Source organism: Triturus cristatus, chromosome 5_1 (assembly GCF_964204655.1).
Source record: "Triturus cristatus chromosome 5_1, aTriCri1.1, whole genome shotgun sequence".
Taxonomy (NCBI): Eukaryota; Metazoa; Chordata; class Amphibia; order Caudata; family Salamandridae; genus Triturus; species Triturus cristatus.
Window position 1 is genome coordinate 776,642,554 of NC_140587.1, and position 72,089 is coordinate 776,714,642.

Genomic DNA, 72,089 nt, shown 5'->3' on the forward strand with positions numbered 1-72,089 from the left:
TGGTGAAGACGATCGACCTCTATACCTTTGGCAATTTTAATTGTTTCTGCAAGACTAGGATCTCTGCAACTCAATAGTCTCTCTTGAATTGTTTTTGAGAAACAACTATATACAAATTGGTCACATATGTTCAGAGCATTAACGTGGAACTAGACAGGGTTGCCCATTATCCCCTCTGCTTTTTTCTAATGCATTAGAGCTGCTGGCTTGCAAAATAAGTCAGAAATACGCACACACGGCACTGCGGTTTAATTTAAGACCAATTAGCATATCATTATACGCGGATGATATGGTGCTATACCTAAGAGACCCTGAAGCGAACCTCTCACCACTACTAAGAGAATATATACAATTTGGGCGCTACTCGGGCCTGCAAATTAACTGGAGCAAATTAGCAGTGGTACCGTTAACGGCGATTACAAAAGCACCACAAATTGAGTTCCCTCTCGTATGGCAGGAATATCCAATTAAATATCTTGGAATTTGGATACGTCGAGACTCTGAATTAGTACTTAGATATAACTATGGCACTGCAATAGACCGCATAGAAACACAAATAACTAGATGGATAACTCTCCCCCTCTCTCTAGCCGATAGAATATCACTAATAAAGATGGTAGTGTTACCTAAGCTGCTACACCTCTTTATCAATATACCAACACCACCCCCTGCTTCAATTTTTAATCGGATACGCAAGAACCTCATTAGACTGATATGGGCCAGTACACAGGCCCGCATAAGTCTCAACACCATGTCACTCCCATATGCTTCTGGCAGATTTGCAATCCCTGATATTTATCTATATTACCTATGTGCTCAGGCACACTACACATACTATTGGTATCACCCGGTACAATACCTGCCGCACCTTGTGATAGAAGACGGCGATGCTGACCCAGTACCACTACCCAGCATACTTACACATACACAACCTTATTTATCAATGCGAGAAATAGATAAAATACGGACAACCTCACAAGCCTGGCAACGCATCAGTCACTTAGCGAACAAAACCCCCATCCACGCCCCAAACATGCCGCTGACTCACCACTCTGTTTTATCAGTCACACAAGAAAAAAACAGCATAATGATCTTATAACAAGTAGGTATAGCGCAGATGGGTGATCTATATCTGAATGGAACCTTCATCACCCCCGACGACCTGTCCTATATCTGCAACCAATCACTGTTATTCCGATTTATTTATCATAGACTGAGGGCCGCTATCAGGGAATTGTATCCTACCTATCCCACTGAACCTCCTGCATTACAGTCATTACAAATTTTAATAGCCACTTCCACTCACTCTAGCATAATTTCACGGGTATATAAGCTGGTACAAGCGGAAATTGGCACACATACCCTCAAGGCCCGTGACAATTGGAATAAACTTTTAGACACCTCCCTGACAGACAAAGATTGGGCTTCCTGCTGCACACTTACTACACTGCTCACACCCAATGGCAATCTTCACATTATCCATTACAAATATATACATCAAGCTTATCACACTCCAGCTAAATTACATAAATATGGACTGCGTGAAAATGCGCATTGTAGGAGCTGTGGAATTGATCAAGCAGATTTTGCACACCTGCATGGAATTGTGGTGAGATAAAAAAAATACTGGGAAGCTGTGATCTGCCATTTGGGTACCCTCATATCATGTAAACTATCATGCACACCACAATTATACTTATTAGGCCTTCATATACCTGTGAAGTCTGCTAAGAAGAAATTAGTTGCTATAATGCTGCTTTTGGCAAAACGTAGAGTAGTGATGCACTGGAATAGTAAGCAAACCCCTACTCTAACATGCTGGATACTAGATGCTGTCTATTGTAGAGACAATATTTTAATATACGCAGAAGAACTACCAACTGCTTCCAAGCCATCGGATATTTGAGAACCACTTACTGCATATCTACGAGAACATCCTGATCTACTCAAGACTAGTCATTAATTTAAAACACTTGTACTTTCACCATGACACTGCTATGCTGTACGACTGCTCAACTATTTATTATTAGAAAATGTGATGTAAAGGATTCCATATTATATCATGTCTAACATGATTGTTATAGATGTAACTACTGTTATGTACGACTATCAAAACCTTTAATAAACAAAATTTTAAAAAAACATATGTTCAGAGCATTACCAAAGTTACAGGTAGAGGCCAACAACTTGAGTACAGAAATGTATTCCTCTACAGACTCCTCTATGTTCTGTTTTCTCCTAAAGAAGTTAAATCGCTCAAGCAAAACACTTGGCTCTTCAGAGAATTTCTTTGTGTAGCCAGTCCATGCTTCTTGCACTCTTGCTGGTGCATCTACCTGTGGTAGGTTATTAAAGTTGCTGCTCCTCATTACCAAGGTGACCATAAAGGAGAGCAAGTTTCCTTTTTGGTTCAAATTTCATGGCATCATTAGCAACCAAGTAATTTTCAAAATACTTGAACCAGTGTTCCATTATATCACTGGTTTGCCAGGAGCAGTAAGAAAAGGTGATATATGGAAAAGTTGATTGTTAGATCCCATAACAAATAAAGTTAAAATAAGTAAAAACCCTAAAACTAAATCTTTAAATGTAATTGACAAAATGTAATGCTAACACAACCAACTCATGGTAAATGTTAATAATAGCCTTCACTGAAATAAAAGGTATTCTAAAGGTAAATTAACCTTGTTTCCAAAGCATAAGTCCAAGAACATTTAATGTTAACTGGCAATTAAAAAGGTGTGATTGTGACCGAGTTTGCAGGGTCAAAGTCTGAAATTAATCTAAGGAAGGTGTGCCTGTCACCGTGTGTGCAGGCAATTTTAATGGAATAGTTTAAACTAGGTGTGCCTGTCACCAAACGTGGAGGCCAGACTTTATGAAATACCTTCACAAAGAACCCTTCCCAATCCAAAATGGCCACTGCTGTTGGCATATAACATACTGACGTGCTTGATGGGTGCCTAGCAACAAAGGCACGTGAGAAGTGTAGGTGTCAGAGGATGAGAGTGTGACGTGGGGTTGTAGCCAAGTTTGCGAGATGCCGTCTGTGGACACGGGAAGACTCTACAGGGTTGCTCTGCCGTCCTCACTCGGGAAGAACGAACCGTCAAGGAGAAAAGCAGGAGCGTCGGCAAGGCAGGAGGACCACAAGACGTCCCGGAAGAATATGTGCCGATTGTTGGGCTCAAGTACGGCACATCCTTGTTGCCAAATGTTGAGTTGGAAAGAATACTGCTCCAGCCACAGGTACATAAATAACTGTGTTTATTTCCAGGATAGTGTATCAGCGTAAAGAGTCTACGACCGCTCCTCCAATGTCCTCGGTGCTCCTGCTCCAACAGTAACAGTTTGAGCAGGACATCCAGGACAGAGGAAGGGGAACGTAAGTCATACATTAAAAGAATACATTGGGTGTGCCGAAAAGGAGCAGAGGACAATAACAAGTTGTCCTTAACATTGAAGAGGGACAACTTGTTCAACACGACAGTGCCCTCCAGAACTAGACATATTACTCCAGGAAGGACCTCCATAACTGAGTACATCTCTTCATATGAAACCAATGAAAATGGTCATAACATGCCAGACGTGGACCTGAGAAATGATTATTATAATATATAAGGGGCCTTGAAAATTAGACACTATAAACCAGGCGTGGCTTCCAGACCTTGACACAATACCATAGAGGCGACAAGCTGAAATGACATGCTGCTCTAGATGTGGTCTCTAAATGAGGCCTCTGGATGTCTACACAATATACTAGACATGGCCTCAAGAACTTGATCAAACACTACATATGTGGCATTCAGAACTGGACACAATCCTCCAGATGTGGCATTCAGAACTGAGAAAAATATGCGAAAAGTGGCCCATAGAAATCTCCACAATACATTATGGATGGCCCTCAGAACTAGACACATTATTCCAAACATGACTTCTATCAGAACTGAACACATGATCTCAGCGGTAACCTCCAAAACCACCTCTCAATGAAGTTACAATGCTTCAGGGGAGGCATTGAGAGGGACATCTGATACAATTCTCCAGGTAATCTCTACTGAGCTGAACACAATACTTCATATGTGGCCTCCAGAATGGAAGGAACATGCAAGATATAATTTCCAAAGTATTACCAATATATCACATGAGTTATGGAGAATGAGAAATAAAGCTTCTGATAATGCTTTCGGACCTGCACACAACATGTCATATATTTCCTCTAAACCTAGCACCAATAAAGTCTGCATGTCAGCTATCATGAACTTGGCACAACACTCCAGACAATGCTTCTGGAACAGGATACCACACTCCAGATAGGTCTTCCAGAAGTGGAAACTATATTTTACATGAGGGCGCTAGAAAAAGATCGAATACTCCAGATGAGCTCATCAAAAATGAACACAACAAATATAATGTGGCCTCCGGAACAAAATACGAAACAACAGATTTTGCCTCTAAAAGTTGTACAAATAGTCTAAATGAGGCTGATTATAACATTCTAGATGCAGAACACAACATCCCAGATGCCTCCTACAGACCTGGACTCAGCACAAATACCTCCATAACTACAAAAAATGTGCCAAAGGTGGTGTACAGATCAGAGCAGAATGCACCAGAACATAACACAATAAGTCAGGCTTGGCATCTGAAACAGGCCACAATGCACCAGAAGTGGCCCACAGAACTATATAAAAACATCTAGGTGTGGCCTTCTGTACTGGCTGCAATACGGCAGAGGAGCCCTACAGAGGGACTACTTATTCCAGAGGGTGTGCGGCATTCCTTCTGGAACCTAAGTACCTGTTCTTAACTAGGAATTCTACAGTGAGATTCCAGAGAGTGGAAGTTGACCCAGGTACCTCTCTTATATCCATGCTTTATGGCGTACTACTAATAAAAGCTGCTTACCAGTACTCACGACCTCTGGCATCTCTTCATTCAAGGAAACTCACCAGGTGGCTCTGAATAAGGCAAAAATAAATAGCAATACTCAAGGTGAAGTGTTAAAAAAGTACACAATACTCCTGATGGAGCTTTGCTCCATCTCTCCCTCCCTGTTTCCCTTTTTCTATTGTGTTGGTAACCTCTCAATACTCCCTTATTTTTTTTTTTAAACATGAACCTCACTTCACCTTTAACCTCCCATGAGCCCTAAAAATCCACTACTTCCCTTTACCTCTAACCTCCATTACTCTTACCCATCCCTTAACCATTACCCATCCCTTAACCCTTAAATTCTCTTTCTTTAAATGGCATAATATGTATGCCACTTAAAGAAAGATACTTACGTGCGTGGTAAAGTACTAAAAAGGCGCCTGCGGGGTACTAACCTACCTGGGGCCGTACTACAGTTAATGCCCCAGGGGTGCGACGGGCATTTGCGTCCACTTTGTGCTTCCCTGGGGCACTTTGGTATTGCAGAAGGGGCGCAGATGCTTGTGCCTCCCCTTCAGCAATACCGATTGCGCTGGTGCACTTAAAGCGCCAGAACTACCTTCAGGGCGCTTTCCCTCATTTGCACTGTGAGTGCGCCCCCTGAGAGCTGCTCTCTGGAGGGGGAAAAGAGGGGTCCAATTGACCCCCCTGACATCTCTGTGCAGGCGGGTGCAGTCACTGATTCCACCCGCCTGCAAAGGGATGTCTAATCCCATTCAAAAGTACAGTGCCGACACTGTGAAAACACAGAGCGGCTGCAAGCAGCCTCTCCGTTTTTCACATGGATACGCTGCCCCCAGGGTAGCGTGAGTTCGCAGCTGCCCTGGGGGCAGCGCATTCATGGTAATAGGGAGCATTTTTATTTTTTGCGCCAGGCGCACCATTTTAAAGGTGCGCCCGCCACAAGCAATGAAAATGCACCTACCCCATAGGCCCCTGATACTTACCTGTGTGGTAATGTCCTTCAGGGTAAGCACTATATACCACTTGACTGCATAATTGGCCTACCACGCCTGACTTGGACACCTGCAGTGAACACAAGATACTCCAGGGCTTTAAGTGGGCCGGGTCTCACCAGTGCTGAGCACCGGCAGTTATTTTAAGGAGGCCTTGAAATGGGTCTCTATCCAGCTCTGTTTTGTGGCCTGGCACAGGCGGTCCGGTTTTCTTTCCGGACTGCAGTGATGGCACGCACATCGGTGTGCGTGTGCTTACACTGCTCACTTCTCACTAGTGAAGAAGTTACGTCATGACGTCATGCCAGGTGAGCGTTGTAGGGGAAGGGAAATCCTTTAAAGAGAGTCATTTTCTCTCTGGATTTCCCTTCTTGTTTTGAAACTCAGGAGCAGCAACATTGTCGTGGTGTCACCAGTGCTTTAAGTGGAAGCTTTTTCAATATTATGAACAAGCCATAGTTGCTGCTTATTTATCTTATGCAACTAACAACCATTGACAAAGCCAATAGTCCTGACTTGTTGTAGATATTATGTTACTTGTTGTATCATATATATGGATGCAGCGACAGAAACAGCGAAATACAAGTCGGGCGGCACACTATGCTAAGCACAGATTTTTAGTTTATGTGTCTTTAAACCACGCCCTTTATTACATTGGCCGAGCCCCTTTGAGAGATCCCCAGTTTTTTCATCCCACTTAAAGCCATGAGATACTCCATGAAATTGTTGTCATATTCCATGTGAGGCTTCTGTTGAGTTTAGCCCTCATGAGCTGCACATAGTACAATAGATGATGGCGTATCAGTGACGTGTACACTGTCCAATGGTAAAACACCCTCCCTTTCCTGCCGCTCATATTTCTCCCTCATCCCCCCTACATTTCACTGGCTCTCTCTGAGGCCTTGTCATAATGGTTATTAAGGTGGAAGTCATCTGATAGGACAACTTGAAGACGACCAAGACCAAAGGAAGCTTGCACTGCTATTGCCGGTACGCGAGGTGTATTTGCACTGCTGCTGCATATACTGTAAGGGGTGGTGGTGTGTGTTTCTTTGTCTATGCAAGCTTACACTGCTGCTGCATATGCTAAACTTGATTGTAAGTGTGTGGCAAGCTTGTCGGCTGTTGTTTGTCATGTGCGTGTGCGCGCACATGACCTGCAGCTGCCCAGACTGTTCATGATCTGTGTCTAAAATGCACTTGTTTACTGCCTACCCTGTGTCTATTAGAAACTTTAGGGAGGCATTAACTTTTGGTGTCCATGCGAAATCTGTGCTGTGCGTTTTATAGAGCTCTTAAGTTGCCAACGTCCATGCAAGAGTACCTAATGAAGGCGCCAGGTTTCTCTTCTTTGCATTCTGGGATTTGTTGTGCATTTCTAGCCAATTCTAAAACCAGGACCCCAAAGTTCCGGAACGCAAAGGAAAAGCCTGTCGCAGGTGAGTTACTCGCGCTTAGCCATGGGGAATTTGAGAGCTTTGGAGCTAGTGATAAGTGTTGACTTGTTTTAACTATGCAAAGAACACATCTATTGGCTTTATCAATGTTTAATTGAGGTTGTTCCCAACATTCTTTCTCACAGGCCTGCACAGCCTGGCGGTGCCGGTCTCTTCTTGTGATTTATCCGGCGCTGTCAGTTCTGCTCTATTTATTTTCACAGTCACAAGTTCAGGAGCCGGTATAGTTGGTTCCCCGAGTGCTTCAGCGTTGCCAGATTTACAGGCCGGCTGCCTACCCCTGCCCCTCGGGTGTGAATGATTCTTCAAGGACATGCAGAGGGATGGAGCAGCAGAGCAATAAGAGGGGGAGGGGGGGGGGCAGTCCCTGGCAAGCATTGGAAGGGAATTCACCCACAGGCAGGAAGAGCCTGCCTTCTTATCCCTCAAAGGAAACGTCCTCTCTCCTCCCCTGCATGGAATGGCCCCGAAGACAGCCTGCGAAGCTATTTGAGTAGAGAATGATATCCTTGCACTTTGCACTCATGAAAGATGTCCTTTTCTGTGCTAATTCATTAAAAGAAAGGTCAAATTAATTTTAGTGTCTAGCATGGCCAATGGAAGTATGCGATTCTGTGGCCATGACGTTTTCCACATGATTATGGATTTGTCGCACATGCCACAAAATCCGTCACCTGCTGAATAATTTTCTGATTTTGAACAAAAAAGGTTTCCATCTTAAAAAGATCAAACGTTACTAACAACGCTGGCGCACGTGCTGTCCATCAGAGGCAAGCCACCTTTCAGTTATTGACTACTGTATTTAGAAGTTAGATTGATATTACTGAGGTGCAATGTTTGCCTGTGCAGCTAAAAATGACAATGTAGTGAAGTAGTTCTGCTTCAAAATGTGTCGCATTACACTGCATCATTTTCCTTTTATTGCCGCATATTTTAGTCAACCGTGCTGCACAATTTGGTCCTCTGCTCCTGCATAATTCAAGTGACCCTGAGTATAAGCCCGTCAACAAGACATATCCTTGTTCTTCATTTTGCTGGTGTTAGGTCACAAAAACTCAATGTTGTATTTTTGTAATCAATGTTGTGTTCTTCTAAAGATGACTGTAAAGGTCTGAATCTAGACCATGAACGCACAAGGATTATAAGTGGGCGAGGCTGGTTCTGACCATACTAGTTCTAAGTGAATTACAATGTTATTTTTCTGTATCCTGAGACCAGAACACTGGTATATAATGTGTCAGAAATTAGGTTACTAATTCCCAATAACCCAAATAACACTCTGGTTAGGTCATAAAACTGTTCTAAGAGGATCTCTGCTGAGCTCCTGATAGAAGTGCAAAGCAGCAGGCAATTCCTCAGATAAATGTCTTTTAACTTTAAACACTACCGAATAATTATCAAACTAAGACCACAACCCAACAAAGCTTCCAAACCGTTTTAGAAAAAAGGAGATAAAATAATAAAAAGATACCAAAATGATAAAAAATTGAATAAGGGCAAGAAGATATGCGAATGTTGAAAAGTTTTAGGCAAAAATCACCAAGGAAACAAAAACGCCAATCAGAAGTTCCAGTTTGCAGTTGGCTTGTACCTAGACCCGATTTCAGACTGACCGTGGTAGGCCGGGGGCAGGTTTACCAAGCAGGTTGCACTAGTCAATGTTCAAAACCCAACACCTTAGGCAGAAGTGGAAATTGTTTCAAATTTGTTGCTTGAAGTCTAGGGTTGACCTGCCACACAACCCACTTAATCACAACTATTCTCCAAGAAGGGAAGCACTCAAAAACAAGGTAAGTCCTTAATCACATATGTACACATTCAAATGAGTGAAGTTCCCATTGTCCATGATGTTGAGTAGATGCATTGCTCATGATGTAGCGCCTAAAGGTTTTGTAATTGTAGGGGTGCATCATATTCACTGTTAGTTGGCACCCGCATATAGTCAATGTATATTTAGATGTGTCGTGCGAAATGTATTAAGAAATTTATTAGCTATATCGCAACATAGAAGTGTTAGAGGTGTGAACACATATTTTGAATGTATTCAGTAAAATGCATGACGATTAGTTTCCGTTTAATGCAATGTATTAGGTTAAACGTGTGACATGATTAAAATTACTCATGTAGGTCGCTTGTTCATGTATATGAAAGTAAAATCACTAATGCTTAGAATGTGACTTAATGGCGTGTTTAACTGAGTAGAGGCCCGAATGCACATATATCGTTGAGAAGAAAGGCCTGTTATTTCTTATGTTAGCTGAATGCGGTAGGCCGCAAATGATTTATTCTGGTAGAGGTTTTGGGCTGCAGTAAATTGTAAAGTTAATAGATGCGAAGTATTTTTCCATCCCATGATCTCACCGCAGGTGCAAGGACAGTTGGTTCGTTAGTAGAAAAGGTCTTTGTCTAAGAATTGAATTATGGGGGAAGCCAGACATGGGAGTACTTTGGAATGTGCCAATTGCAACTCCTAGTGCGGACGGTGTCTGGAACCCAAGGCCAAGCTGATGGACGATGGAGCATGGACAGCTCTGGATGGAAAATTACTGGAAGAAGACCTGGTAGAGGAGGTGTGCCGAAGGGCGTGTTCTATGATTTGGGGTTTTGTATTAGGGACAGCGCCCCGTGGGTTGAGCAGAGATGAGGTAGGCGAGGAGCTAGAAGGAGCGCTTTAGATCAAGCTCTCTCTAAGTGAAGACTTCTTAGGAAGTTTCACTTCTGACACCTTTTTCACGATTTCTTGGTTCTTAAGGGAATGTTAAGGAGGGATGTCATCTAGCATAGAGTAGGGACAGAGATGCTATTGTTTAATGATTCCTAATATCGACATTGGCTTGGTAGTTATCTACCTCATTGTGAGACCGGCCTTGTGGCGTGGACCCTCCCGACCAGCAAGCAACCCCGCAACCGCACCTGATCCCCGGTGTCACAGACTTCCGGCCACCATGACCCAACAAACCCGATGGCCGGCCGAGGCCCCAGAAAAACCCACGACACTACCACGCATGCCCAGCCGAGGGAGAGGGAAACCCCCAAGCAAGACCGGGAGACGCCGTCTCGGTCACACCTCTGATCTCCTCCCCAAGGACGGTTTCGATCGGCCACCAGGCCCCCGGTGAGCGGGCGCCTCGCATGCTGGGCGTCTGGAGTCCCTCCCAGACCAACCTGAACAGATCAAAGGGCCGAGCGGCAGGAAATCCCGACACACCGCCCATAGGCACCAAGACCCCTCTCCGCGAGGACTCCGGACTTCAAAGAGGAGGAAGAGCATAACAAGGGGTGCTGAAGGGACAGGAGGCAGAGAAGACCTGGACCTACGAGAGCCCTGCTGATGCTGTCACGGCTCTCCGAACTCTGAACCATCTGAGCCCTGCTGACGCTGTCGCGGGTCCCCGAACTCTGAACCATCTGAGCCCTGCTGACGCTGTCGCGGCTCCCCGAACTCTGAACCATCTGAGCCCTGCTGACGCTGACGCGGCTCCCCGAACTCTGAACCATCAGAGCCCTGCTGACGCTGTCGCGGCTCCCCGCACTCTGAACCATCTGAGCCCTGCTGACGCCGTCGCGGCTCCCGAGAACCCGAAACCACCTGTGCCTGCTGAGAGACTCGCGGCGCTCCTATCCAGAAAGATCGGCGGAGATTGCCGAGTGAACCCAAATCCCCCAGCTCGAGGATTGAGAGCTGTGCGAAGGATACTCCGCAGAGAAACTGAACTTAAAGACTGTCCCGCTACCCCAATACCCCCATCCCGAGACCGCCGCCGCTTGCGGCATTGATCCAACAGCTGTATCACGGATCATAAAGATCCCCTGACCTTTCGATAAAGTATACTGTCTTACTAAGAACTACTGTGTGGTGTCCCTCTGTCAGAGAGTGTAAGTTCAGTGTGTACGATCCTAGGAACGAGACCCTTCCCGGAAGGGCCTCCCCGCCAGTGCTCGGCCTAACTCTGGGAGAGGTGGGTCAACGGGTGGTCAGGAACGTATTCCGAAGCCCCCCGGAGAACGCCCTTCCAACATTTGGTGGCAGACGACGGGATCCGAGCCGACACCTAGAGATCGTACAGTAAACGGCTGACGCACTACCGAAAGGAGATGGTAGGAGAAATCACCATGAGTACCGCAGGAACCAACACAAGCCCGACGTTCCGAGAGGACCGGTTGGAATATTATACGCATCGAGAACTAAAACAGTTCTGCAAAGACCTTGGAATCGCTACCACCGGATTAAGCACTAAAGAAGATTTCCAGGAAGCATTGAAAATCTGGGTCGAGGCAGGAGCTTCCCTGCCCCAGACCGAAGGGGACGGCCAAGAAAGAGAGCCGCCAAACGAACCACGAAGCATCCCGGTAAGGAGCAACGCCCCAGAGGGGGGCCTATCCCCGGAAGAGCTAGCGGACCGAGAGAGGGGCCGCAACCACGAACTAGAACTAGCCAAACTAAAAATAGAGGGAGAGCTAAAATTGGCCAAAAAGAAGTTAGCCGTAGAACAATTACGCTTACAAGGGGAACTCGAGGAAAAGAAACGCCAGCGAGAACACGAAGAAAGAAAACTTCAACTAGAACACGAACGCAGCCTAAAAGAGATCGAACTCAAGCCCAAAAGTGAGGAGTCCAGAACCACGGGAAACCAACCGACCTCCTGCGCCGTGCAACCAAAGGTCCACATCCCCAAGGATGTGGTGAAGGAATACTACAAGAACAACGACATCCAGCAGTGGTTCAAGGCCTACGAAGTCGCCATGACCTCCCACCGAGTTCCGCAGAAGGATTGGGGGGCTGGCTTGTGGGGCCGGTTCCTGAGCGAGGGGAGAGATACCCTGCTGGACCTGCCCTCCACGGTGCTGAATTCCTACAGCCACATGAAAGAGGCCCTACTAGCCAGATATGGACTCACCCCCGAGATGTACCGGCAACGGTTTCATGACTGCAAAAAGATACCCGGTACTACGTGGGTAGAATACGTATACTTTTACAGCAGGGCCTGGATCAAGGGCAGCAAGGTCTCCACCTTTGAGGAACTGTTTGACCTAATAGCATGGGAACACTTGTCCGTAAATTGCTTTGTGAAGTTACGCCAGCACCTCCTGGACAGCAAACTCACTGACCCTCGGAAACTGGCGGTCGAAGCTGACCGATGGGTGAACACCCGGGCCTCCCGGGGTCCCGTGGGAGACTACGGTCGCCACAGTCAGGGACCCCCCCGCCAGAGGGGCGGAGGGAACCAAGGCCGACCGAGGGAATCCCAGGTGGGCTCCCAGCATAGTCCCCCCAGAGGCCAACCCCGCACTTTCCAGCCCCACCTCCGGCCAGCACAGGGCCCCCGGGGAGGCAGGGATCCCGAGTCAAGATCACCTGTTTCCGCTGCCAACAGACCGGACACTATGCCAGTGACCCCCAGTGTCCCATGTACCAACGACCCGCAGCGACAGCCCCTCCAGCCCGACAAATGGCCTCCGTAGCCCTAGGAGAAGAGATGGAAGACTCTGAAGAGTGGGAACCAGCAGCCATGGTCCTGGTCTCCCTAGGAGACCGAGAGATGGTTCCCGGAACACCCCTACCCGCCAACACGGAAAAATACCGACAACAAGTGACGGTCAACGGCCACCGAGTCGAGGCCCTCTGCGACACCGGGGCGAGTGTCACAGCGGTCCACTGCCACCTGGTATCCGAAGACCAGATCCTGCCCGACGCCTTCTGTCCAGTCATATCTTCGGACAACTCCGAGAGCCCCTGCCGGATGGCCCTGGTACCCTTCGAATGGGGGGGAGTCACCGGTAAATTAAGAGTGGCAGTCCGAACATCCCAACCAGTAGACTGCCTCCTGGGCAACGACCTCGAGAGCTCCCTGTGGGGACAAGTGGAACGAAGAGCCCATATGGAGATGATGGGCCTACCCGAGTGGGTATGCGCCACCACGCGCTCCATGGCTGCCCGATCGCCTTCCCCCGAGGGAGTTGAGGCCTTACCCCTGAACCCAGTCGCCGTCCCCGAGGACCGGGACGCGCTACCCGAGCCCGACGACCCTCTTCCGGAAGAAGAACCCATTCCCAATAACGGGTCAGTGCATCCAGACCCCGAACAACCGACCGAGCTCGGGGACCTACCCGAGATGGCCCATTGGCACTGCGAGGGAGGTCCCTCCAGAGAAGAGTTCTGCAGGGAACAAGCCACCTGCCCTTCCCTCATTGGACCCCGACAGCAGGCCGACGCCCAGGCAGCAGGCGACCAGTCCGGAACCCACTGGGTATATTGGGAAAACGGCCTCCTGTACAGCGAACAGAAGTCGGCCGAGCTGGGATCGGCCCGGGTACTGGTGGTACCCCTGCGCTTCCGAAGTTTCCTCCTAGGCCTAGCCCATGATGTACCCCTGGCGGGACACTTAGGCCGGTAAACATCCTTTACAACGCAACTTTTACAACGCACTACCTTTACAACGCAATTTTTACAACGCATTTTCTTTTACAACGCATGCCTTTACAACGCCTGTATTTACAACGTAAGTACCTTTATTTCGCAAAGACTTTTACAACGCAAGTATTATAATATAAATTTTTATATATTTAAATATTATGTATTTTCACTAAAAAATAGAAAAGAATGATTAATTTAAATAATTTGATAATTAAATTATTGGAAGTTTATAAATTAATTTCATTAAAAAAAAAGTATGTAAGAAATTAATATTTATAATTAGATTAATTTGATTAATCCAAAAAAAAGGAAAATTAATACTCTAGTAATAGTTTAGTATACATACTTAAAAATATAATGTGATTAATTAATAAAATTATTTATAAAATAATTTACTAACATAATTAATAAAAATGAAAAATAATACTGTTAAAAAAGGAAAATTAATACTCTAGTAATTGTTTAGTATAAATACTTATAAATATACTGTTATTAATTAATTAAATTAATAATAAAATAATTTGCTAACATAATTAATAAAAATGCTGAATAATACTCTTAAAAAATACTGTTTAAAAATTAAATAAATATTAAGATTAATAGTTAAATAATTAATTATTAATGATAAAATTATTATTATAAGTTAAAAAAAATATATAGAGCAAAGATATGTTGAAAAAAAATTGCTTTTAAAAATTTCAAAAAAAATAAATAAACATTAACAAATATTACAAATATTGTTTTTAGAATGTGAAACAAATACATTTATTTTTTAAATAATTTAGAAGTAGGGAAATTAATTTAAAAGTTAAGTTGAAAAAAAATTCCCACGGTTTACTATTGATTTGTATGGGGAAAATTGTCCTTCATTTATTTCAATAGCTGAAGCTGGATGTCCCGCGGAACTGGAAAGCAAGATGAGAACAAAGGAGAAAGGGGAACTTTGGAAAGAAAATGATATAAGGGTAGAGGTAAGGATGAAATTAGGTAATTTTAGAAGTAAAAACCTAGAGTAAAAAAATATTTGTTAAATATATACATTAATAGAAATGAAGAAAACATTGTTTTTGGTTTCGATTGTTTATTAAAAAAAATATTTAAATATTTTTAAGATTTAATGTAATTTAACAAAATATTAACATATATTAAACAATTAATATTTAATTTATTTACATTAAATACATATTTGTTTAAATAATAGTAACAAATAGTCCGTTTTTCATCTTTGAAGCTTTCAATGACGTAAGGACGTAAACGTAAACGTAATCAGCCATTTTGAAGAGCATCGATGGAGGAAGCAGCTGGAAGCTGATCTACGTCCAGGTAGGAAACAATTTTAACTTTTATTTATACATTTTAGATTAAAAAAGGATACATATATTGTAAAGAAAGGATAAGGAGAGGTTGCGGTGTTTGAATGTTTTGTAAAACATGTAAAAAAAGCATTAGCGTATGCCTATGTCGGGTCTGTGAAAGTGAAAGTGAAAGGTTTTGTTTATAATTATTAGTTCAAAATATTAAAGACTTTATGCAAATTCATGTATAATACACAGTTTTTTGTTTTTTTGTTGCAAATACTTCGAATGGTTACTTAGAAAAACTATTTTGATTTTTTCAATGAAGAATAGGTTATTTCTGTTTTTAAGTATGGTTTAATTTTGGAATTGGGTTTTTGGAATAATTGTATTTGTTGTTGAAAAAAAAAATAAAAGGTAGCTTGACCCGACTAATAATTTTGAAAAATGTTTTAGAAATATGTCATTGCCAATTGTAATTTGTGTTGGAAAAAATTTAATGCAAAGCAGGAAAGTAAATGTTGAAAAGTTAATTAGAAGTTTAGAATGTTAGAAACATTTTCAAGGTAGTCTCGAGTCACACACAACGAAAACTGTTGTATAATACTCAATAGTCTTTCTGACATTTCCTTTGTTTTATGAGAAACTCGTGGGTTTAAACTACCAGCTAATGTTTGTGAAAGTCTCATTTCTTGAAAACTTTGCTCCTTCTTCAAAGTTTCCAAGAAAGAGTAGAAATTAGGATGTGGTTTGCCAATTGTATGGTTGAAGGAGTTATGCCATCCCTCAATGGCATTATTTGTTTTAGCTTCTCCCTCTAAACAGCTCGTGTAACAGTTCCACCACTCCACATGGAAACGTGGCTTCCTCCTGCGACCCGATCTGCTTAGGTGCCCAATCCATGTATCCTCAAAATAATTTAGGATGGGTGCCAATTTGTCTTCATTAGTATTGTAATATTCTGATTCTGTAATGGCAGTGTAGTACTTGTCTACACTTTCGGGAGGAATAAAACAAAGAGCTGTTAATTTTTTTTAATTCTGATTGAAGTTTGCTATCTCTTGAGTATTCTGCAACTAGGGATGTTTTTTGTAACTTCGCCAGAATGCCTGGGAAAAATGGAAAAAACATCCCTGAATTTGGGTATCCGTGTATGTTTTACTGATCACATTGATCATGCTCAATTCAAAATCTACAATTATTTTCCTAGGACTTTTTGATGTAGAATTTTTAATAACTGATAAAAGTTCAGAGTAAGTTGCAGAAGTCTTATCAGGTAGCAAACTATATACTAAGGGGATCACATTATGATTAATTTTTGCGTGTATAGTGTAAATTTGAGTGAAAGGATGGGGTGTACTTTAAAACGTCCCATCCATCATCCAAATTTCACTATTTTCTAATTTAACAAGGTTACGTGGTGTGCTAAAAATAAGAAAACGTTTTTGAGGGTTTTCGTTGTCATGGAGAAGGAACTGTTCATGAGCAAAAGAGATTGTTAATTCATGTGGTATCACTATGTCAGAAAAGGTATGAGGTGTTGTGGTTTGTGTGTTACTTGCCTGCTTTTGTCTTTGAATAATTCGTCTCAAATTAGGAATTGTAGGCATATTGCTAGCAACATGACTGGGGACATGCTGTGCAACCTCTCTTAATATGGATCCAGTGGAATCATTGGAGGTGCTTGCAATTTCGTTCATTTCATTTAATGTTTCTCTAACATCAATCTCCATTACAGAGGCAGAGTGGTTATGTTCTGTTGTTTTAATAATGATATTATCATGTGTAACCGCTCTGCCACTGCAATGGGTTGAGTAGTATTGCACACACCTCCAATGATTTCTAGGAAAACGTATCCTTTCTTTACAATATATGTGTCCTGAATGTTTCAATAATTTGTTTCCTTTTCTGGATTTAATGTAGCATGCAGTTTCTTGAGAAGACATTATCTGTGAAGAAAAAAATATTTTTTTTACTATGTGGATACGAAAGAAAATTCATAAATAACTAGATAATAGTATTGAATTACAAACACACTTCTCTAGAGTTATAATAGAAAGTCCTGCATTTATACTATCCTCCACTTTACCCCTACACCATCCTATACTTTTTCTCCTGCTGCACCTTCCTGGAGTTAGAATAGTAAATGTTACCCCTACACTGTCCAACACTTTCCCTACTGATGCATCTAACTGGAGTTAGAATAGTAATTGTTACCCCTACACTATCCAACATTTTCCCTACTGATGCACCTACCTGGAGATAGAATAGTAATTATTACCCCTACACTATCCAACACTTTCCCTACTGATGCACCTACCTGGAGTTAGAATAGTAATTGTTACCCCTACAATATCCAACACTTTCCCTACTGATGCACCTACCTGGAGTAAGATTAGTAATTGTTACCCCAACAGTATTCAACACTTTCCCTACTGCTGCATCAAGCTGGAGTTAGAAAAGTAATTATTACCCCTACACTATCCAACATTTTCCCTACTGATGCACCTACCTGGAGATAGAATAGTAATTGTTACCCCTACACTATCCAAAACTTTCCCAACTGATGCACCTACCTGGAGATAGAATAGTAATTGTTACCCCTACTCCATCCAACATTTTCCCTACTGATGCACCTACCTGGATTTAGAATAGTAATTGTTACCCTTACACTATCCAACATTTTCACTACTGATGCACCTACCTGGAGATAGAATAGTAATTGTTACCCCTACACTATCCAAAACTTTCCCAACTGATGCACCTACCTGGAGTTAGAATAGTAATTTTTACCCCGACAGTATTCAACACTTTCCCTACTGCTGCATCAAGCTGGAGTTTGAAAAGTAATTATTAACCCTACACTATCCAACATTTTCCCTACTGATGCACCTACCTGGAGATGGAATAGTAATTGTTACCCCTACACTATCCAAACCTTTCCCAACTGATGCACCTACCTGGAGATAGAATAGTAATTGTTACCCCTACACTATCCAACATTTTCCCTACTGATGCACCTACCTGGATTTAGAATAGTAATTGTTACCCTTACACTATCCAACATTTTCACTACTGATGCACCTACCTGGAGATAGAATAGTAATTGTTACCCCTACACTATCCAAAACTTTCCCAACTGATGCACCGACCTGGAGTTAGAATAGTAATTATTACCCCTACACTAACCAACATTTTCCCTACTGATGCACCTACCTGGATTTAGAATAGTAATTGTTACCCTTACACTATCCAACATTTTCACTACTGATGCATCTACCTGGAGTTAGAATAGTAATTGTTACCCCTACACTAACCAACATTTTCCCTACTGATGCACCTACTTGGAGTTAGAATAGTAATTGTTACCCCTACACCATTAATTTCTTTTTCATTAAGGATTGTTGATTTAAAATACCTTTAGCTTTTGTTGCTTTTTTTGGCACTTGCTTCTGGTATGCTTTCTAGTTTTGTCAGTTCTTATTGGTTTCCAGATCTTCTGAGATGTTGCTCTGATTTATGTTAGTATCTGGAAAAAAAAATTAGCAATGGAAACATTTTATTCAGTTTTAATAAATAGACAAATATAAAAAATAATGTGTATAAGTGATATTTAAAGTTTCACTATTTATATACTCTACTACACTTTCACTGCCAATGTAGCTATTATGAGTTATAATAGTAACTGTTACTCATACACTATCCAACACTTTCACTAATACTGAATCTTCCTGGAGTTAGAATAGTAATTGTTACTCATAGATCATCCAACACTTTATCCAATACTGCACCTTCATGAAGTTAGAATAGTAATTGTTACCCCTACACTTTCCAACACTTTCTCTACTACTGCACCTTTCTGGAGTTAGGATAGTAATTTTTAGCCCTACAGTATTCAACACTTTCCATATTGGTACATCTACTTTGAGTTGGAATACTATTGTTAACCCCTACACCATCCTACACTTTCTCTACTGCTGCTCCTTCCTGGACTTAGAATAATAATTGTTACCCCTACATCATCCCACACTTTCCCTACAGCTGCACCTTACTGGAGTTAGAATAGTAATTGTTATTCCAACACTATCCTACAGTTTCTGTATTGTTGCATATTACATGATTATGTACTCATAACTTTTGCTTATTTATTTATTTTTAAGTAAGGATTGTTGATTTAAAATACCTTTTGATTGTGGTGCTTTTTCGTGGCTTTGTTTCTGGTTTGTTTTCTAGTTGGATAGATTGATTGTATGGTTGTCTGGTGTTGTTGGTTTGGAGTTTTAATCAGATGTTGATCTGATTTATGCTAGTATCTGGGGGGAAATTGTTTTTTTGGCAAATGAAAACATTTAATACTGTTTTAAAAAATAGAAAAATGAACACAATACTGTGTATAACTGACGTTTTAAGTAGTCTACTATACTTTTACTGTCACTGTAGGTATTATGAGTAATAATAATAATTATTACCCATACACCATCGTACAATTTTCCTAGTGCTGCACTTTCCTGGAGTTAGAATAGTAATTGTTACATATACACCATCCAACACTTAATCCAATAATGCACCTTCCAGGAATTATAATAGCAATTGTTACCCCTAAAATATCAAAAACTTTCTCTACTAATGCACCTAACTGCAGTAAGAATAGTAATTGTTACCCCATACACCATCCCACACTTTCCCTACTGCTGCACCTTTCTGGAGATAGAATAGTAATTGTTACCTCTACACCATCCTATACTTTTTCTAATGTTACACCTACCTTTAGTTACAATAGTAATTGATACCCCTACAGCATCCTACAATTTCTGTATTGTTACTTATTAAATGAATATTTTTCAAAAACTTTAGCTTATTAATTTAGTTAAAAGTAAGGATTGTCAATATAAAATACCTTTTGCTTTTTGTGGTTTTTATTTCCCCTTCTTTCTGGTTTGGTTAATAGTTTGAAAGCTTGATTTTATGGTTGTCTGGTCCTGTTGGTTTGTAGTTTTTCAAAATTGTGGAGATGATGTATGTCAGTATCTGAGAAAAAAAAGCATTTTTATTAATGTAAAATTAAAAACCATTTTAGGAAATATAAGAAAGTGTAAAATACTGTGTATAATTGAAATATTATTTTTAAGTAAATACATACTAAACTACACTTTCACTGCCACTACTAATTTTAACACCAACACTATCACACACTTTCTCTACTGATGTAGGCTTCACCTAGTTTAATTTAGATTATTAATTGTTACCCCTAAAGAATTCAAAGTAATCCAAATTGTGTACCATTTAGGATTAAAAAACACAATTTTTTTATAAAATAACATTCTACATTTTCGACAATGGTGCACTTTGAAATAAACATCTCATTTTGCTTAAGAAGTACACTATCTTACAGTTTCATAAAGTATTTAGAATTAATGAAGAAAGAAAATAATGGTATTCTTTAACGAAGAAAATATTTACTTTATTTATAACTCGACCTTTCAATTTTGAAAGATGGTATTATTTTAAATTCACGTTTTTGAATTTCTGTGTGGAAAATTAAATATATATGTGTTGACACAAGTTTTTGTTACTTCCTAATGTAAAATGGTGTATACATTTTTAAATTAATATAACTGTAACTTTTTTTCAATGATGAGTGTAGGGTATTTTGGAAAACTATTTTTTTTAATTAATTAATCTTTTTCGTCACATGTGACAAAAGTACTGTTTAAGAAAAAAAAAATCCTCCACGTTTCTTTTAGGTATTTGGATGAATAATAAAATACATTCTTTATTTAAACATTATTTTCTTGAAGAAATAATTATTAATAGATATTGGTTATTACAAAATATTGACTGTATATGTTTATTGAGATGTGATTCGAATACTCTAGTAATACATTGATATTCGTTTTGAGAAACAAAGATGCAAACTGAAATATATTCGGTGCAGCCTATGAAATGTTTAACATGATAACGGTTGTAAAAATATAGTAAGGTTATTTGTTTAAGAAACTTACTTGTATGTCGACAAATAATGGTTCTGAAAAGGATTCCGGTCTTCTCTGGGTGAAGAGGTCAGAGGGTCAGGTTCAGGCGTCTGCTCTCTCTGCGAGTTGATAATCAACTGATTTTAAAATGGTGTCTTGGTCGTATTTATAAGTTTTAGTCATTGTCATTGTTAATTTTTAGAAACACAGCATTGGTTATATTTTTTAAAATTGAATTTATTGGTGTGGAAAGTTATAATTTAAAAAAGCATTTGAAGATGTGTGTTTTTCGAGTTTTTAGTCCCGTTTTGGCATCCATTTTGAAAGTAGTGTTGTGGTAAAATTTTAATGGAAAGTGTTGTAGGACAATTGTTTGATCTACAATGTTTAAAATGGCGCGTATGTGTATGTAAAATGTTTGTTTATCCGATTAGTTATTTGGTGAAGTAGTTATATATTGAAATTAAATTATGTTTATTAATTTATTGTTTAATTTTTTTTTTAAATATGACCATTTCTAAAATACGCGAGTATTAATTTTAATACTCAAGTATTAATTGTAATACTCAAGTATTAATTTTGTTAACATATATGTATTTGAATGCATTTACGTACAGATTTTCTCTACTTTTTAAAACACTTCCCCACCCAAAAACCCCTAATTTCCCTGCATCCCGTGCCAGGTTTTATTTAACAAAAAAAAATATATATATATCTTTTTAAGCGTTGTAAATGTATGCGTTATAATTGTGTTCGTTGTAAAAGTAGTTCTCATTAATTTACTCTATTTCGCGTTGTAACAGTATTCGTTGTAAAAGCATGCGTTGTACATGTATTTGCGTTGTAATAAATGCGTTGTAAAGGCACGCGTTGTAATGGTATGCGTTGTAACGTCATACATCCCTTAGGCCAAGACAAAACCTATCATCGCCTGGTGACCCACTTCTATTGGCCCAAAATACGAGCGAATGTAGAGGCCCACTGCAAGTCATGTCTCACGTGCCAGGCCAGCGGAAAAAGTGGTGGGAAGCGCAAGGCTCCGCTATAACCCTTCCCCGTTGTTAGTACCCCTTTTGAGCGGGTGGGGATTGACATCGTTGGACCCCTGGATCCCAGGACCGCCCAGGGCCACCGGTTCATCCTCGTCCTGGTGGACCATGCCACCCGCTACCCAGAGGCCATTCCCCTCCGCAACGTGACAGCCCCCGTGGTGGGCTGGGCCTTGATGGGGATCTTCTCCCGCGTGGGGTTCCCTCGCGAAGTCGTGAGTGATCGTGGTATGAACTTTATCTCCAATTACATGAGGTCCCTATGGCAACAATGCGGGGTGTCGTACAAATTCACCACCCCCACCATCCCCAAGGCAATGGCCTGGTCGAACGATTTAACCGGACCCTGAAAGGGATGATCATGGGCCTCGAAGAACCCCTTCGCCGGAGATGGGATGTCCTCCTCCCTTGCCTCCTGTTCGCCTACCGGGAAGTTCCCCAAAAATCTCTGGGGTTCAGCCCGTTCGAATTACTCTACGGACACCCCGTCCGGGGACCCCTGAGCCTGGTCAAAGAGGGCTGGGAAACGGCTCCCCGAGGAACCCCTCCCGATGTATTCCGCTATATCCTGACGCTCCGCAACCAGACCCGGAAGTTCCGGGAGCTCGCCGAGGCAAACCTCGAGGCTAGCCAAGAAGAGATGAAGCGCTGGTATGACCAGAATGCCACGCTGGTCGAGTTTCAGCCGGGCCAACAGGTCTGGGTAATGGCCCCGGTGAAACCCTGCGCCCTCCAAGACAGATGGACTGGACCCTTCAAAGTGGTTGAGCGGAAGAGTCAAGCCTCAGGGTCCTCCACGTGAACCGCCTCAAACCCCACTTCGTGAGGACGGAGTTGAGTTTGCTTCTGGCCACTGACGATGGGACGGAATAAGACACAGAGCCCCTTCCGGACCCCCTGTGTGCTAAAGAGAAAGATGGCTCCGTAGAGGGGGTGAGACTGTCATCCACCCTCACCCCCCAACAGTCCGACGACTGCCGCCAGCTATTGAGACAATTCACAGACCTCTTCTCCCTCACCCCTAGGGTCACCGACTGGTGTGTCCATGACGTAGACACCGGCGACAGCCCGCCGGTAAGACACCGAGCCTACCGAGTCCCTGACCGGGTCCGGACCTGCATCCAGACCGAAGTAGCCAAGATGTTAGCCCTAGGGGTGATTGAACCCTCCGACAGCCCATGGGCCAGCCCGGTAGTCCTGGTCCCGAAAGCAGCCGCCCCTGGTGTCGCCCCTGAGCTGAGATTCTGTGTGGACTACCGGGGACTCAATGCGGTCACCCGAGCGGACGCTCACCCTATCCCCCGCGCAGACGAGCTCATCGACCGCCTCGGGGCCGCTCGCTACCTCAGCACCTTCGACCTGACCTGCGGATACTGGCAAATTGCGCTCATTGAGGGAGCCAAGGAGCGCTCCGCCTTCTCCACCCCGGATGGGTACTACCGCTTCAGAGTTATGCCTTTTGGGATGAAAAATGCCCTGGCCACCTTCCAGCGACTGGTGAACAGGGTCCTGGCCGGGCTAGAGTGGTTCAGCGCAGCGTACCTAGACGACATAGCAGTATTCAGCTCCCAATGGACCGAACACATCCAGCACCTCCGAAAAGTACTGGTGGCCCTGCGCCAGGCAGGCCTAACCATCAAAGCCAGCAAATGTCAAATTGGACAAGGCTCAGTGATCTATCTGGGACACCAGGTGGGGAGCGGGCAGGTCGCCCCCCTCCAGCCGAAGATCGACGCCATCTTGTCCTGGGATCCCCCCACGACCCAAACAGAATTCCGGGCCTTCCTGGGCCTCACCGGTTACTACCGGAGGTTTATTAAAAACTATGGCAGCATCGCAGGCCCCCTCACAGAGTTAACCTCCAAAAAGCACCCGAAGAAGATACAGTGGACTCCCCCGTGCCAAAAAGCGTTCGACGCCTTGTAAGCCGCTATATGTACTGCTCCGGTACTCAAAGCCCCCGACTACTCTCAGGAATTTGTGGTCCAGATGGATACTTCGGAGCACGGCATCGGGGCTGTCCTCTCACAGTTCAACGACAAAGGCATAGATCAGCCCATAGCCTTCATCAGCCGAAGGTTACTATCTCGGGAACAACGGTTGAGCACCATTAAAAGAGAGACCTTCGCAGTAGTCTGCGCCCTCAAAAAGCTGCGGCCCTACTTGTTCGGAACCCACTTCCGAGTTCAAACGGATCATCGACCCTTACGGTGGCTGATGCAAATGAGAGGAGAAAACCCCAAGCTGCTACGATGGTCAATCTCCCTCCAGGGGATGGACTTCACTGTGGAGCATCGCCCCGGGACTGACCACGCCAACGCTGATGGCCTGTTCCCATTCTTCCGCTTCAGCGAGGAGAACCCCCAAGTGGATGGGTAGTTCTCCCCGCCTTTCAGCTGGGGGGCACGTGTGAGACCGGCCTTGTGGCGTGGACCCTCTCGACCAGCAAGCAACCCCGCAACCGCACCTGATCCCCGGTGTCACAGACTTCCGGCCACCATGACCCAACGAACCCGATGGCCGGCCGGGGCCCCAGCAAAACCCACGACACTACCACGCATGCCCGGCCGAGGGAGAGGGAAACCCCCAAGCAAGACCAGGAGACGCCGTCTCGGTCACACCTCTGATCTCCTCCCCAAGGAGGGTTTCGATCGGCCACCAGGCCCCCGGTGAGCGGGCGCCTCGCATGCTGGGCGTCTGGAGTCCCTCCCAGACCAACCTGAACAGATCAAAGGGCCGAGCGGCAGGAAATCCCGACACACCGCCCCCAGGCACCAAGACCCTTCTCTTCGAGGATTCCGGACTTCAAAGAGGAGGGGGAGTATAACAAGGGGTGCTGAAGGGACAGGAGGCAGAGAAGACCTGGATCTACGAGAGCCCTGCTGACGCTGTCGCGGCTCCCTGAACTCTGAACCATCTGAGCCCTGCTGACGCTGTCGCGGCTCCCTAAACTCTGAACCATCTGAGCCCTGCTGATGCTGTCGCGGCTCCCCGAACTCTGAACCATCTGAGCCCTCCTGACGCTGTCGTGGCTCCCCGGACTCTGAACCATCTGAGCCCTGCTGACGTTGTCGCGGCTCCCCGAACTCTGAACCATCTGAGCCCTGCTGACGCTGTCGCGGCTCCTCGAACTCTGAACCATCTGAGCCCTGCTGACGCTGTCGCGGCTCCCGAGAACCCGAAACCACCTGTGCCTGCTGAGAGACTCGCGGCGCTCCTATCCAGAAAGATCGGCGGAGACTGCCGAGTGAACCCAAATCCCCCAGCTCGAGGATTGAGAGCTGTGCGAAGGATACTCCGCAGAGACACTGAACTTAAAGACTGTCCCGCTACCCCAATACCCCCATCCCGAGACCGCCGCCGCTTGCGGCATTGATCCAACAGCTGTATCACGGATCATAAAGATCCCCTGACCTTTCGATAAAGTATACTGTCTTACTAAGAACTACTGTGTGGTGTCCCTCTGTCAGAGAGTGTTAGTTCAGCGTGTACAATCCTAGGAACGAGACCCTTCCCGGAAGGGCCTCCCCGCCAGTGCTCGGCCTAACTCTGGGAGAGGTGGGTCAACGGGTGGTCAGGAACGTATTCCAAAGCCCCCCGGAGAACGCCCTTCCAACACTCATGCTTTTAGAAGTTGTACTTTTGTTTATATTTAGTCGAATGCGGATTCTTCGTAGAGTAGCATTCGTGTTAGTGCCTATTTACCTGTTGTGCCTTGTGCTAAGGTGCTTTTATCTGCAGATGTTTTTGTTGATAATAAAATCCCGAGAGAAATAGAGATTGAGTTTCGAGTCCTCAATTATGTCAATTGCGGAAAATATTCTCTGATAATTGTGTTTGCTCCCTCCACGCTATTGGACAAGTAAAAAGGTTCAATCGACCAGAGTGGGTTCTTGGAATAAATGGAAAACAAGAAAATTGGGCCCCAGCAGTTGGTAGCAGAGTTGGATGGTTACTTCCGATAGCGAGGGACGATTAGACTAGGATAAGTGATCCTTGAGACCCATAGATGATAAGTGATGGTGAATCATCAGACGGTGAGCAGCAGACGACGGCGGATGATGAACATTGACGGCGAGTAGCAGTGCGGCAGGAAGCAACAGTTCGTGGAGTGAGTATGAATAGGATGAGATGTTGTAGATTGCGGTGTTGATTCGTTGTGTGATATCTTGCGGAGTTGGAGTGAATGTTGAGTGATTGTGAGATCAGGCTATGAGCGCGCGCAGCCCGGGAATTGTGGTGTGGAAGACACCCGTGGTAGATTTCGTTGACCACCCAAAGGAGATCGTGAGGTACCATCGATCACCTGGACTGAGATAGGGGGAGCGAATGTGTGAGTGCATGACAGCTCGACGCTGGTCGTGGGTTGCTCTGTGTGGATTTGGGTATTTGTAACCTATCAGAGGCGAACTGTCTGGCCGGACGGGGACAGACGGTTGCCAACCGAGGTCAACAATTTCGAGAGACTGTGGACGAACAGTCAAAGATTGTGGACGGACAGCCAGAGAGGTAACTTGTTTGGGACAAACGGTTATTTCACTGTATGAATGGGACAAGTGCAGGCGTGAGACGTAAAGCGTAAGAAAAGGGAACTGCTGCGAACGAAGGAAGGTGACGTCAGAGAGTGTCGCGCTGTGATAGGCTGGTTGGTGTTAGTCGCGCTGTTATTGGAGGTTTCGACATCAAGAGGTAAACAGAGTGTGGGATCGAAGTTTGTCAATCATGAAGTGTTTTAAGGTTTTTCGAGAACTGTGTAGAGGTGACAAACATGTAGTTTCTCGAGGAGGAGAAGAAGCTACTCCTGGGGATACTCCAGCTCATTACATGGCAAGGAATGTGGGATTGCATACGATAATTTGGCTTGAAAATTGGCATAAAATGACTCAAAATGAAGGAGAATTAGCATTCCTGAGGTATGGCTCATTCAGGTTAGCAGTGTTGTACCAGTTGAAGTCTGTGATGGCGTCTTTACGACCTTTGCCACGGCCAACACAATTCGAAGCACTACATGCGTGGATTAGAGCAGCGCATGATAGAGAAAGAGGAAGAAATCAGGAAAGGGTGAAAAGGTCGATCACGGCTTTTCAGGATGCCAGATGGGATGCAGCGGAGAAAAGATGGAGAGTGCAGGCAATAGAGGGAGATAAACTGTATCCCTTATTGATCACTTCAGAGGGGATAAAGAACGTAAAGTCAGAAGATGAGGATGATAGTGATACCGATGATAGCCTATTGGAGAGGTTGTTATCAGAGAGACCACCTCCGTATAACCCAGAGGTCCCAGAAGAGACGTTGGTTCGGATAGAAGAGACTAGAGGAGTAACAATCCAACCAGAGACGAGAGTGGAAGGAAGGATCTCGATAGGTTGCGAACCCAGAGCAGACAGCCGAGGGGGTAAGGAGAGAGGTCGCAGGAAGTGGCCTAGTGGGTGGAATGGCCCGGACTCCGAACCCTATAGAATGGAGTACACCATTGCCAGCCATGTCAGACTCATCTAGGGGACAAGGAGAACAGAGACCAGAGAGGCCGAGGTCTCTGATGGAGTCGAGATCAGATTTACGATCATGGGTACCACCAGTGAGAAACCAAAGCCCAAGAGTGATGACAGCAGAGAGAGAGCGGGGCATTTGCATAAATCGGTCTGCTCCAATGGGTATACCAGAAGAGAGTAGGTTGCAGGAACAAGAATGTGAGAACAGCGATAGAGAAGGGGTAGTTTGCCGAGAAGTGCTGAGAGGAGCCCTGAAAGGGGGGATGATAGATGTAGTGAGGTTAAAGGCGGAAGTGGATGAGATAATAGGTGGAAACTTACCCCTTGAGAGAGTATTAATATATGGACCAGATGAATTACTCTTCGTAGCGAAGGATGTGACTCGGAAAGCACGAGTTGCACATGAGAAATTGTCAGAATTGGCTAAGCGATATGAGGTGGATCTGTCCAAGACTAAAACATTGCAAGGAAATCATAGGTTGCAGTACAGTGAGAAAAGGGTTACCGGACTGAGGACCCATATCAGAGATCTGATCACAGCTATGCGTGCATGGATGATGCTTGATAAATGGGAAGAGAGATTGTCCAAGAAGAAAAGCTCTAGGATAACGATAGAAGAGACCCCACCTCCGGGTGGAGGGGTGTCGGAGATAAGGAATTTCCCTTTACGGGAAGAGCAGAATGGAGGATACGTGCCTTTACCCTGGAGCAGGGGTGATTTGGCGGCGTTTACCAATGATTTTCCCCGGCTTAGGGAGAAACCCGCAGAGTGGTATAAGCAGGTTGACCGCTTTGTCAAGATCTCGAAGGTATTGTGGATCGATCTGAATACCTTATTTGATATTGTGGTTCCGGGAGATTTGTGGGCAGCATGCAAGATTGCCATTGAGTGGCCGACTTGCGAGCCTGATAGGAACGCGATCACGAATGGTCCGTCACCGCTAGTTATGAGGAAGTACGAGCAAGTGATTACTTGGCTGAAGTCGAAGGTCTCACCACAAGATATCGATTGGGTGAAGATAGACAGGACAGTGCAGGAACCTAAGGAGACGGTACATGAATTCTATGAGAGACTCTTGCAGGCTTTTAAGCAGTACAGTGGCCTAGATGCGTTGGACATGAAAGATATGGGACAATTTGTTTCAAAGTTTGTGTTGGGATTGAGGCCAGAGGTTAGTCTCATGATACAGCAGCATTTGATTTGTTGGCAGAACAAGCCTGTTGATGAGATTTTACGGTACGCCCGATATTGCACAGATGAGATTGAATCCAAGCACAGGAAGTTGAAAGATATCTTGATGCTTGTTCAGATGCAAACCGCTCAGGGACAGCCTAATGGGGGAGCGTTGGTAAGGAGACAGGGAAATTATCAGGCGGGAAATCAGAATGTTCAGGGGCAGGGAAGGCCAAGACCAATAGACCCTAGAACAGGTATGGATGTGGCGACATTGAAAAAGACTACAGTATGTCATCAGTGTCACCAGGTTGGACACTGGAGACGCGAGTGTCCTCTGAACCCATGGAATCAGATACAGCCGGAAGGAGAGGGAGTTCAGGTCCCTGGGGCAGAGGCGGTACCGACAGTGACTAGACCTAAAACGATAAAAGGGGGAACTGGTGTTCCGCAGGTGCAGGTTCCCCAGCCACCCAGAATACAGAATGTACAGCAGGGAGCTCGAACCTATTTGCAAATGCCAATGTTTGAAGTGAGCGAGGAAAATGATACAAGCCTGTTGGCACAATCATGTTCAAAGAGAGATAAGGATTGCATGCTTAGAGCCATCCTAGAAGTAGATCAGAAAGGACCCTTTGTGGAAGCAGACCTTGACGGTCACCCTACAACCTTCTTGGTTGATACGGGGGCTACCAGATCGACTATAAGATCGGCAGTGGTTCCAGGTCTAGCTCTTTCTGGACAAAGTATCCAGGTTGTTGGTGTGGCAAATAAGAAACTGATTAGTCCACTGACAGAGCCAATTCCAATCAGGATAGGAAATTTCAGTGATCGACACCAGTTCGTGGTGTGCGATTCTAGTCCGGTTTGCCTGTTAGGGAGAGACCTATTGTGCAAGCTCAACTGCACGATCTACTGTACCCCGAAAGGAGTGGAGGTACAGACAAGAGACGATGACGCGACCTTTAAGGTTGCAAATCAGCGTGTGTGTGTGGAAATGTACCCAGCATTGACGGTGGAGGAGCTTCCACTTGATCTGAGGGACTCAGTGTCTATCGACGTATGGGACCTTAGTGGTGAGGAGATTGGTTTAGTCAAGGGAGTAGACCCAGTAAAAATCCAGTTTAAACCAAACGTAGAGTTTCCGAGGACACCCCAGTATCAGTTATCTCCTGAAACTATTGCAGGGATTAAACCTGTGATTGAGTCTATGATCAAGCAGGGAATACTGATGGAAATTATGGGTAGCCCATGTAATTCGCCTATCATGGAACTACAGAAGCCAAGTGGGAAATTTAGGATTGTGCAGGATTTGCGAAAAATAAACAAAATAGTTGTTCCATGTTGTCCAGTGGTACCGAATCCATCTGTGATCCTATTTCAGATCCCATGTGAAGCTGAATGGTTCACAGTGATTGACTTGTGTCAAGCTTTTTTCTCTACATGAGGAAAGCCGATTTCTTTTTGCATTTCGGCTGGAACATCGTGTGTTAACGTGGTGTCGTATCCCACAGGGGTATACAGAGAGCCCATATATTTTTTTTTTTTGGAAAAACCTTTATTACAATTTCAGAGAGATACAAGTATGGGCCTACAACCAACAGGCCGGCCGCTAAAATGCAGTGTAACCCTAGGCACAGCTGAACATTCACATCGATGAAGCAACAAAAAAGGGTCACTGGAGAGTTAATCATCGCAGTCGGCCTCAGCCGCAGTCCATAAACAAACAAGAAAGGTTTCCTATTTTTAAGGAACGAAAAACAGCAAACACACAAGGCAGAGGAAATTAATAGCAGTAGCATGTGCCCCTCGTATCGAGGGAGTAAACCAACCCGGGTAGACAGAGGGGGAGGGGGGCAAGGCCGAAGAAACAAATTCGCATGTCGCAGGAGCATACAGGAATGCGCGGGCTAGGGAGACAGAGCGGCATCTATCTCACGCGTCTGAGGCGGGGCGCATATACCTCCACGATAGGAGTTCCAGGGACCCCACACCTTAATCCACTTCCCAGGCTTGCCTCTCGCCACATACACCGTTTTCTCTCTGAACATACACCAGTCCATGTGTTCTTTCCACTTGGAGACCGTGGGTGGCCTCTGGGAGCCCCACAATTGTGCAATGTCACGCTTCGCTACCATATAGCCCAGAGTCACCCATTGCGTCTGCGTCACATTGTAATCAGTCGGCTCCCAGACATTCAACAAACATCTTCGTGCCTCCGGCAACAAGGCAACATGTGTGACTTCTTCTAACACCGCATGCACTCTGCACCAAAACCGAGTCACCTCCGGACACTCCCACAGGATATGGAGGAAACTCCCCAGTAGTCCACAGCCTCGCTTACACAAACCATCCACCGAATACCCCATACGCATCAAACCAGGCCCCGTGACGTACACTCTATGGAGTATCTTAAGCTGGACGATCCGCAATCGGGCCGGGATAGCCACCTCTTTCGGGGAGGCCACCGCTGACACCCAATCCTCGTCGTCCAGTTCTAAACCGTCGGCAATCCATGTCTCCCGCAATGAGGCCAGCAAACCCATCCGATCATTAATAAGCTTCTTATAATTCAGCGAAATGGTGCTATCCGGCACATAGCAGTCCAATACCCTGTCTTCCAACGGGGAATGCTCCGGAATAGCCGCCACGTCCGAAAACACGGAACACAAGGCATGATGAACCTGAGCATACCGATAGTATTCCCTATCATTCAACTGATATTCAGTTTTCAGCATGTCGAACGTCTTAAATTTCCCTTTCGTCCAGAGATCCCCTACCGTGCTGATACCAATCGTATCCCACTTCTCAAAACCTTTCGTAGTATACAGATAACCCAAACGCTGGGATGCGTACAATGGCGTAGCCCGAGTCAAGCGATCCCTCCACCCCATCGCCGCATTTGCTGCATGCCACACCTGTACCGCGACCCGCGTCGGGCCCGTCAACCGCGCATCAAGGGACCCCGAGTATAGTGCTCGATTATAGTCTCCGCCCGGCAACAGCAATTTGTCCATCTCAAAAGCCGGGTTCAAAGCAGGGCCATACATCCCGTGATTGATGGCAGCCAACTGGGAGGCCCAGTAGTATCGCTTAATGTCAGGGAGGGCGACCCCCCCATCATACCACGGTAGGGTTAGTTTGGCAAGAGCAATCCGCGGTCGCCCATCCCAAAACAATCGACGCTGGAGACACTCCACCTCCCGAAAATAACGGGCCGGTACTACGCCCATGGTGTTCTGCAGGGCGTACAAAAAGCGTGGCAGCGACATCATTTTGAACAATGCTGCCCGGCCAAGCGGCGAGAGCGGCAGCCGCCGCCAACCCGCCACATCCGCCCTTAGGCGCTGAAGGGGGGGGAGAAGATTCCGTTCATACCGGGCCACCGGGTCCAGGGTTATAAAAATTCCCAAATACGTGAATCCCGACGTCGCAATCTGGATAGGGCACCCCCGCGGAAGGGGGGGGGCCTCCCCGGAAAGAACGTATACACAGGACTTAGCCCAGTTAATGACCAATCCGGAATTGCGACCAAAGGAGCTCAACACATCCACCAACACAATGAGCGATTTGCGCGGTGATGCAAGATACAAAAGGATATCGTCCGCATATAGGGAGACCCGATCCTCGTATTCCGGCGTCCATCTAAGGCCACGCATCGAGGGGTCCCACCGCAACCACTCCGCAAGGGGCTCCAAACAAAGCGCAAAGAGAAGAGGCGACAGCGGACATCCCTGTCGGGTGCCCCTACCCAAAACAAAGGGAGCCGACACCCGTCTGTTGACCACCACCTGTGCCAGTGGATTGTCATAAAGCAATTTCACCCAACCGATAAACCCCGGGCCAAAACCAAACTTCGCCAATGCTGCCCAGATGTACGGCCATTCCAAGGTGTCAAACGCCATGGTAGCGTCCAAGGACGCCAAGATGGCCGGCTCACGAATGAATGGCGCGCGAGCAAGGACGCCATGCAATCGCCGCAGGTTCAAAGCGGTATTGCGATGGGGTATAAAGCCGGATTGATTCTGATGAATCAGGTCGCCCACAACCCGGATCAGACGATTGGCCAGTACCTTGGCGAGGATTTTGGGTTCCGCGTTTAACAAAGAGATGGGCCTGTAAGAAGCACACCGATCCCGCGGCTTCCCCTCCTTATGGATAACAACAATAGTAGCAAGACGTTGGTCAGAAGGGAGGGAGCCCGCCGCCTTAGCCTCAAGGAACATGTCCCGGAGATACGGCGCAATCACATCTGGGCGCAACTTGTATAATTCGATGGGAAGTCCGTTAGGACCCATGGCCTTACCCGAGGCAATAGAGCGAATGGCCAAAGCAATCTCATCTGGGGACAGGGCCGCATCCATCAATACTTTATCCTCATCAGATAGGGAAGGCAGAGTAATGTCTCGAAGCAGCAGTCGAGAGTCTTCCTCCGAGCGCTCTGAGACCGGAGAGTAGACCCCGTGAAAATACTCCGCAAAGCAATCAACTATATCACCGGGGTCCGTCACACGCACACCGTCCACCCTCTCAACCTCCGGTACCACTCGACTCGCTCTCTCCTTCTTATCCAACCAAGCAATCAACTTCCCGGCCTTATCACCCATATCGTACAAACGCCCCTGTTGCTCCCTGCTCATACTCCTAGCAGATTCAGTAACCAGCGCCTTATAGTCGGCCTGCTTAAGCTCCAACACATGCAATCTGTCATCCGTAACACCTTGCTCCAAATCACTCTCCAACTCAGTGATCTCATTTTCTAGCCGAAAAACCTCCTGCGCATCGCATTTTTTGGTGTAGGAAATGAGAGATAGGGCCTGGCCCCGGAGCACCGTCTTAAAGGCCTCCCAAAGGGAGATGGCGGAAGACACCGACCCCACGTTGTCATTAAAATAGTGTTCCAGAGACTTAACCAGGTCTGCACGAATCGTGGGGTTTCGTAGGTACCAGGGGTTGATCGGCGCCACCCTCCCCTCCGCCCCCAGGGCGATATCTAGGTGTAACAAGAGGGGGGAGTGATCTGATATACCGCGTGCCAAATGTCGCACCTCCACGATCATCCCAGCTTGGGCCGCAGGCACTAGCATATAGTCAAGCCTGGAAAGACTACCATGGGCCCCGGAATGAAAGGTATATTGCGCCTGTCCAGGGTGTTTCAACCGCCAGCAATCTATCAGTCCCAGGGTATCCAGAAAGCCCCCCAGCCAGTTCTGGGCCCGAGGGAGGTCCCTAGGGGGGTATCGATCCTCAACTCCGGAAACCACAGCGTTAAAGTCCCCCCCCAGGACCAACACCCCCCCCGGAAGCCCAAGCAGCAGGCGTCCCAAATCAGCATAGGTGGCCGTCTGCAGGCCCGGCGGCACGTAGACCGTGACCAGCGTAATCAACTTACCCTCCCACCTCCCCACCAGCGCAGTGTAGCGCCCTCTGTCGTCGTGGAGCACCTCATCCACCACCAACGGGAGAGAGGTCCTGACTAAAATGCCCACTCCCCTCGAGCCAGAGGTGAAACCAGAATGGGCCAGAAGGCGATACACTCGTCTGTTCATGGCATGGAAAGAGTTCCCGAGAGCCCATCTATTTTTAATCAGATCTTGAAGAAAAATCTTGAAGGTCTTGTGTTGCCACAAAACTCTGCTGTTTTAGTGCAATACATTGATGATCTGCTTGTTGCGTCGGAGACGGAAGACGCCTGCAGAATTGATACCGTTGCTCTGTTGAATTACCTGGGAGAGAATGGTCACAAGGTGTCTCCAAACAAGCTGCAATACTGTTTGAGCGAGGTACAGTATTTGGGGCACCGAATTGAGAAAGGCACGAGGAAGGTGTCTCCAGATCGTATTGATGCGATTTTGAGAATGCCGGTTCCCTCGACTCAGAGGGAAGTCAGAATGTTTCTGGGAATGGTGGGCTATTGCCGCCAGTGGATCCCAAACTTTTCCTTTGAAGCGAAGCCTTTACAGCGGCTGACGCGTAAGGATGTGAGTGATCCGGTACCATGGGATGATGACTGCTTAAGGTCATTTTTGAGGCTGAGAGAAGCTTTATGCAGCGCGCCAGCTTTGGGAATGCCAGATTATAACAAGGCATTCGCCTTATTCTGTTGCGAAAAGGAAGGTTGCGCATTAGCAGTGTTGACTCAGAGTCACGGAGGTGTCCGTAGACCAGTTGCCTACTTTTCAGCTACTTTAGATCCAGTAGCTTCTGCATTGCCCGGATGTCTCCGATCCGTTGCTGCAACAGGTGTCAGTATCGAAAGATGTGAGAGCATTGTGATGGGTCATCCGCTTACCGTTCATGTGCCACATTCTGTTGAGTTGTTGATGACTAGGACTAAAACACAGCACCTCACAAATAATAGGTTGACTCGTTATGAGCAAGTCATTCTTGCTGCAGATAATGTGACGCTGAAGATGTGTTCTGTTTTAAATCCTGCTACACTGTTGCCTATTCCAAATGTAGATGATGATGAAGATTGTGAGGACCATGATTGTCTCGATGTGACGGAACTATGCACCAAACCGAGACCTGACATTGTCGATGAACCGCTCCTAGTTTCAGATGAGATTTTCTTTGTGGACGGCTCATATTTAAAAGACAGTGTTGGTCGACTGAGAGCAGCGTTTGCTGTATGTATCATCACAGGGGTGGTTGAAGCTGCTTGTCTAGAAGGAGTACACTCCACACAGGTGGCTAAGCTTATTGCCTTGACCCGTGCCTGTTTGGCCGCTGATAAGATCCGTGTAACGATTTACACGGATAGTCAATATGGGTTTGGTGTAGTTCATGATTTCGGACAGCTATGGTCCCAGAGAGGGTTTATGACATCTTCTGGTTCACCCATCAGAAATGGGGATTATGTACGACAATTGTTGGAAGCATTGCAAAGCCCAGATGAAATTGCTGTAGTTAAATGTTCTGCACACACTAAAGGAAACGATTTTGTGTCATTGGGTAATAATTACGCAGATGAAGTTGCTCGATTTTGTGCAGAACAGGGATGTCATTTTACTGAGAAACATGTTGTGGAAAGCGAAGAAAAAACAGATTACAATGTGATGTTAGCTATGGTAGACTCATGGGAGGAACTGAAGCAGCTGCAAGATGGAATCTCTGATCAGGAGCGGGACAGCTGGATACGAGCTAAATGCGAGAAGGGAGATGTGGATATATGGGTTTCGAATGATGGACGAGCTGTGTTACCGGAATGTTTGCTGAATCCCATGGCGAGGTTGATACATGGTGCTGTACATCTTGGCAGAGATGCAATGATGCGAGTGTTTCGCCAGACGTGGTACAATCCGAAGTTTCGGACGGTAGCTGAAGCTGTGTGCCAGAGGTGTGTTACATGTCAACAGATGAATGTAGGAAAGAGGACCGCTGTGACGTTGAGTCACATAGGTAGGTCAGGTGGACCTTTTAATAGAAAGCAGCTGGATTTTATTGAAATGCCGAAGTGTAATGGGTTGAGGTACATATTAGTCATAGTATGTGTCTTTTCCAGGTGGGTGGAGGCTTACCCGACACGTGGGTGTGACACACTCACCGTAGCTAAGTTACTATTGAGAGAACTAATCCCGAGGTACGGTTTTCCGACCTCTTTTGAATCAGATAGAGGAACGCATTTCCACAGTGAAATCATGAAGCTGCTTTGTGCTGCCTTGAATGTAGACCAAAGATTGCACTGCAGTTACGGACCAGAGGCTTCTGGGATTGTGGAGCAAGTTAATGGAACTTTGAAAGCCCGAATGGCGAAAGTGTGTTCTTCGACATCTTTGAAGTGGCCAGATGCATTACCTTTAGTTCTCATGAGTCTCCGTAGTGTCCCTGATGGGAGGACTGGATTGTCACCCCATGAAATTCTTATGGGAAGGGCGATGCGCTTGCCAGCAATACCTGCCACTGCTTTGATTAACATCACTGATGATATGATTTTGGACTATTGTAAAGGCCTGGCTGACGTGGTCCATTCTGTGTCTCAGCAGGTGCAGACAGCAACGGTTCCAGCCGCAAGTGACCTGTGCCACGACTTGTGCCCAGGGAACTGGGTATTGGTGTGCAAACACGTGAGGAAGAGTTGCCTGGATGCTCGGTGGCGTGGGCCATATCAAATCATTCTAGTTACGAACACAGCAGTGAAGTGTGGAGGATTGCCGAACTGGGTACACGCCTCCCATACCCGTAGAGTTCCAGCACCCTTGGAAGAAACAGCCCCTCTCGAGAACGAAAACCCAGCTGAGGTGGCAGAGCCATCTGAGAGGGCAAGTCAAGCTGTAGGGGTTGCTGACGCTGCTGGTTGTGCACTAAACCAAGCCGAAAGGGAACGTGAAAGTAACACTGAAACGGACTCGGAAGAAGAAGAAAGAGCTGCAGTGGGCAGTATCGAGTCGAATTCTGCTGAAGAAGAAAGCAGTGCACAGGGTACCAGTAGGGAGAGTGGAGGTGCCACAGAAGAAGAAAGGGTTTGGCCCGTGAGTCAGAGACGGGTAAACTTGAGATCGGCACAAAGAACAGATCTCGCCCCAGTTTCCGAAGAATCAGAAGCAGAGCAAAGTGACGAAGATCGACCCCAAGGTGCTCTGAGAAGATCGAACAGAACAAGAGTGCCGTGCCAAAAGTACGCCTCACCAGAGTGAGGATACACAGTGACTGATGCCAAGTTTACTGAACACGGGAAGGTTGAGATCGATCACACTGGTCAGCAGTTTTCCGTTTCCGGGAGTGGAAGTGTTGTTGAAGATTCCAGGATTGGAGATCGAAGGAGTACTGACCATCAATATTCCGAATCCGCCATTTTTGAGTATCCTCCGTGGTCTGATTTTGGAAACGCTGGACTTCCCAACCTTTGATCTAACGAGATGAGAAATTGAACTTTGTTAGAGGTTCCTCCGGTTTAAGAGAGCAGCTGAACTGAATTGCTGGATGAGAAAGAGACTTGTGTCAGCAGAGACTGTACTGAACATTGAGAACATTTCCAAGATGGCGGAACCTGGAAATACACACCGTAGAGCCAAAATAGTGATAGGCACACTGTTAGAGGTAGTGATAGCTGTTATATTTGCAGTAGTAGTAACTTCATACATGGTGGCCGATAGACAGGAGGGGGAGGTTCAGGGAACACCCACACCTACCACTCTAGGACAGGGAGGGTCACTATTAGAGATCAGAGAGCTCGGACGCTTGAGGAGAGTCGTATGTTTCATATAGATTTGTCTAGAGCTGATTTTAAACTTAATGCTTATGCAAAGCTGTTGTATGAGTATGTTGATGCGATGGATGCGAAGGATTGTTATGTGTGCATGCAGTTGCCTATTGCTTAGTTTGTTTTATGAAAGGAAACAGTTTGAGTATTTCTTTTCAAATTAGGATACAGTACTTCCTGAAGTTCCGGCATATAAGCATTTGAATAAGTATGATTATTACAAGTCAGAGGATAGACTTCGGAAGTATTTCATACCGACTGTGAAGCTAGATACAGCTTATGCTCATAGACATAATTTGACATGTTGGTTGTCCGAAGCGGAAAAGAAGTTCATAGGTCAGATAGAGGATAGGTATAGAAAACTGACCCAGACACGAGATACAGGAGATAGTCCAGTGGATTGGACTGATGAGGAGAGATTGCACAAATCTAAGGGAAGTTATGGACCGATTGCATTAGATGAAGTACAGAAGGGGAAATTGTGTATTGCCCGTCCTCAAACTCCTAAGGAGAAGGTTCTAGTAGGGCATAGTACGTGTGATCATACCTTTACCATGGAGGACTCTGCTAAGGACTTCTTGCAAGGTCCGGTACAGGTGATTCCGACTGTGTATTATGTATGTGGGATGAATGCATATGTGAAATTGCCTGCGAATTGGTATGGTGCGTGTTATTTGGCTATCATTTTCCCAAAGATTTATCATGCTGAAGATTTGAATCTACTAGAGACGGGACGTCATTCTAAGGTGCGTAGAGCTGTAAGTGCAGGAGCGGTGATTGGTGATATATTCGGAGTGACTATACCTAGTTTGGGTGTGGTCCTGAATGATGTGAAAATAAGAAGATTGGCGACTGTGGTGGATGAATTGTCAATGAATTCGGCGAGGTCATTGCTGTTGGTGAATGGAGAAATGTTATCGATACGGAATATGGTTTTCAGAATCGACTTGCGTTAGATGTTTTATTGGCAAAATAGGGCGGAGTCTGTAAATTGCTGAAGGTCCAAGAATGTTGCACGTATATTCCAGACAATAGTAAGGACCTGGAGAAATACATAGACAACATTACCACAATCCATAAGGAAATAGTAGATTTGACAGAAGAGAATGTGTGGGAAAAGATTGGTCAAGGATTTGGTCGAGTGGTGACTTGGTTTGCGAACTTGGGAATGGGATTTCTTGGATCCGTGTTGAAGCCAATAATAATTGCTGTGGTTTGTGTGATCTGTTTGTGGGGACTCGTAAGAGCTTGGAAATGGTACTGAGGGAATAGGGTCGAAAGAGCCCCCAGAGCGAATGAGCAGAGAATGGCGAGATTGCAGGATCGTCAATATCAGAATGTTAAAAGGATGGAAGGGATCCGACAGAGTAGAATAGTAACAAGTACCGTTTAGATCAGCTTCTTTTTTCAGGAGAAATGAGAATATGATGGTGTGATGACAGTTGTCATCAAAGGGGGGAACTGATGTAGCGCCTAAAGGTTTTAAAATTGTAGGGGTGCATCATATTCACTGTTAGTTGGCACCCGCATATAATCAATGTATATTTAGATGTGTCGTGCGAAATGTATTAAGAAATGTATTAACTATATCGCAACATAAAAGTGTTAGAGATGTGAACACATATTGTGAATGTATTCAGTAAAATGCATGACGATTACTTTCCGTTTAATGCAATGTATTAGGTTAAACGTGTGACATGATTAAAATTACTCATGTAGGTCGCTTGTTCATGTATATGAAAGTAAAAGCGCTAATGCTTAGAATGTGATTTAATGGCGTGTTTAACTGAGTAGAGGCCCGAATGCACATATATCGTTTAGAAGAAAGGCCTGTTATTTCTTATGTTAGCTGAATGCGGTAGGCAGCAAATGATTTATTCTGGTAGAGGTTTTGGGCTGCAGTAAATTGTAAAATTAAAAGATGCGAAGTATTTTTCCATCCCATGATCTCACCGCAGGTGCAAGGACAGTTGGTTCGTTAGTAGAAAAGGTCTTTGTCTAAGAATTGAATTATGGGGGAAGCCAGACATGGGAGTACTTTGGAATGTGCCAATCGCATCTCCTAGTGCGGACGGTGTCTGGGACCCAAGGCCAAGCTGATGGACGATGGAGGATGGACAGCTCTGGATGGAAAATTACTGGAAGAAGACCTGGTCGAGGAGGTGTGCCGAAGGGCGTGTTCTATGATTTGGGGTTTTGTATTAGGGACAGCGCCCCGTGGGTTGAGCAGAGATGAGGTAGGCGAGGAGCTAGAAGGAGCGCTTTAGATCAAGCTCTCTCTAAGTGAAGACTTCTTAGGAAGTTTCACTTCTGACACCTTTTTCACGATTTCTTGGGTCTTAAGGGAATGTTAAGCAGGGATGTCATCTAGCATAGAGTAGGGACAGAGATGCTATTGTTTAATGATTCTTAATATCGACATTGGCTTGGTAGTTATCTACCTCATGCTTTTAGAAGTTGTACTTTTCTTTATATTTAGTCGAATGCGGATTCTTCGTAGAGTAGCATTCGTGTTAGTGCCTATTTACCTGTTGTGCCTTGTGCTAAGGTGCTTGTATCTGCAGATGTTTTTGTTGATAATAAAATCCCGAGAGAAATAGAGATTGAGTTTCGAGTCCTCAATTATGTCAAATTGCGGAAAATATTCTCTGATAATTGTGTTTGCTCCCTCCACGCCGCTATTGGGCAAGTAAAAAGGTTCAATCGACCAGAGTGGGTTCTTGGAATAAATGGAAAACAAGAAAATTGGGCCCCAGCACTCATATATAGTCCTGTAAGCAGACTCAAACGTCGTTGCTTATGAAAAAGGGAGGGTTAACATTTATTCTTCAATCTTTATTAGAAAAGATAATGTCAGCCCAGTCAGCGTGCTTCGTCTCCACATGGAACTTTATCATGACTGCAAAGAACATATATATAACAATAATTACAATTAATAACATCAAGAATACCTACCCTCCATAAGTCTAATAATACTCAACATTTCACTCCTACTCATGATACAAAAACTCCAGAAATCACACACCTGGGTTATACTATACTCAGCCTAATGACAGGGCATCTTTAAAACTAGCCTTAGTATTACATTTACAAATAACATAGTAAGTATCAAGTCCACAAGAAGGCCGCCTGTATAATTATCTCTTATCCACATCCCTAATGTCCAAGTCAGTAATAGTACCCTACTTACATCTATTTTGTATATCAATTCATGTATTATATCACCAAAACACGTCTTTTCAATATTTCATAATATAAACTAGGATCTCTAAAAAAATTTACATACATACTTTACTTTCTTCAATTATATCATCTAAACCACAATACATTTGATTTTAAATTCATTTCTGTTGTCACCCTGCACATTCTATAAAAATGTCATCCGCAAACTGCTTTCTGGGATTTCTGTATCATGGATGGGAATGAAATGTTGAGTTTAACCAGACTTTTGCAGCCCTGATGAAGCCCCATGCAGGGACAAAAAGCTTTGGCTGGGCTGACATTATCTTTTCCAATGAAAATTGAAGAATAAGTGTTGACTAAACCTTTTTATAACCAATGATGTTTGAGTGTCCTTATTGGACAATATATGAACAATAGATCAACTCAGCATTATGCACATGGGGAACTTCGTTCATTTGACTGTGTGAGTAAGTGAGACTTAACTTATTTGTGAATGGTTCCCTTCTAGGAGATTGCACTGGTCAATGTTTTTAGCGTCTAAATTAATTATTTTCTAAGGATGCAATGCCTCCAGCAAGTCAAGGCAAGTCAATGCTGAAAAGATACCCTCGAAGGCAGATATGTCGCTGTTGAGCTCCCACTGAAGTCGCTGGTTTTGGTGCCAAAAAAAGCTCCTAGCAGGACAAAAAAAACATTATGTAGCTGCTGAGGTCGCTTTGTAGCTGCAGTAGGTTAACCTTGGCCCTTAGTAACGTTTTGGTTCTCAAAATCTTCCTCTAGGTCTAGGCTAGGCTGGAAGCTGTAGCTCAGCAAGGCTCTACCATGTTGAATACCTTTGCCACATGGTTCTGCTATAGTATTTTTCAGCAAAGTAAAAAGTTCCAAATGGGGCCACCATGGATTTATTTTCCATCGAGGGTGCACCCTACCTGTGGAAGCCTTAGCACCTGGCCATGGGATGAAAACAATGGCAATGTCCCACATTTCCTCAATTGCTGGGCAACTTCTTCCTAGACACCCCTACAGCCCTTTGGTCCTCAGAGCAGGCTTCTAGGTACCAGGTATTTAGCCATCCAGGGCTCCTGTGGGGCCCAGTCCATAGTAGTCAGTTGGGCCTTCTTGAAGTCAGGGGTCTTCTGCTTTTTTAATCCCAGTAGCAAGTAACACAAGGCCAACAATTTGACACTTAAAAAGTGATTCCAGTTCCTGAGAGCCAACAAGAGTCAGGTGTCATAGCGTCTTTTTTTAGCAGTTCAACAGAGTCTTCTCTCTTTACAATGTTTTCTTCTCAGGTTCAGGAATGGTTCAAGGTGTTGGTCGTGAGGTGCCAGTTTTATCCTGTGCACTGGTCCAGGACTGGAGAATTCCCTGCACCCAATTCTGGCTACTTCCTCGCATAACATCTCACCTCCTTTCTATAGCACTTGGTTTCACAGTTTACTGCTAATATTTCCAGAGTCCCTCAGGCAAAATGCCTCTACATTTCTTGCAGCTACAAGAGGTTTGGCACTCCCTCTAGCCACTGCCCTATGGAGATGAGGCTTCCTGCCCTCTGTCATTGCCATACATGGTTTTCCCCTCCTGGTGGGGATACAGAATGAAAGTTTGGAGGTCTTTCGAATCAATACTTACAGTTTCTGGCAGCCCCATTTGGCTTTTCCACTTCAAGGGAAGAGCTGTGAAAGCTGCCCTATGTGTTGCGAGCTGCTCCAATCCCACACGCATGAGGCTAATTCTTGATAAGTGGCAACTGTTAATACTGCTTCTACCTTCCCACTGTTATAGGCCAAGCCTTTATCTTGCATGACGAAGGTGACAAGGGGTAATTATTTAGTCTCTGCAGTAGAGTTGTGATATAAATCAGTTTCAAATCAGCTTACTCTCTGACAGGGCCAAGTATAGTTTTCTAATTGTACTTTTAGGCTAAAGGAATTAAGAATGTACTTTCACGCCTCAGAGACTGGGAGGTTGACATGGACATAGTAAATGAGAAAGGTGTCCTTTGGACCGGGTAAGTTGAATACAAACAATAGTTCTTCCACAACTAGCCTCATTAAGACCTTATAATCACATTCATTCGTCCATGGCGAGGAAGATTGAAATACATATAATCAGAGAATACACAATACAAGATTATAAACTTATAAAAATCTGACTTCACAGATTAATTTATTAGTTGTTCAACATATAATCAAGAAAAAGGAATTATTTAATAAACAAGGTAATTCAACATAAGTACCCCATAATTTTAAATAAAAACCAAAGACCTAAATTCATAAAAACACAAATTAACAATCACTAAAAACCATAAAAAATGAGAGTCACTAATACAGACAAATACAAAATGTCATTGGGAAAATTACACATCCGTAAAAACAGTATATAGGACATAGAACCCGGTACTTTCGTGCTTTATACTGGTTAACTATCGCCCATGTTAACAGATTTGTGTAGTAAGATAGGCGTCAACGCGTTTCGATGGGTAAATTATATCTCCATCTTTTTCAAGACCAAACTCTTGACTCTCATATTATTATTAAAAAGAACGTGGGACTTACACAATAACCAAGTCGGTACCTATATGTTAAAACAGAATAAACAATCAATAGTCTCAAATGGACAGGCAAATACACCAAGTTTCTATTACCAGACACATAAAATGATTCTATTCTTTATGTTTCGTCTAACATTCATCTGATGCAAGAGTATATTTCAAATTTCTATTAAAGCGTAAACAAATATCCTCAACATTTAGGCAGAAATTCTGTTGAAGCGTGTCTGGTAAATTATCTCACGCATCATAATGAAATACATTTGACACTTAATTTTCCAAATTATATAACATCTAGAGCTTGGACATACATATAAAAATGCCCTCAACATTAAAACACAGATTTTATTGAAACAAATGACTAGCAAATTGTTACAAAACATCAAGGTAAAATACATCTCACAGTTATTTCCTAATTTATGTAACAATCTATCCTCTCAATGTGTATTCCAACACCCAAGCACACTTTAATAAATACCTTCACATTCAAACATTTATTACAGAACCCAATAAGACCTCACCTCTTCTTATTCAGGCAGGCTACCATCCATACATTATGCCAGTAGTTTTCAATTTTCTAAAGGAGAGACTCCTATAAAGAGTCTGAGTGGCCCTGAGGAAATTCAAAATATGGCTCGTCTTTGCTTGTAACACCACCACGCTGTTGCCCTCACTCAGGCCCCTTCAACATTCATAGCGTTTCTTTCACGTTCTATACTGTTGCACATATTACACAACCTTTCCTGTTTCCCCGAGCTAAGTCCATTCTGAGACCTGGCTCGAAGCAACTAATCCCCCAGATAACCATCTATTGACCCTAGGTGACCGTTCTCGGCCTCTCCAGTTGTTTTACGAATCACCATCTTCAACACGCAAACGCGTCCTGTCGTAAATTAATTCAACCTAGGAATGGCTATGCCACCTGACCTATAGGGTCGGGTAGAGAACACGACCTTAGGGAAGGAATTTCTATTACCCATTATCCTGTATCTTGTACAAAGAATGTTTTCCTGTGGATGATTTGTATTTTTATTGCACCTTGTGGGGGTTGTTGCTTTAGGGGATTCAAGCGCTACAAAAGACTGTGAGCCACAGATTGAAGTGGCAGTCTCCTGAGAACCTACCACCGATGTACTTCTAGGACAACTGTACTTAGCTGCAGCTAATAAATTGAAGTTCCTATGCCAGACAGAGTCTTCCGTGTCTCAGTAATTTGGAAGGCGAACTCAGAATATTTCAGGCGTACCCTGCGCCGCTGGGCTTTAAAAGCCCGGTTCTTCAATTTGGTGCCCTCTGTGAGGCAGCTTCAGAGGACGTGGGTCCAGCCCGAGGATCGTGAGGAGCCGGCAAGGAAATTCCGGAGGACTCGCACCACGTGATCGACCCCTGCATGTCGTATGTGGACCGAAGGTTTTTTACCGTGTGGCTTCTCCCTCCCAACGGCTGAAAAGACCTGCTGCCCTGACTGCGGCCACGCTTTGGCTCCCTTTGTACTTGGTATAGCGAGACATCAGACGGACCTCTGTTGGCGTACGGAAACACTTGGATAAGTTAAGTATAGTGGCCACTCCTTTGTCTTTGTTTTGTTCGACTTTTGAAAAAGCCGAAACCGAGGGGTGAGTGCAGTTTGTGTACGATAAAGTGACTATTTAAACCCCTGGAAGTTTGTACAGAAACTAGTGTTGCAGCGATGCCTGGTTTCAGTAAATTTGGAAATTGGTTTGGTTGTAATCGCGATAGGGCTTCCCGACTGGAGGATTCTTGTCCAATTCCTCCGGCCGGAACTCCCACTTATGAAGTATATTCTAAACATGGTATTGGCCCCATAGCTTTTAATGAGGCGTGGGTTCGCTATACTAGAAAAGATGGTGTTTTAAGATGGCCGCAAAACGGCAGTTATGAGCTCAATATTTTAGATAATTTGGAGAACACTTTGTTTAAGCGAAAAGCCCGGCCGGCTATGTTTGACTCTTTTCGCCTATGGCGGAAGGAGGCCAAACAGAAAGAAATAAAACAAGCAAAAAGGGATAGGAGAGATATGTCTATTTTGCAAGCTGCGCAACAGTTTAAAAATAACGAAACCGATCATGCGATTGAGGTCTCAGATAGGCAACATCGTATGGCGGTAGATAAATGTTATCCATTGTTGCCAACTTCCCCTACGGAGAAAAATGTGGACCCTGAGAAGGATCCTTTAATGTCCCATCTGCTGAGATTACCCCCGCCCTATGCGCAGGGAGCTAATGTGCCTTTTGGATTACCGCCTGCCCCCGGAGCGAATGCACCTTTATTGTTAGCACCTGCCCCACCTGTTCCGCCTTTTGTCCCACCTGTCGCTCCCCAACCGGTTCCTGCACCCCCACCACAGTCTTCTCCGGCATTGCCGAGCTCTCCCTTACCTTCGGCTCCCTCTGTAAATATTACTTCCTCTTCTGCTCCGCCTAATATTCTGTCTCCTGTTCTAATGACGAATTCTCCCTCCGCTCGGAGGCGAATGATCGATACCGTTTCTGGTCTTTTGTCCCCTCTCTTCGGGACATTTCAAATGACCCCGGTTCCTCCTCGTAGATAAACTTGTAGTCAGTTACCAGGTCCGGAGGAACGGGAAGTGCTAGACCTTCCAGCCCGAAGGTGGATCACGAATGGCCCCCAGTATAGTGTGCAAGATATTAAGGTCACCTTTCGGCAGTTTGAGGCACCAATGCAGAGATATGTTTTTGATGCTATGTGTGAAATTTTAAGTCAAGAGTGGGAGGATATGGGTTTGGGACGAGCCCCTCGGGGCCTGCTCGATGTACAGGCCAAGTTTGATAGAGGACTGATTGTGGGCGCAGAGGTCGAGGACGCGGTAGGAACGCTTGTCACTTTTAGAACGATGCTTGCCTGCCGGTCCTTGCCGAAAAGCGATTCCTCCGTCAGGCGAAAATTAAAGCACTATCCCATGAGAGAGGTTCCCCCAGTGTGGAGAGAGAAGGTTGCAGCCCAGGCTGCTAATCCTCTTATACCTGCTCACTTTCAACGTGTGTGGGTACACGTTCCGTGGAAGCGATCTGAGGTATTGGCCCTTAAACAGTCGTTACCGGACCCCCGTAAAAATCCTGCAGGGTACTACAAAGAGTTGTCTCAAACTGTCGATGCATGTATCATGAATTTGGCCGATATAGACATGTTAATGGGTAATGTGGTCCCACAACCGTTATGGGCTAGGATTCGGAAGGAGGACCATGTAGGAGAACTGGGGGGTGATTGGGCTGCCATACTCGCCGCGGACAGACTCCAAGTGGGTGGTGCCAAACCTGAACCTCTAATTACAGAACTCCCAGCTAGGATCATTACCTTACTGAAGACTATGATGCCCCCTCTGCGAGTTAATTGGGATAAGTTAGCAGCTTGTAAGCAGAAAGCGGATGAAAACGTCTCTGATTTCTTCAATCGTTTCGAGGAGACGTTCATCGATCATAGTGGTCAGGATATGAGCACGGAAGGTGGCCAACGATTGTTTGTAGACAAATTTGTGTCTAATTTGGCTCCGGAAATATCTAATAAGTTGAAGAATTCCGAAAGCACGTGGGCGGTCTCCTCTTCAGCTCAGATATTGGCTACTGCCCAGTATTATGAAAATAGGAATAAAGAAAAAAGAGAGAAACTTGATAAAAAGACCAAAGAGTTGAAAACAAAAGTTCTTTTGCAACAGGCTTATCCTCCTCGCCCTGCCCAACGTGAATATCAGCCGTCTCCACCATACCAGAGACAGTCGCAGAGGGCTGGGCCTTTCGTTCCCTGAACCCCACTGGGCCAAAATCAATGCGCTTACTGTAAAGAAGAAGGCCATTTAAAGTATGATTGCCCGGTTCTGTTACAGCGCGCGAGCGGTATTCCCGCGCCACGAGGCCAGAGTGGTTATCAGTCAGCACCAAGAGGTAGAGGTCGAGGTACGCCACCTAATAACCAACGTTCCATGCCCCCTGGAAACTCCACGAATTATTTTGATCAGCAAAATGTTCAGTCTACCAACTATTACAACAGTGATTACTATACTGAGGATGAGAGTCAGAATTCCCAACCTAACTAGGACAGCCATGGACAAAGTAAGGGAGTAGTATCAGTTCCAGTGGCCAGAGTGGGCCTTATGTTGATGTGGAAGCACTAGGTGTTACAGAGCCATTCCTGGTGCAACAAAGAGCTCTATGATTCACTCTAAACTCCCTGGGGCACCTTTGTCTGGCTCTACAAATGTTTCTGTAGGTTTTTCTGGCGCCCCAGTTCAAAACCCAGTTTCATGCCCTTTGCCCATTTCAATAGGTCCTTACAAATTGGAGGCCCCGCTCCTTTTAACGACTGGTTGTGGTGAAAATTTGTTGGGCTTGGATTTATTGAAGAGATTGTATGCAACATTACACTGTTCCCCTTCTGGCGTACGTCATACCTTAGATAAGAAATTGGCCTCACCGATGTACTTGTCTAAAGATCAGCTTCCCCCTGAATTACAATCTCTTCCAGCCACCCTCTGGGCCACCGGCCCCAATGATGTGGGCCTCCTGCGGATTCCTCCCTACATTGTAACACTCAAGCCTAATGCTAAAATTCCTCGCATTCCACAGTATAAAATTTCCAGTGACGGCGAGAAAGCTCTTTTGACTATAGTTCATGATTTGGTACAAAACGATGTGGTTGAAGAGACTAGGGGAAATGTATGTAATAGCCCTGTTCTGCCTGTTTTTAAACGAACCAACCCTTCTCAACCACCTGTCTACCGTTTTGTGATTGATCTCAGAGAGGTCAACAAGATTGTGATACCTCAATTCCCTGTTGTCCCGGATATTAATGCCCTGCTGACGATGATACCAGCCTCAGCTTCCTGGTTTTCCGTCATTGACCTAAACAATGCTTTCTTCAGCATTCCCATTGCTGAGGAAAGTAGGGATATTTTTGGCTTCTCCTTAGCAGGCCGAAGCTTCCGGTTCAAGCGAGCTGCTCAAGGCTATTGCGAGAGCCCCTCCATTTATAGTCAAGCATTGAAATCGCAGCTCGATACTTTGTGTTTACCACCAGGAGCCACTCTCATACAATATGTGGATGACCATATAGAACGATGGATTTAACCCAGATCTTTTGACTGGGGGAGAATGTCTGCATTGTCAGCATTCCGTCCATCAATTGTTTGTTGTAACGCTTTTCGCCCTAAGTGGGATGGGTATTCCCAGACGTGGGACCCGTGCTCACTACGCCACTGGAGTCAAGCTATCCTGGCTGATGACGGCTGATAGCCAGAAACCGGTCCTAGGATGCTTGATTCCGGTCCAGAGAAGACATGGCTTGGCAGTTCGGGCTGGACTGTTCCCATGAGGCACAGGGTCAAGACTGATTTGCATATGGCCATGTCTAAACTGGGGTTGTGTAGTGGGCAAAAGAACGATGGATTTAACCCAGATCTCTTGACTGGGGGAGAATGTCTGCATTGTCAGCATTCCGTCCATCAATTGTTTTGTTGTAACGCTTTTCGCCCTAAGTGGGATGGGTATTCCCAGACGTGGGACCCGTGCTCACTACGCCACTGGAGTCAAGCTATCCTGGCTGATGACGGCTGATAGCCAGAAACCGGTCCTAGGATGCTTGATTCCGGTCCAGGGAAGACATGGCTTGGCAGTTCGGGCTGGACTGTTCCCATGAGGCACAGGGTCAAGACTGATTTGCATATGGCCATGTCTAAACTGGGGTGGTGTAGTGGACAAAAGAACGATGGATTTAACCCAGATCTCTTGACTGGGGGAGAATGTCTGCATTGTCAGCATTCCGTCCATCAATTGTTTGTTGTAACGCTTTTCGCCCTAAGTGGGATGGGTATTCCCAGACGTGGGACCCGTGCTCACTACGCCACTGGAGTCAAGCTATCCTGGCTGATGACGGCTGATAGCCAGAAACCGGTCCTAGGATGCTTGATTCCGGTCCAGGGAAGACATGGCTTGGCAGTTCGGGCTGGACTGTTCCCATGAGGCACAGGGTCAAGACTGATTTGCATATGGCCATGTCTAAACTGGGGTGGTGTAGTGGGCAAAAGAACGATGGATTTAACCCAGATCTCTTGACTGGGGGAGAATGTCTGCATTGTCAGCATTCCGTCCATCAATTGTTTGTTGTAACACTTTTCGCCCTAAGTGGGATGGGTATTCCCAGACGTGGGACCCGTGCTCACTACGCCACTGGAGTCAAGCTATCCTGGCTGATGACGGCTGATAGCCAGAAACCGGTCCTAGGATGCTTGATTCCGGTCCAGGGAAGACAAGGCTTGGCAGTTCGGGCTGGACTGTTCCCATGAGGCACAGGGTCAAGACTGATTTGCATATGGCCATGTCTAAACTGGGGTGGTGTAGTGGGCAAAAGAACGATGGATTTAACCCAGATCTCTTGACTAGGGGAGAATGTCTGCATTGTCAGCATTCCGTCCATCAATTGTTTGTTGTAACGCTTTTCGCCCTAAGTGGGATGGGTATTCCCAGACGTGGGACCCGTGCTCACTACGCCACTGGAGTCAAGCTATCCTGGCTGATGACGGCTGACAGACAGAAACCGGTCCTAGGATGCTTGATTCCGGTCCAGGGAAGACATGGCTTGGCAGTTCGGGCTGGACTGTTCCCATGAGGCACAGGGTCAAGACTGATTTGCATATGGCCATGTCTAAACTGGGGTGGTGTAGTGGGCAAAAGAACGATGGATTTAACCCAGATCTCTTGACTGGGGGAGAATGTCTGCATTGTCAGCATTCCGTCCATCAATTGTTTGTTGTGACCTGTTGGTTGCAGCAGATTCTGAAGACACTTGTAAAAAGGCTACCATTTCACTGCTACGCCACTTATCTGACCACAACCACAAAGTTTCACCATCAAAATTGCAATATTGTTGTCAAGAGGTTACTTACCTAGGTCATCTCTTGTCAAAGGAGGGACGGCGATTGACCCCAGAACGTATCCAAGCAATTGCCCAAATGCCTATTCCATGTACGCAAAGAGAGGTGCGTGCCTTTTCAGGTATTACCTCTTATTGTAGACAATGGATCCCCAAGTTTTCCCTCCTGGCAAAGCCCTCGTAGGCACTTACTCTTAAAGATACACCACACCCGCTTCCATGGACTGCGGAATGTCAGAAAAGTTTCACGGACTTGCGCACTGCCTTGTGCTCTGCCCCTGTGTTAGGTACTCCTGATTACAGTAAGCCTTTCACACTCTATGTTCATGAGAATGAAGGTTGCGCGTTATCAGTTTTAACGCAGCGATTTGGGGACAAGCAACGCCCCTGTGCCTATTTTTCGGCCACGTTAGATCCAGTGGCCAAGGCATTACCTAGCTGTTTGAGGAATACAGCAGCAGCGTCAGTTTCCATTCGCCAGTCTGCTGGATTGGTATTAGACAATACCCTTATGGTCATGGTACCGCATGCTGTAGATACCCTCCTAAATAGAACAAAGACTCAACACCTCACGAGTGCCCGCCTTTCGGGGTACGAATTGACACTCTTGGCTAGCCACATACACATTAAGCGATGTAATACCTTGAACCCAGCAACATTGCTGCCAATTCCAGTAGCAAATGACACTCAAGAGCAACACGACTGATTCCTCCGCACGGAGGAAGAGACAAAAGGCAGAGTTGATTTAAAGGATACTCCACTCCCGGACCCGGATGGGACCTTATGGGTGGACGGTTCTTGTTTTAAGGTTCCCAATGGTGAAACGACCTCAGCCTATGCAGTCACTACCTTATACACTATTGTAGAAACCGCGCGTATTATACATAACTCAGCCCAGGCAGCTGAATTGATAGCACTGACTAGAGCTTGTGTGTTGGCTGAAGGAAAAAGGGTGAATGTGTATACTGATAGTCAGTATGCGTTTGGAGTGGCCCATAGTTTTGGCCGCCTGTGGAAGGAGAGAGGGTTCCTCACATCCCATGGCACTAAGATACAGCATGGCCAATTGGTAAATGACCTCCTTGAATCACTCACCTTGCCCACTCAGATAGCGATTGTGAAGTGTAGTGCACATAAGAAGATCACTGATGATGTAGGTCAAGGAAACGCTTTCGCAGACCATATAGCGAAAGAGGCAGCTAGAGACACTACAAGCCGCATGTATGTTGTGGGCTCTGCTAGATGGGTTGCACATGGGGGGATGTGTGAGAATACTGTGGACAGTGTGAAAATGATCCGGGCAGAGGCCACAGAGAAAGAATTGAGTACGTGGAAAGAAATTATAGGAAGATTGGATGTGACAGGGTGCTGGACAGACTTGTCAGAACATCAACGCTGGTTGTTACCAGATGCTTATGTACTCCCAGTAGTTACCATGGCACATGGTCCAGCCCATATTAGCGCTAAAGGTATATGCAAGCTTCTGGCTCCGGTATGGAAGAATGTGGGGATCCCTAAAGGTGCAGACAATCTGGTTAAACATTGTATTGTATGCTTAATGCATAACCCGAGGAAGGGAACCCCAACACCAGCAGGACACTTTGCTCCCCCAACTTACCCTTTTGAGGTTTTACAAATAGATTACATCCACATGGAACGATGTAACAATCTGAAGTACGTTCTTGTTGTGGTATGTGCCTTCTCCCGATGGGTAGAGGCCTATCCCCTGAAAGATAATACTGCTCTATCCACGGCAAAAGTCCTTTTGAAGGAGTTTCTGCCAAGATTTGGGTTACCAAGAGTTATCTGGAGTGACAACGGAAGTGAGTTTGTGGGTCAGATCATGCAGAAAGTATGTGCAGGCATTGGCATTCAGCAAAAATTCCACGCAGCGAACCATCCTAGTCAGCAGGTTTGGTGGAATGTTATAATGGCACCCTTAAGCTTAAGCTGGCGAAAATACAAGCCAGCACGGGTCTTGCCTGGCCTGATGCTTTGCCCTTGGCTCTCTTATCCACCAGAACAACCACCCATTCTCGTATGGGACTTAGTCCTTATGAGGTTGTCTTTGGACGCCCTGCAAATGTTTGGGGAGTCCCAAGGCCAAAGAAATACTCCGAGATAGCGCATCCATTTGATTGACTATTTACATGATCTAACCATTAAGTTACGTGTCCTTCATCAACAGGTACAAAATACTTTGCCCCAGGCTTCGACGGATCCTGGTCACACCATACAGCCGGGAGACTGGGTCTGTGTCAAAAACTTCCAGAGGTCAAAGAACTTGGAACCTCGCTGGAGAGAACCCCGTCAGGTGCTCCTGACGACGCGTACTGCAGTAAAGGTGGTCGGCAAAAAGAACTGGGTACATGGGGTACATTGCAAGAAAGTGCCCCTACCATTGCTTCATGATCAATGGGTTTATCAACAAATTAGTGACTCTGAATCCGAAAGAACACCAAAATTTGGACTATTCAGTGATGCACGCCTAGACTTTGCCGGAGCAGGACAAGACGACGACAAGGCCCTCCAGACAGCTATACCACCGGCAGTGAAATTGGACACTACTAAACCACATCTCCTTTTCCAAGAACAAACTGTACCTGGTTCCCAGAGGTACGATTTGAGGCCCAGACTGAACAAAATACCTCAATAGTGCTTCATTGATTTTTTGTCTTTTTCCCGATTTCCACATGATTGCAGGGCCGTGATCGTAAGTCTCAGAATTGTGACCCAAATTTGGCTCTAGGCCTGTGGGACTTGTAGGAAAGTATAAAGAACTACAGACAATCACAGCTGAGTGAAGCAACCTCCCGTCACGGGCAATATTTAGAGCTGGAAATTACTGTTAACAAGGGAATGGACAAAATACAAACAATGAGCACGAAGCATTGTAAATTATTGCATAATCGTTTTATAGTGGTTTTAATAATATTGATTTTGATATGTATTATATTGTCTTGTATAGGATGGGGACTACACGTAATTTTTACACAGCCTACTCCCAAAGTTACAGTTGAAATGCATACACATGGCACTCTACCACCTCATGTTGAGTCAAGAAGGAGTGAATTCCGCAACAACACATTTGTTTCCATGCTACACCAACATCAATTGGCCACTAATGCGACGAACTGTTGGGTTTGTGGTCTTCTGCCAAGTTCAGTGAATACTGGAATGCCATACATTACCCTTCCTTTTTCATTTAATGGCTCTTGTAGTGCATGGTGGGAATTGAGCGCCAGTTGGGTCTTCTCTGGAGATGGGGATACACGAGAAGTAAGCAGCTTGGGAGTACATCTATACCATTTATGTTGGCGAGACAGAAAAAGGATATATGGGACGGATAGTGAGAAGTTAGAATATGCAGATCGCCAAACCAAATCTACGGATTTGTATTTTCTGCCCTCTAATAGAACCTCTCGAAATGGGAAATCTTTTCTAGTGGTACCTGGACAAGCACCATTCTGTATTAGGAAAGGAGGGTTAGAATATAAAGTACAAGCACTTGCCAACATATTGTGACCTTAAATGGGACAGATTGGCCTCGCATGGTTCCCTCACGTAACACATACTTCGTGTGTGGAAATAAGGCTTACACTTCTCTACCAGGTAATTGGAGAGGCACTTGTTACATCGCTTGGTTGTTACCCCCTACATATATAGCAGATGCCAAGCATCATTTACAGAAAAGAGGGGTGGCGTCTGGCCAGGATACGTCAGGACAAGAAGTCGGGGATGTCTTGAAAGGACTCATTCCATTCTGGTGTTCAATAGCCAACAGTAGAGAAATAAGACAACTAATTCGAGTTGTAGAAGCCACTGTCAATGAAACAGGTGGAGCTTTGAGTAACATCACTGCAGAACTCGCTGCTGACCGCCTTGTCACGCTTCAGAATAGGATGGTATTAGATATCATCCTTGCTGACCGTGGGGGCGTATGCAGATTGATCGGATCTAGCTGCTGCATTTTTATTCCAGACAACGCCCCTACAGTATACCAAGCCATCTCTAAGCTACATAAGATCGCTGAGTCCGTTCACCAGGATGAAGGGAATTGGTCTCTGATGGGGTGGTTTGGGGGACTACTGTTTACATGGGGATGGAAGATTCTTACCTTTGTCGGAGCGACTTTGGCTATTCTCTTCTCATGTTGCCTTTGCCTACAAAGTGGTCCAGCTATATGCGGACTCTGCGCCACCCTGTGTGTTCCAAATCCGGTATCACAGAAAGCAGCAAACACAAAGATAATGCTGCAGCAACAGCTTGTAGATTTCATGGCTATTGAAGTTGATTCAGATTAACACCAGCCTCTGGTTTCTTAGCCTGAGTAATGGCAAAAGGAGGGTCTGAGGAAATTCAAAATATGGCTCGTCTTTGCTTGTAACACCACCACGCTGTTGCCCTCACTCAGGCCCCTTCAACATTCATAGCGTTTCTTTCACGTTCTATACTGTTGCACATATTACACGACCTTTCCTGTTTCCCCGAGCTAAGTCCATTCTGAGACCCGGTTCGAAGCAACTAATCCCCCAGATAACCATCTATTGACCCTTGGTGACCGTTCTCGGCCTCTCCAGTTGTTTTACGAATCACCATCTTCAACACGCAAACACGTCCTGTCGTAAATTAATTCAACCTAGGAATGGCTATGCCACCTGACCTATAGGGTCGGGTAGAGAACACGACCTTAGGGAAGTAATTTCTATTACCCATTATCCTGTATCTTGTACAAAGAATGTTTTCTTGTGGATGATTTGTATTTTTATTGCACCTTGTGGGGGTTGTTGCTTTAGGGGATTCAAGCGCTACAAAAGACTGTGAGCCACAGATTGAAGTCGCAGTCTCCTGAGAACCTACCACCGATGTACTTCTAGGACAACTGTACTTAGCTGCAGCTAATAAATTGAAGTTCCTATGCCAGACAGAGTCCTCCGTGTCTCTGTAATTTGGAAGGCGAACTCAGAAGATTTCAGGCTTACCCTGCGCCGCTGGGCTTTAAAAGCCCGGTTCTTCAGCCCTAGGATTAATCTGGGAACAATAAAGGAAAATGTATACACTCGTCATTAGTATTTGAGTAGGACTATCCATTTATTTGGTTGTTAACAAGAAGGGAAACATCTCACCTTTCGTTTCTTTGGGCTTTTTTTCTTTTTTTCCTTTTCTTATTTATGAAATGTCACTGTTATAATCCAATTTAATTATAAAAAACCATATACGGTATATAGAACACTCCGTAAAATATAAATGGTATAAATCAAAACTCCACACTGTTCAAATCAATTCAATTAAACTCAGCAGAAGTCTACTACTATTTACCTTAACCCCTTCTGTGCCCATGACGAGCTGGACTCGTCATGGGCCGCGGTTGCGCTGTGCCCATGACGAGTCCAGCTCGTCATGAACCCCGCCCGCTAATGGAACGCCCGGCACAGGGCGGGGAAAGGGCGTGGCACACAAGGGGTTAAAGTGGAACACTCTCGATTTCAGATCTGCACCTCCTACGTGTTTCTTGGCTCTCCTGCCATAGTATTTGTTTGGTTTCTTTGTAGGAATATCACTGCCTGGTTTCCCTCTTATAATTAGGGTCTAAAATCACAACGATATGACCAAAATTACCACTCTATAAGTGACTATTTGTTTAAATTATTGTCTCCTAAAGAGTGCACATACTCACCCTCCCTGTGCAGTTGAGCACACAAGCCATTGCTAATAATGGTCTAAGTCTTTACTTTATTTTATTTATGAGGGAGTTCCATGTCTATGAGGGAATCTTCACCTCGGTTTAACAGATCTAGTACTCGTATCTGCATGTCTATCAGCATTGTATTTACCATTGCTAAATCTTATCGCATAAATTTCGTGGTGTATCTTATAAAATATACTTAGGGAAAGCTCATATTCAGCACCGAGTTTCTCCACTATATTCCACAGGTTTTTCTTAGTCACAGCAGCCCCCACTCCTGGGTTTGGAATCGCTAGGACGCTAAGCCATCCTGGTCGCTATAATTGTCGGATCCTCTCTATTACAGAAAGCTGCACTATATAGTAGGGGATCTGATATAAAGGCAGGCACACTACTTACTTTGATCGATAAGAGTCCCCGTGTGTGGTCAACAAGGAAAAAATCAGCAACCTCTCACTCGGGAATTTTTCCCTTTATATACTCACTAAATGATATCAAACACCTGATAGTAGACGGAGTCTTCCCGCCCTCTAGAATACCGTGTTTCTCCGATTTACTCCGCAAGTATTTCCGGATCGGGACCAACACCACTTCCGGGTTCCGATTCCACTAGAACGCTCAAGCAGCAATCAGCTGAGCAGTCGTCCCATCCGGGCGCAATGTTGGACTAGATAAAATAAATCTATCAAGCAAATACCAGAAATATTCGTGGACATAACGTCACGATGAGTGTAGGTGCATAAAGAATAGACGATCAAAATCTTTTTATTATGTTAAACGTAATCTCTCTTAAGCCAAAAGCAAAAAAGAAACACGCAAGTAATCGCGATGATGGCTAGAATTGGCGCCATCTTGAAATGGGACCCGACTGATGGCTGACAAATGCATAGATGTCTCTTATAGATATACATTATGTCAATATGTATATTATAAACGTGTTTTGGGCTCTATATTCATGCATATAGGTATATTTAAAAGAAACCTATTGTTCTTGTTACAGGTTTCCCATGGACATTAAGGAAAAAGGCATGTAAAAATAGGCATGTAAAAATGACTAAGTAGAGAGAGGGGAAGCCATCAGATTATCAGCAGTTTAGGAAGAATTGGCTAAATTACTGTCAATAACTGTAACCTAAGGACTCAAGAGATGAATGACATCCAGTCTTCCCTTGAGTTGAGGCCCCCTAACCAATGGTGCCTAATTTGCATATAAACCATTGTTCCCTCTTTTTTCTAACTTTATCTACATTGCCACCACGTCTATTGTTCATGATTTTTTCCAATATAAACCACTTAAACTCATCACATTTATGGTTGTACTGGCAAAAATGTGTCGTAAGTGGTGCATTCTCTTTCTGCGTACGAAGTGCGGACTTGTGTTCTATTATTCTAAACCGGACTTCCCGTCCCGTCTCACCCACATAGCCGAGGTCGCATGGGCAGAGAGATGGTAAACTACATTTTTACTCCTGCAGTTAGTCAATTCTTTAGATAAAACTGTATTACCTTTATACATGATTTGTTTGCCGACAATAAACTGTTCGCATACCGAGCAAAATCCGCATTTGTTATTACCTATTGCTTTAGATTGAAGCAAGATTGTTTGAATGTTATCTTCTTTATCAGTATAGGTGAATTGCGGAGGTTCACATTGCGCCTGAATGCAAACAAACGTTTTCAAAAGGTTCCTCTCTTTCATCATTTATTATTTTCCAATTCCCGTTAACTATATTCTTTATCTGATTGCTCATGGATGAAAATTTACTAACAAACACAGCCTTACCTTAATTTTTGTTCTTTTCTTTCCTTTTATTAATGTCAAGCATAGACTCCCTGTCATAAAATCTGGCTCTTTTAAATGAATTTTTGATAAATTTTTTAGAGTATCCCCTGTCCGCTAATTTCTTCTTAAGATTGTCAGACTGAACATAAAAATCTTTTAGTGTGGTTCAGTTTCTGCGAAGTCGCAGAAACTCCCCAAAGGGGATATTATCTTTTTGTGCTTTAGGGTGATAGCTTTGGTAGTGTAACAAGGTGTTTTTATCTGTCGGTTTACTATAAAGTTCAACCTCCAATATGTTGTCATTATTTTTTATACAAATATCCCAAAAGTTTATACAAGAGTTACTCCACTGGGATGTAAATCTAAGGTTGAAATCACCCAGATTAAGCCAGGCTATAAATTCCTCCAATAGGTCACTAGCACCGCTCCAAACGAAGATGATATCATCAATAAAGCGGTGCCAGTGACTGATGTTTTAAACAAAGGGAGCCAGTTCGTTAAAAATATGGACTTGTTCGAATTTGCTGACATAAAGGCAGGCCAGACTTGGGGCGCAGGATGCGCCCATGCTGGTCCCCTTGATTTGATGGTATAAGTCCTTCTTGTATAGGAAAAAGTTATTTCTTAGTACCATGCTGAAACACGTCATTATGAAATCAAGGTTGCCACCACCAATATCTTCAGTTAGAAGCATAGTTCTAATGGTTCTAATAGTATCTTCTTGTGGGATATTGGTATATAGGGCTTCAATGTCAAGGGCGACCAAAAGTTGGGTCACCCCATTGAAGCCCAAGCCTTCAAAAGTTGCAATGGCATGTGCTGAATCTCTCAGATATGATCTTTGTTTAGCAACTATAGGTTTTTAAAAAAAGTCAGCATATTTACTGAGAGGTTCTAAAATAGAGCCAATGCTGCTGACTATAGGTCGCATTGGAGGATTGTCAATATCCTTATGCATTTTAGGCAATCCATAGATTGCTGGTGTAATAGGATCTGAACTATATAAGAATTTGCATTCTTCTTCACTAATCCAGTTCTCATTAATGGCCACTTCTAATAAGATTATAAACCTCTTTTTTGAGTTGAATATTTTTATTGTGAGAGACTGGATGGTAATTTTCTCTCACGTTAAGCATCATCATCATCTTATCATCATATGTATTTTGATAAAAAATGACTACCCCCCCCCCGCCTTTATCGGCGGGTTTGATAATAATGTTGATGTCTTCCTTTAATTCTCTAAGTGCCTTCCTATGTTCTAGAGAAAGGTTGTTATTGGACTTATAAGGGCGTTCAAATAACAATTTAATTTCTATTTCTACAGTTTTTTCAAAAGTAGAGATATTGTTATTAACTTGTCCTAAGGTAGGGGTAAAGGAAGACTTGCCCCGAAAACCAGTAACATTGGTGCTAGGGTGACTCTCTTTCCCTACAAAGAAATCCTTAAGTCTAATCTTTCTAAAGAACAATTTAAGATCTGTGTCAAAATCAAATTTATTAGGGGCTACTGTAGGCGCAAAGCTAAATCCTCTCTCCAATACTTTCAATTGAGCTTTTTAAAAAAATTTTGAGGAGAGATTAATAATAGGAATTTTATCTATCGCCAATATCTGCGATTCCTTGTTTTTAGATATTCCTGGGGGGGATAGTTCCTCGTTGTATCGCGTTTCTGGCGTTGGCCTAAAAAAGATTCAGGATCTGGATTGTATTCTGTACGGACCCTATTCTCAGGATGATGTTCTTCTTCTTCACTGCTTGAGCAGGATGTATCTGAAAATGTGATCCTTTTATTCCCTCCTCTGGAGTATATGGGTTTCTGATAGTTAGGTTTTTCCCATCTTTGGTCACCTTTCGCATTATAATATTCTTTTTCTAAATAGGTATATTCTCTTTCAACACTAAATTTCTCAATATCCTTCCTAAGTTTATTCATTTTTTTAATTAACTAAATATTCTCTATACCCTTCAGTTTCTTGCTTCATTTCATCCAGTCTTTTCTTAATTTCATCTATCACGGTAGTATCTTTAATTTTGCTCTCCAATTCTTCAATAGCTTTCTTCTCAATTATAATTACCTCTTGAGCTGTTTCTATAATGAGAATAAGCCAATCGCGGCTACAGCGATTCGCTATGTGTGACCATGTTTCAAGAAATTTTTTGTGTTCCACAAATAAACCGGTTTCATTTTTAATTTGAAGCCCTATAGGTATCACACCCGCTTTTAGATATTCAATCAGAAACTCAGCGTGTAACTCAGTACGAATTAGTTTTTTCTTTAGGTTATAGAGTTTAAGTAATTGTTCCTGATTAGTTTGGTTAGTCACATTTATCGGTCTACTATGAGACCCCTGATTAACCTCTTCAGCGCTGCGCGGATTCCCGCGCAGTGCTGAAAGATCTGAGCGCGGGCGGGGCCATGACGGAACGGTTCCGTCATAAGCACAGCCCAACCGGCGTGCATGACGGAACCGTTCCGTCATCGGCATCGAAGAGGTTAATGAGTTTGTTAAATTGCTCTTCAGATGGACATGGACATGGACATATGCATGATAGCAGAAAAAATGGTATACTCTAACAGAGGCTGCCCCGGGAAGTGGGTCAAGATCTGGAGCAGGTGGAATGAGGTGCGTGGTGGGTTGTGCCAGCCCTCCTGCCCCCGACCCCCAGGAAGATGACGAGAAGTGGTGTGAAGGTCCAGATTTGACAGAGACTTGTCACAGGCAATAATGTCAAGCCGCTTAGTGATATAAAGCACCAGTTTGGCCGCATAGTGATGATTCCCGGAATCGAACTGCATTGTATGGTTGAAATTCACTGTGTAAACATAGCGCTTTGTAGAATGTGCCTCTGAATTATTGAACTGCTGTAATATACTGGCATTATGACCTGATCCACCTCAACAGTTGATTGTGTTGAAATTAAATGTTAATAATATAAATAAAATAAAAATATATTAAAAAACAAAAAATAATGTACTTTCACCACTGAATTAGAGTTTTGAAACTAAGTGAAAAATTACTTTAAATGATGCCTGTATTATTTTCACATTCCTAGATAGGAAAGGGTGATTTCATTCATGACTATACCTGTTCATGGAAAATTCAGCTTTACTTACAATGTGAAAACAACTCTGTGTAACTATTTACTGTTCGGACATACTTTTTCCAGTTTCCAGAATTAGGCACCCTGCCCTGTGGGCAACAAGGCAAACTTTAAAGATGACTTAACTGACGTATAAAACTAGGTTTTGCTACATGGCAAAGTAACTTTTCTGTCATCTTGTCACTGCAGTACTTTTAAACAGCTGCCCAGCCACAGAGCACTGGTGTTCTCCGAAACACTATTTTTATCATAAATGTGGGTGGTGTGGATACACACTGCAGCCCATACATAACATTTAACTTCCACTCCACTGGTGCATTTCTTGTGCCATCTAGCACGGCCTAACCGGAAAGTTAAATAAGCTAATTAGGTAAAAATAAATGGTCAGTAAATGTTTTTGAATAATGCAACTTACACCAAAGTGCTACAGCATCACCAAATCATCAAAAAATGATTGTTGGTTATGTGATTGCACAGTTTATATCAATGTAATGGTCATTATCATTGATAAAGGAGTATTGCATTGTTCAGGGCAGTAAGGAAGCAAGATTGTTTCGGCTACGTTTCTGTTCATAACATCTTTATGTAGTCAGAGGTTGGCAGGCTGAGATCCCAGCAGGGCTAACTAAGGCTGTCAACATCAGCATTTGGAAAAATGTTTGTGTTAAGATGTTCAGCATAGAACAGCATATGTGCTGTTACTATTGGAGCATCTGCATTTGATGAAAATGGTGTGTGACATATCCGAGTCTCTTGCTGCCACAAAATAGGGCACCACTCCTACTCTGTCAGTGGGGTCTGTTTTGCTTCCTGCTTCTTATCCACTCCACTCAAGGCAAAGGGGGGTAATACAGCAAAAAGTCAATTCACTATTCCTTGCCAGATTGTTCACAAACGTTTGGGTTGTGATCTTCCCAGCCTTCAATTGCTCTTACATATTTGTTTGTGGAGTTTAGTAAATTACTATATAGAACCTTGCAATTGTTTCAGAGAACTAGACTGGAATAGCTTACATAATATTTTTCATATATTTACATTATTTAAATATTTTGATAAATTCATATATTTACAAGTCTGTATATTTTCCTTTAAAATGTAACCTATATTTGTTTTTACTGCTATTTGCTCTATGATATTTTTAAAAGTAGCTACTTCTGTTATTTTCTATTTGAGGGTGTTGTAGTACCAATGTTTGGCCATGTGTGATGCTTGCCTTACTACTTTTTTGTAGTTTTGCAAATACTAATTTAGAAGTGCAGTTTGTTTATCTCAATGGTCTTACTCTTTTGTTGGTGGGTAATATCCATCTTTAAACCCCTTCCTGGCCCTCCAAAAACCACTCCTACTATTCCCATCCCATTTAATAGTAAGTCTATTCCTTTTTCCACCCATTCCCTGCAGTCCTTCCCACATTTACTACTAAAACTTATAGTTACGCATGCGAAGACTCAGTACATAACATGATAGGGCAGAGGAAGGCATAAGCTCTACACATAGTTAATAAATAGCATTTTGTAGCATGTCTTGTAGTACCACAAAACGTGCCACAGAGTACAGTTTGTGACTCAGACCCTTATTGGAGAAATCGTATATTGTAATTTTCTAACTCATTCAACCATGAGTGATATTATCTATGATGTCACTATTAATACGACAACACCAGTGATGTCATCGATGATGTCATGATCAGTGTATTTACTAAACAAAAAGGGCTTGTTCTGTATTTCTGAAAGGAATCCAGGTTGAGTAAGAAATAATGGTTTGCTAAGATATGAATGAATGAATGAATGGGAAACTTGTAATGTGCAGATGTTCACCTCCCAAGACATCTTGACGCTGGGTTGGGATGTACTTAATACACATTGAAACTGAACCTAATAAGACTTGTGTGCAGCAAAGAGAAGATTGCAAATATTTTTGACGATGTCAAAATATATACAATCAAATGTAAGTTCATCAAAAGACACAAGAGGAGCTTGCAAAGTTGCTGACAGTGTAGTGAATAAAACGTACACAATGTTTTGACGCAACACAGGGTAAATACATACGAGAAACCACCAAAACACATAGGGAGCATTGGTGAAGCAACATGAGGACCCATTGTGCCATGTGGCCCCTTTTTGAGGGTTTTATTCACTCACTCACTCAATCATTCACAACCATAGGGACACAACTGAGAACACCAAAGCTCATTGGGCACCCACTCACACACTCACTTGTTTCTTCACTCACTCATTCAGCCTGCCTGTACTAGCTCACTTACCTGATGCCATGTGGCCCTTTTGAGTGCTTTATTCACTCACTTACTCAATCATTCACAACCATAGGGACACAACTGAGACAACCAATGCTCATTGAGCACCCACTCACACTCTCACTTGTTTCTTCACTCACTCATTCAGCATGCCTGTACTAGCTCACTCACCTGATGGAAACCCACTCACACTCATTCCACCTATTTATACTCACTCTCTTAACCCACCCCATTCACTCAATCATGATTTCAGCAGAACCACCTATATCACTCGCTCACCCAATTACACTCACTCTCTCCCTCATTCACTCACTCATTCTCACTCACTCATGGAAGAGAATGTGGCACAGTGGCCAGAGCTGCCAACTGGGGAGCTGGGAATCCGGGTTCGAGTCTCAGCGCCAGTGCATCATCTTTTGATTCTGGGCAAATCACTTAATCTCCCTGTTCCCATGGACAGCGCCTGGATACTCTCACGGGTAATAAGCAGCACTATATAAACCTGCTAACTTTAACATTACCATTCTCTCATTCGATTCTCTTATCCTCGCTCTCTCACTTGATCCACCCATTTTCACCCAAGCACTCACTCACTCAATTAACCCTCGATCACTGGCTCCCTCGCGCAGACGACAAACTTATACTCACTTACTCAATTGACCCACCCATACTCACTGCAAAATGATTCCATTTGAATAAGAATGAAATAAATCTGCTGAACTGGAAACTGGCTCCTATTCAAAAATCATGAAACCCAAGCAGTAGCCTTCATAGCCAAACTATGTCACAGAAGATTACCACTGTTTCCTGGGCTGAAATGCATCTGCTCAGAAACTACAACAATGTTATTACAAGATTAGAGCGTGCCTCCCTAGCGTCGTGCACTTTTTATAGTGCTGTTCTTCTTTCAAAGGTTAATGGCTTCGATATGGCCTCATCATGTGCGGTCTGTCAGGATTCGTCAGTCGCAAACTCAAAAGGAAAAGCACACATCATATGTGCTGCTGGTAAGGATACTGGACTATTTGGTTTCTCGTCTTTTCTCTAAGTACTTCGCCTTTTATTGTACCTAAAATCCCACATTTGGGGGAGTAACCAAAGATAGCGCTTTTGATCTCGGAACAAGAGTTTATCTAGGTATGCCACTGTGCCTGATGTACACTGCACAATGAGCTATTTTAACCTGTTTGCCTAGAAAACGGAATCGTAAATTAATTTCTCACAACTCAGTTGAGAGCAGCAGGCCAATGCGTATTTTTGTAATTGTGATTTTGATTCAAATTCTAACTTAAAAATGATGAAATTATGTCCTTGATGTTAAACGTAAAGTTCAAAGGCCAGAATCACAATGTTTTTTCCTATGATGAATGTATATTTTTACAGACTAAAATGTGTTTTTCTCATGCATTTCCAGGAGTAAGACAAGTACCTAATTTGTAAAATAATAAGTGCCAGGGCCCAAGATATTTCTAAGGAGGTCCCTGCTGCTTGTACCACTTCAGGTTCCTGTCAGCGCTGCCAAATGCCAGTACCAACAACACTTAATTAATATTACAGCCTTACAAATGTTGCAGTTTGGACTATACTAAGTGACCCAAAGCTGTAGAATGGCATGAGCAGCCTGGTATTATTATTTTAAACTGCATTTTGATTATTAAACACTTTGCTCATATGCCTTTTTTAGAAATAGACTGACAGCATCACCTTGTGGTGTTGTTAAATATGCCCTGGTGTTATGAAATAAGTGCTGGTGCTGAGCACCAGATCACACTGGCCCAAATTAAGCACTGATGAGAAATGCTAAATATAGGAAATCTGCTGCTTCGCTGTGGTTTTCTGGGTTAGAACTCTGTGCACTTGCCATCTGCTAACCTTTAAACATCGTAGAGTGGACAAATTCCTAATTTGGTTCGCAGTGCCTATTGTACCATAACCTCACAGTGACGATGTAAAAGATGGCTTCAGGCCTACCATTGTAGCCTGATGGTGGCAGTGTAAACACTGGAATTCAACCTCTCAAAAGTAGTCCTTTTTGACAAGTCAAACCTCCCTTACATATTAATAAGTTACCCCTGTGTAGACCTGGTAGTCTACATGGCAGGGTGCCTTACATTTGAATGTAGGACATGCACAAATTTAATGTTAACGTGTCGTTACAGCGACTAGCACCCAAACACTATTTTCTGCTGTGACAGGCCTAGCTGTCCTATGTAGAAAAAGTATAGAGTGCAAATTAAAAGTCCTAATAAAGTATCTAGGGAAAGGGCCGAGCTAGAAAAATTATTAAACCATAATTTCTAATAGTTATTGACAATCCAATTCAATGGTGAAGTCAGATTGTTAATAAATATTAGGAAAAACAGACTTTTAGAAAGCTACCTTTTCCATGCCTCTAGTCCTGAAGGCTAATTTTGCATTTGCTCTCCCACTTCTGCCAGCTAGTAATTGGCATTTGAGTGGGTGTGAAAAAGATACAAGGTGCTCCCAGGAGCAAAATATAGGCTGTCCTGATTGGGCAGAGGTGACGACTCTGAGTCTCCCAGAATATGTTGGGTGGGGGGGCTATGACAATCCCTTTTACAATGCAGTGTCAAATACTGTTTGACAGATCAGGAAAGGAAGGGAAACAGGATGGCAAAACAATTATTGTTTATTTACTGTCTAGTTGCTGTAAAATGCTACTTTTGTTGCATCATCATTCTGTCTCTGAAATCACTGTGGGTACAGAGGTTGCCCCAAACTGGAATTTAGTGTTAGATGTGGGGAGACACTGGGATTACAATAGTACACCCCCCAACCACCACCAGCCTTTGGAAGGGTTGGCCCCGCTATCTTTGACCCCATTTGTTAGGGCCTGCCCAGGAGTCATTCTCACCCACTATCTAGTGCCACCCACTTCAAAACACTCATGGACCTGAAGAGGAATGAATCTGTTGTCTGTGGCCTGCACAGATCCCTGAAGGACTGGACCTGATCCCTCTTGTACCCAGGAAAAAGTGGACCCCACAGGTCATAAGGTTTACCTCCTGTTAAATTTACAGGGACACAGCAAGTTACAAGATGCCTTTTCCTCCCCCTAACCAGCTGAGCAGTGGCAACTGGACCTGGACTGAAGCCTGCTGTTTGACCTCTGCCTGACACCCATCTGAGCTTCTAAGTGCCTCATCTGTTGTTCTGGGGACTTTAGAAGTGTACTTCTGTGGTGGACTAGTACTTAAATGACTCACTTTATGCCTATTGTAGTATTCCTACTTAAAACTTAAAAAATTCATATCTACAGTTCGTTTATCATAATTTTGCATTTTAGTGTAATTTTGTTTATTAATTTTTACTCTATTTTTCTAATTGGTTTGGGATTTTTATTGTTTTACATTTCAACTTTATTGCTCTTTTGGTATGGCACAGATACTTTACACATTGCCACAAGCTAAGCCTGTTTGCTCTGTGCCATAGCTTCCAGGGGGATGACCTCAGGTTAATTTAGTGAACTTGAGGGTTCACCATGACCAGGGTTGTGATTATTCCTGGAGGTGGGAGCTCGCCCAATTTCTATTGCTTTTCTTTCTTTCATGGGACATATATTTTTGTCTTTTGAGAAATCCCTTCTCCTACACCACCACTAATTTTGGAAATGTCTTCCTGATCACATTTGATCATTGGAAACAAATGTACTCCTCCCCAGGAGTACATTTAAATTGTTTTTGAGGGTGGGAACGAGTGGGAGAGAAATGTGTGTTGTCATGACATCTTATGTTATATTTGTTAAGTTATGTTATTTAGCCTTTGTGACATGCACTTACATCCTTTTGGATTCCATGGCACTGAGAGGGAGGGACACGCTGTTAAAGATACACCATCACAATCAGTGTGATGAGAATAGCTATGTTTTTGAGATGTTTCTTGAGCTTAATATGCTCTAAAATGGCACCTAGATGATATGGGATACATTTCCAAAGAAAAGGAGGAAGAGGAGGAAAGTTTCAGCCGTTGAAATGCTGCTTTGAAAAGTGAGAGACCAGGTAGAGACCAGAGGCTTTGAGAGAAGGAGTATGAAAATGCATAGTAAGACTCCATCTAAAAATGAGAATTTCCACACCTGGAGGTATGGGCCAGACAGAAATCAGCCCTGGATTGGGAGCCAATTTGCCAGAGAAGTTATTTGGCATAGCAAAATTTAATGTGAATTCAGAATGAGCCTGGCTGTCTGTTAAATGATCTAAATATGCCATAAGTGACAGGCAGGAAAGGGTTCCTGAGTGGTATAGGGTGAAAAATCAGGTTCACAATTCATTTTATCACGTAGATTAGTGACCATGGCTCACGTTTACTGGAGAAAAATGAAAATCCAACCACAGGTCAGACAGGTACTCACCACTAGAACTTTGTGAGAAGCTGGCCTGGTATATGATGTCCACTAATGTAAGTGGGCACCTTGCACCAGTCCAGACAACCCTTATGGTGATTTAAGAGGTCTTAGAAAACCTTAGAAAGCTCTCTAAGTGGTAGCTGTGGAGAGCAACCTTCAGGCTTAGTCCAGAAGGAGTGTAAAGCAGCTTGTTTCACCAGAATGCAATCTTATAGTATATATTAAGTGAATAAGAACCACGCCAAGTATTTATAAAAATATGTATTTATTATATAATACTCCCTAGTACGTTCCAATATCTCCAACATGGAGATCAACACAATGCACACAATACGTTAGCAAGGGAACACAGCAAATAGCTTGAAATACACAATGACCCCACAGGGGGACCAAACCATATACTAAGAAAGTGGTATAAGAACTACGACTCAAGTCAAGACAGTGTCGAGAGGATGTAGACGTGCTGGGACCCCAAGGAACCACCCAAGGTGAGCAGATAGGGACCCCACAGAGAGCGTGTGCAGTGTGGAAACATGACCGCGTGCTCCGTACAACTTTATGTGCAAGTCATGGTTGGATTTTTAAAGATTAAAGACCCTTCCCAGTGGACCCTGAAGAAACCCCATAGAAGACAGAATGTTGGAGAGCCACCCCACCCGTGGATACCCTAGTACCCACGTTACCTACACCAGGAAAGCCGGGTGCATACGTGTGAAGTGGTGTGGGAAACCGCCATCAAACCCAATGGAGGACTTCAAGAAAGTGCCGCTGGCAAAGAAGGAGAAAGTGTCTGGTGGAACCCAAGGATGGATTCTTGATGAGAGGTACCTGCAAGCAGAGGGGACAGAGTCTATGTCACTCAGGGGTTACCAGGAAACTTGGAAATCAAATGCCCTCCGATGTCGGGTGTTGCAGGATGGATGATGATGACCTTGACTCTGCAGCTGTGAAGACCAGGCAATGCTGAGGAGGACCAGGAGCTGTACATGAGCTGTCCCACAAAGGATGTTGAGTGCTGAGGGGTCGGTGTCTGGCAGGAGCACCTCCAAGCCTTGGCAAGGCAAGCCACGCAGGAATCAAAGAAGAAGCAACGTCAGGACCAGCAAGGTCCAGGGGACTCACCAAAGGCAGGGGAGTCAGGGCAGGCCCTGGGCAAACAGGGGAGTCCAAAAGTAGCAAGTGTGACCCTCAAGTGGACCCACAGGCTGGAGGCACTGGAGTTCCGAGAGGCCCTGAACCAGCTCACCAAAAGATGCCAGCCACAATGCACACAATGCGGTGTGGCTGAAGATTCTGGTCACTGGAGGTGCTCGAGGTTAGGGCTACTTGAAGCCTGAAGAATTTCTTGCAAAGAAGCCAACAAGCCTTTGCAACTGCAAGTTGGATGCGGTGCACATGGGTTCGGTCATTGCAATGTCCACGAGGGATACTGGCCTCAAACTTGGTGAGAGGGCAGGGCAGGCCTTGGGAGCTGTGTAAAACCACCACCTGTGTTGCAGAACCCACAGAGTCCGGAGGAGCTCAGGATCTGCAGACGGTCGACTTTGTTGTGGTACCTGTGAATGCAGTGGAGTGACTCCTTCACTCCAAGGGATATTTCTTCAGGTGTCTTTGATGCTGCACAGACCTTGGAAGGTTCCTGTATGATGCACAGGCTCAGACGATGCAGCAGACTAGAAGGGAGACGAAGTTACGCCCAAACGAAGTCTAGTGAAGTCCAGAGTGCCCAGACGGTAGCAGTGGAGTGGTGTCTGATCTGTATCTCATACCATCACGCATATAGGGACCTACACCCAGGTAAGCCCTTAAGTACCCTCGGGAAAGGGTTGTGAAGATTCAGAGGACCCTCCTAGGGGAGGGTCTGGACAGGGGGGATGTTACTACTATGTCCTTTGTCCAGTTTCGTGCCAGAGAGGGAGCCAATAGCTCCCAGAACTGGTTTGAACTGGACTATGCACAGGGACACCAAATGTGCCCCCTCATGCAGACTGAGTGGTGCTGGAAAGCGCATCCACCACATCCCAATACACCAAATCCTGTCTGGGAGGTGGTCACACCTCCCTGTGACAGGATGCCTATTGTCCTACCTTCCTCTGCTTGAGCTAGGCTCAGCAGCAAGAGGGCAGAATCGGGTCTCTGGTTGGCAGCAGCCATTTTGTGCTGTCCGGGTCAAGAAGACTGGTACCGGGACCACTAGAAGCCTAACGGAGGGCTCTTCCAGTGCTTGAAATCATACCTCCCACACCTTTTACGGTGTGGGGGTGTGATTCCAACATGTTTGATACCAAACATGATAGGATTCGTTGCAGTCGTTTTCGAGATGGTCATCGAGTGATTACGCGGTGCCCCTCTATATAGTATATGGCTGCTTGACTGACAAGCCTGGAAAATGGACTCCGTAGGCTGCAGGGGTGTCCTCATGCAGGGGCACCCTCTCACTTAGAACCAAGCACCCTGCCTTCAGGATTGCAAAGGCCTGCTATAGGGGTGACTTATAGGTTTTAAGTGCAGTGACCCTAGATATAGGAAACCTATAACTTTAGTAAGTGGTGCTAACACTAGCTTACACAAGTTGCAATGGCAGACCTGTAGTTCCATTTTGAAGGGTCTCTCATGGGTGGCATAATATTCATGCATCAGCCCATGGGAGACCTCTGGTGTACCTATGCCCTGGGTACATATGCCCATGGGTACCATATACTAGGGACTTATAAGGGTACCCCAGTATCCAATTTGGGGTGTACCTAAGTACTGAATACAACAATTTAGGGAGAAAGCAGATAGACTGGGGTCCTAATTAGAAAGAAAGTGGTATAAGAACTACGACTCAAGTCAAGACAGTGTCGAGAGGATGTAGAAGTGCTGGGACCCCAAGGAACCACCCAAGGTGAGCAGATAGGGACCCCACAGAGAGCGTGTGCAGTGTGGAAACATGACCGCGTGCTCCGTACAACTTTATGTGCAAGTCATGGTTGGATTTTTAAAGATTAAAGACCCTTCCCAGTGGACCCTGAAGAAACCCCATAGAAGACAGAATGTTGGAGAGCCACCCCACCCGTGGATACCCTAGTACCCACGTTACCTACACCAGGAAAGCCGGGTGCATACATGTGAAGTGGTGTGGGAAACCGCCATCAAACCCAATGGAGGACTTCAAGAAAGTGCCGCTGGCAAAGAAGGAGAAAGTGTCTGGTGGAACCCAAGGATGGATTCTCGATGAGAGGTACCTGCAAGCAGAGGGGACAGAGTCTATGTCACTCAGGGGTTACCAGGAAACTTGGAAATCAAATGCCCTCCGATGTCGGGTGTTGCAGGATGGATGATGATGACCTTGACTCTGCAGCTGTGAAGACCAGGCAATGCTGAGGAGGACCAGGAGCTGTACATGAGCTGTCCCACAAAGGATGTTGAGTGCTGAGGGGTCGGTGTCTGGCAGGAGCACCTCCAAGCCTTGGCAAGGCAAGCCACGCAGGAATCAAAGAAGAAGCAACGTCAGGACCAGCAAGGTCCAGGGGACTCACCAAAGGCAGGGGAGTCAGGGCAGGCCCTGGGCAAACAGGGGAGTCCAAAAGTAGCAAGTGTGACCCTCAAGTGGACCCACAGGCTGGAGGCACTGGAGTTCCGAGAGTCCCTGAACCAGCTCACCAAAAGATGCCGGCCACAATGCACACAATGCGGTGTGGCTGAAGATTCTGGTCACTGGAGGTGCTCGAGGTTAGGGCTACTTGAAGCCTGAAGAATTTCTTGCAAAGAAGCCAACAAGCCTTTGCAACTGCAAGTTGGATGCGGTGCACATGGGTTCGGTCATTGCAATGTCCACGAGGGATACTGGCCTCAAACTTGGTGAGAGGGCAGGGCAGGCCTTGGGAGCTGTGTAAAACCACCACCTGTGTTGCAGAACCCACAGAGTCCGGAGGAGCTCAGGATCTGCAGACGGTCGACTTTGTTGTGGTACCTGTGAATGCAGTGGAGTGACTCCTTCACTCCAAGGGATATTTCTTCAGGTGTCTTTGATGCTGCACAGACCTTGGAAGGTTCCTGTATGATGCACAGGCTCAGACGATGCAGCAGACTAGAAGGGAGACGAAGTTACGCCCAAACGAAGTCTAGTGAAGTCCAGAGTGCCCAGACGGTAGCAGTGGAGTGGTGTCTGATCTGTATCTCATACCATCACGCATATAGGGACCTACACCCAGGTAAGCCCTTAAGTACCCTCGGGAAAGGGTTGTGAAGATTCAGAGGACCCTCCTAGGGGAGGGTCTGGACAGGGGGGATGTTACTACTATGTCCTTTGTCCAGTTTCGTGCCAGAGAG